Raw genomic sequence first — 72089 nt, forward strand, 5'->3', positions numbered from 1 at the left:
TGTTTGTCTATTTCTTCATAGAAAGCTTACTGTCCAAAATAATAGTGTGGCTGCGGCTGTTGTCTGTTGGGGTGGGGGAAGGGCAGAATTCAGTGGGCCACCATGCGTTGCTCTATTGCGAGGTATTGTTCTCAAAGATGTCTGCTGAGTTTGAGGCAGTTGTCCTTCATCCAGTCAGTGACATTGATCATGCATGTGTGGAAGTTGGCTCTGGTGGGGAAGGGATCTTCTGACAGTGAGAGGATGAGCTGGGTGCCATCAGCGCAGGAGATGATGTTGAGTCTCTTTGAGCTAATGGTGTTGGCCACAGGGTCATGTTGAAAAGGGTAGCACTGAGGGATGATCCTTGGGGGATGCCACAGGTGATCTTGCAGAGTTCCTAGGTGAATGGTGGGAGACCGGTGTGTCTGGGATCTTTAGGTTAGTTATGAGGTGATCCACGTGAGGGCATCTCCCTGGATACTGATGTGGTGGAGCTGTTGATCAAGATGTGATGGGAGACAGTAGAACCAAGTTCTGTGCACACATATTGGGCTGATGGTTTTACTGTGAAAACCAATATTAGTGAACTTTTCATGCAGAAATTATGAAGGTCGACATCAGGTGTATCTTAATGGGGATTTTTATATCAATCCAGATCAATACAGAAAGAAAAACCAGCCGACACATGTTTCGTCACAACATGGTACAATTATGACTCTTCAGGGCTGGGAAGGACACAAAGCATAAAATAAAATACAAAAATAAAGGTAGCCAAAATATGTCGCATAAAACAAAACACACTAAAAACATAAAGGGTTGCGGATTTTGAAAACACCTCTGATCTCGTGAATACCCTATGGCAGTGGTTCCCAAACTTTTGACTCCTGAGGACCCCCATTGAGTCAGCACTGGAAACCGGGGACCCCCAAGCAATTTGTATGAGTAAAATTTCAAATACTAAAACAGTAATTCGAAAAAAATACACATATGTGCACACAAAATAAATATTCAAAGTACTAAGGATTTTGGGGCCAGATGTACGACTATTTCATTTAGCGCCTCGCAATTGGTGACAGATTGTGAGTGGCAAATTGCGAGTCGCTAAATGAAATAAACAACAGTGTGTTTAACACTGTTTGGGATTTCCAAATGGGGTCTTTAATTGCGAGGTTCATTAATATTAATGAGCCTCTCACAATTTGCGAGCCCATTGGGAATGCCAGCCCACCCAGGTATGGTGGCCTGCTGGGCTCTGCAGGCCACCATGTCTGGACTGCTTTTAAATAAAGCAGTTTAAAAAAGAAAACAGACCGTTTACCATGCATTTAAAAAAAAAGAAAAAAAAGAGGAACGTTTTCGTTTAAGTTTCTAATGGTAGGCAGAGGTCCCTGCGACCACTGCCTGCCCTTAAAAAATAATTTTGCATGCATTTGCAAAGGGGGAGGAGTCCCCTGGGGACCCCTTCCTATTTGCAAATCCATTACCATCTACTTGAAGTAGGTGGTAATTGCGAGTGTTTTGCGACCGCAAACTATTTGTACATGGTTTTGAGACTATTGAAGAAATAGCCCCTCTGTCACATGTATTTCATTTGTTTTATAGCATCTCTCATACCATTGTAGGATGTCAGAGCACTTTACATCACACACATATAGAGGCATTAAATCATACATGCAAATCAGTGTGTATATAAAATGTTTAAAGAGTGCTTGGTCTGGAAAAGCACAAACTCAGGATTCAGAACATAAAACAATGGCTAGCACTGACTTTAACATTAAAAATGTATTTCCACCCAAATAAATCTTTTTAGCAGCATCAGGATAATGAATAACAGGGAAAAAACATAAGTTACTAACTGGTACCATGCAGTTTGCAAGCAGCTCTTTGATGACATTTTATAGGTCCCTCTGCTACATTACGATTGTCACTTATGAAGTGCACAGTAACAAAAGAATCTCTGTGACAAAAGCAGTAACCACGAACCTATGCACATAAAATACTGCTTTTTAAAATGCATGTTACACGTTCTTTGCAGTAGGCACATTAACCCTCTGTGCTACATTAGTTAAGTCAAAGCTGCCACTGAACAAAACTCTCCTTGCTCTCCAGCAGGTACATTAATCACTGGCATTATCTTGACACTATTATTGTTGCTGGGAAGCTGCTAATTATACAAGAAACTTTTCTGTGCTTTTAAAACTTTTGCCTACGGACCCCCTGGGAATGTGTCACGGACCCCTGGGGGTCCGCGGACCCCAGTTTGGGAAACACTGCCCTATGGTGTGGAAAGTACAAAAACCGTGACTTCACAGCACACAAAGAGAAGCGTCTCGTGAAACAAAGCGTGTTTACATGGTAACATAGATGGAGGAAAAATTGTAACATGAGGGGCACAACATTAATCTTATCTAAATGGATAAGTCTAACAATAGAGAATGTATTTAGCAGCATATAGCCCAACAATGTGAAATTATGTGCAACAATTATGTGCGTGTATAAATGGTGACTCAGGACGAATTAAAGAAAATGCGGCGTTTCAACACGTTACAAGTCAAATGCGGCATGCTTTAAGAGTCATAAAAAAACAATTTTAAACAATGCGCTAAATATGACGGAGTAGAAAAGTAAGCAGGCGAAAATAGAAAGGTCGAAAAACATGATAGCAGAAGAGTAGCAGTCACCTAGGAAAGAAACAGAGTCTTAAAACAGCCAGGTCTTGAGCAATTTCATAAATTGAGACAAGTTCCAATGGACAGGGGCAAGATGAGAAAAAGCACGACCGCCGATTTTGGCTTTCGTAATTCTCTGTGTGCAGAGCAAATTGCAGTTGCTTGATTTCAACTGACGCATGGGCAGATACAGCTCAAGTTTCTCCTTGAGGTAGATAGGGCCCGTCCCCTGAAGGGACCTAAATACAGTACATAAGAACTTGAAAACTGCTCTTTTCCTAATGGGGAGTCAGTGCAGTTGACGTAGGAGAGGTAGAAATGGGGTGCTTACCGGTGTATTAAGGGGGTGACGGGCTGCTGTGTTCTGAACCACCTGTAATTTTGATAATAGGTCTTCTCTAATTCCGACTAGTAAAGACTTACCATAATCTAGTATGATTACCAGGAGCGACTGAATGAGAGTTTTCCTTGCCATGAGAGGGATCCGAGGGAAGATCTTTCTTAGCATCTGCATTATTCCGAAGCAGGTGCCTGACAACGTCTTCACATGTTCCTCCATAGAGAGTTTATTGTCAATTCTGATGCCTAAATTCTTTGCCCCCTTTTTTGGTGAGGGAGCTTTCCCTAATTCTAATGGCCACCATTCTGTGGTCCACAGTACCTCAGCTTTACCAAACAACAGAATCTCGGTTTTTGTTGGAATTAAGGTGAAGGAAGTTCTTCTTCATCCATGTGGCTATTTTTATCATACAGTTTTTAAACTTAGCTTTGGTCACTGCAGGGTCTGACTCTATAGGGACTATCACCTGAGTGTCGTCTGTGTACGAAATCATCTCAAACCCGAGCTGCTGATAATAGAGGCCAGAGGGGCCACATATATAATGAACAAGGTGGGACTTAGACTGGATCCCTACGGGACTCCTTTGTCCACCCGTGTGGTCTGTGACACAAAGGAATCCAACTGGACAAATTGTGTTCTGTCTGTCAAAAAACTTTGTATCCATTTAAAGGCCATGCCTCTGAGACCAATCTTTCGTAGCTTATCCAAAAGGATACTATGAGAGATGGTATAATTAGTGTTTCTGCTCCATTAGTAGCAAGACAGTCTACTAGGGTTGATAGCTTTCTAATTTTAAAATTGTTCAATGCAATTCCTATAGAAGGTGTAAATGCTCCAGAAATATCACTAAGAAGCTGCTTAAAGCTCTGCTTACTTCATTTAATGTAGCAATCCAAAAGTGTAAATTGTTAGCATGGTAGATTCTTGGGGAAAAAAACATAACAACTGCCTACCCAGTTGTGCAGTAACTTTAAATATGGTGATTTACTACCACATAATGGATGTCTTTGATACTCACCTCTAATTCAGCAAAAGTCCTGCCTTTGACCAAATACCTATGCACACATTCACTCTATCCCAATACCTTAGCAGTTTTGTTTCCCTTCTGCTTTCATAGCATACATAAAGTTCCCTTTTTAGCAATGTCAATGCTCAAACTTTGAGGTGGTTCCCTTCCATTTACTTCTCAATTACTTGTTCTGAACTAACTTTATTTTCCCTTTTCTCTTCATCTGACTATATGTTCCTGTTCAACTCTTCATCGCAGTTAATTCTGCAGGTTACATCATCCATGCTTTGATTAGTAATGCTCAAGTTAGTCAAAGGAGTAAAGAATTTCACCATATTCATATGCTGATTTCTTCCCCTAAAAGACTTGGAAGAACCATAACCATGTTTAGTAGCCCACAAATTCATATTCACATCAGTCACAATTGGTACAATTTCTAAAGGCCTATTATAATCAGAATAGAACAGCTTGATTGAATTCTGTTGATGTTGTAGATTCAGAAGGATGGATCAGGAAAAGGAGTACGACCGAGGCAAATGAAAATATGCCACCTCTTTAGATGCAGAAGGCTGGAAGATAGTAACAGATGAAGCAATTTTGTAACTCCATAACTTCTACATACCCAGCTACCATTTGGAAGTACACATTATAACTATAAACATTTTTATAATTTGGGACATATGAATTTTCACCTTTCTGCTCTGGTTTATTGACAATCAACTTGATTTGTGGTGTTTACTGGAATACATGTAATCTCTCCACCCAGCAAATAGATGTCTAATAGCCACCCAATCATGGAAAGAGAAACAGCAACTGCCATAGCTATGAGTAAGAATTTTCGGCATTGCTGCGCCATGTTAGCTTAAATCAAATCAAGAGATAAATTGACATTTCAAGATGAAACAACTAGTCCTATAATCTCTACCCTATCGTCACTACCTATCTCGAAAGCTACATTGGTTTTTATTCTGCTTCAGCTTGAGGCCTACGGCTCTAACTTCCTCTGACCGTTACTCTCACTGTGTAGACATCCATTGAAAGTTTGTCAGTGATTTGCGTAAATGGGTTCCCTTTGCGACTGTCTCGATCTCAAGGAGGCTCATCAATGTCTGTCAGACAGTCATCAGATTCCCATTGATTCTCGTAAGATAGGTCCAATCCTGACCTGAGTACTTTTGATTGACCTAGCGCTCACCTCTAGGTCATTTGGAAGTTGGCAAATTTAAGTTCCACAAAATGAGATTGTTCAGCATGTTCTAGTTCATGTAACTTCCTATCGTCCTTTATTGTCTCTGGCCTTTTTTTAGTCATCAACACTCTCTTTTGGCTTGTCGTAGTCTTTGTCTCTTCTTTCTCAGTCAAGTCACGATCCTGGGAAGTGCTTGCAATCTCTGGCTCTGATGGGGCGAATTCATTCTCAGAGGTGAAATCTTCTCTGGCCATCTCACTTTCTGATTCCTGCGGCTTCTCTTCAGGCAGATTTGATTCAGTCCTCCACAAGTTTAGGCTTTCTCTGTGAATGCATATTCTTAGCACCGTGTTCAGTGCTTCAGCTGCCGCTGGGATTGCGACAGCATAATCTAGCTCTCACTCCTGTTGGTGTCTTGCTGTGGAAGACTGTGAGTCTGTGAGTCCTCAGACTGATCTTCCTCTTGTTCTCAGGAATTTATAACCTAGAGTGACTTGCAGCAATGTTGGTCCCGGTTCATCCCCTTCTTGTCTTACCATTTTTGTATGTGAGGCATGGATCAAATTCAGCCAAACAGCACACTTCCCAGTACTGTTAGTGACCAGGATTTCCTGGTTGAAGCCTCTCTAATGCTACCAGTCAATACTTGTGGATGTGCTTCTTTATGGAAATCCAATTGCCAAGGTTCAAATCATGTCCTGGAAACTGTCGGACAGCTGGAGTAGCAGCCTCATCCTGATAGGAGATGTAATTCACCACATCAGCCAGTCCCTTGCAGTACTCCAGAGCCAGATCATCTGTGATATTCATAATGGCAGCAGCCGGAACAGAAGGAATTTGCATGGTTCTTCCCATCAAAACTTTGTGAGGAGACAATCCTGCTCATTTACAGGGGGTGCTTTGTATCCTCATCTATACCAGAGAAAGGGCATTAGGCCATTTAAGAGATGTAGAGGCACAGGCCTTGGCCAATTTAACTTTTATTAAGTTTAGTCTCTCTATGACTCCCGAAGCCTCAGTCCTGTAAATACAATAGAAGCTTTGGTCTATTGCTAGTGCATAGTAACTGCATTACCTAATTCATAAAGTGGGTTAATTTATCTGATGTTAAATTAGCTGGCACCCTGAATTGTGGTATCATCTCCCATAACAATAACTTGGCAACCAGAATCCGATCCTAAGATGCTTGATTCCGGTCCAGGGAAGACATGGCTTGGCAGTTCGGCTGGACTGTTCCCATGAGGCACAGGGTCAAGACTGATTTGCATATGGCCATGTCTGAACTGGGGTGGCATGGTGAGCAAAATAACGATGGATGAAACCCAGATCTGTGACTGGGGGTGAATGTTTTTCCAATGTGCAACATTCCGTCCATCATCTTGTGTATTTAACCGTTAGATTGTCACATCTCCGAGTGGGGTATGTCTCGACCCAGCAGAAAAATAAGGACTCAGTCACAAGGATGTACCTTATTGGTTACATCGGGCATCGCCTCGAAGTCAATCTGGAGATGGTTGAAGTGACCATCAGACTTTCCTATGTAGATCATGCTCACTATAACCTTTTTGCCCACATTTTGTTCCTGACAAGTTGCACAACGCTGACACAAACTTTCGGCCATCAACCGAAAATAGGGATTTTACCAGTACAATTTGAAGGTAGACACCATCCCACCTCTGCCTACATACATTGGGCCATGAATGTCTTGTACCATGCAGGTAACATTGAATCTGGTAGTACCTGCTTCTCGTCATTGGATATCCAATTGTCACTGGCATCCTTTAAACATGCCATCTTTTACCATTTGGCTTTCTCTACTTCTAGGGTAATGTGTTGCAGTTCTCTTAGCTTATTGAAAGTCTGTACAGTGTTCAATAACGTATTTGCCACTGTTTCTTCTTCTGCATTGCATGGCTCCCTCATGTCAAAGGTGCTGGACTCCAGAGCACTATATCGGGCTATTTCATCTGCATTGCCTCCAGTGACAAATGTATTGACACTCCTGTGTGCAGAACACTTCACTACTGCAATTTTCTTTGGCAATTGTAGGGCTTTCAAAAATTGGAGCCATTCTTGTGGGGGAACCGAGCAGGGGTCATGAATCCACTCTGTGACCATAACTGCCTGAATTTGTGCACAATCCCAAATCCATACTTGATTGTAAATGGTAATTCATGAGCCGTCGGATGTACAATGGGCTCTGGAAAGGACAATCAATTCAGCCACTTGGGCAGATGGTACATGGCACAGGTGAGATGCTTTCACAACCCCGCTTAGGATGAACACAGCATAGGCGGGTCTTAGTATGCCGCATCCGTCTCTCAGACAAGACCCATCGACGAAAAGGATGTGGTCAGATTTGGGAAGGAGTACATCCAGTATTTCGGTTCCTGGTTTTGTGCACAAAGTTACACTTATGCAATCATGGCCAATGTTTCCCTCTTCGTCTCTCTCTGTGGTTGGTGAAAAAGCAGCAGTATTTAGGGTGTTACATCTTCTGATAGAAACATCTATAGCAGCTAAAATAATTCTTCGAAGTGGATGTTTGTCAAATGCTGAGTGTGTGTGTGCGAGTCATGAGGATTTCAATTGAATGGGAAACCATTACAATTAATGAGTAGCTCATCACTATCCCTTCTGTTTGCTGAATACTAAGACTTACTGCTACAACCGGTTTGAGACAACCAGGCAATGCTGCAGCTTATGGATCAAGAATTTCTGAAAAATATCCAAATCTGGCGCTTAATTTCCTCATTGGCCTGTGTTTGCACGGATAAAGCATACCCATCTCTCTCAAGGAAAAAGAGCACACATTTTTGTACACACTGACTTTCCAAGTACGGGTGCGCTGCAAAGTATATTTTTGAGCTCCTGAAAGGCTTTCATTCTCTCATCATCCTATGGTACCAGGTCATTGTCATCAGTGTGCATCAGCCTCAGTAAAGGCTTTGACACAAAAGAGAAGTTCTGGATTCATTGTCGGCAATAGCCAGCCATGCCCAAGTACCTTTCGACTTCTCTGTGTGTGGGCTGAAACTTCATCATAAGAACTGTTTCAATGCGTTCATGGCACACACATCCAAATATTTTCTCTATCTGGTGTCCCAGGCACATGACTTCCTTTTGACAATACTGTATTTTTTCAGGGGAGACATTGTGTCCATTCTCAGCCAAATGGTTGAGCGGAGTAACAGAGTCTTGCCTATAAGCTTCCCTGGTCATTGGTGCAATCAGAAGATCATTTTTGTACTAGATCAGGGTTGAGCTACATGGTAACATAGAGTCTCTAGATTTTATTTTAATGTCTGATTGAAATAGGATGGACATTTGGTGTACTTATAAGGAGCGCAACACCATACAAGAGTCTTCTCTTGGAACCAAAATGTGAATGACTGTGAACTAATAAGCTTCTGGGGGAATTTGGAACAAAATCATAGGACACCATGGAAATACAATTTGGTTAATCTTTCGGAGATCCTGGACTTTCCTCCCTTTTTTTGTTTGCCTTGTGTAAAGCCATAATCGGAAGGTTACATGACCTTAAAATGAGTTCCTTCAAAGTGCGTTGCTCTATCACACTCTCAATGACAGGGGTGATGCCTCCAATGACCTGTTGTGCCATTTTGTAAGGAGCGTTTGAGGCAAAACTGCATTGGGCTAAAGGATTCTCTTTAGGGGTTCTACACCATTAATCAATACCATTTCTTTTCCTGTAAAATACCAAACATCCTCTCTAACTGTTTCTTTCAAGTCATTGGGTAGGTCCTTTTGGTAGTAGGCGGTTACATATATATTGCCTACTGGCGGTCGCCAGTAGGTAGTTATAGTTAGGACCTATTATCCATAGGAAATCCGCAACATTCTACTTGGAATAACTTTGGTGCCTGTTGACGAATCTGCGTGAGATTTTCCAAACATTTGGCCAGCTACGGTCCGCTCCTATCCTGAAAGTTTCACGATAATTTATCAAGCGGGGCCGAGAAAAAAGGGGGGTCCCAAAACACGTTTTCCCTCTTGCAATTTCACTTATGACCTTTAGCCGCAGCTACAGCCCGAACTGCTGAACGGAATTACACCAAATTTGGCAAAGAGGTAGTCCTTGCTTCAGACTCGTGCCTTTTGCTCATTTGGTGTAAATCCGTTCAGTAGTTCCTGAGAAAATGACAGTTAAAAGTGTATATATATATCTATAGGCTCGGAGGGTCCGCGTACTCTACGCGGAGTCTGCACGCACCCTGCCATGCACGAGCTGCTTTTTAATTGGCTGTCAACACTCCAAATCAGGAAGTGTTGGCAGCCATCATGTGCCTCTGTAGAACCGAGGCACAAGAAACCAAAGAAAAAACATGAAAAACGCAAAAAGGGGCCAGGGTATACACACCCTGACCCCCTAGGCCTGCTCAGGAGGGTCCAACAAGGACCCCGAGGGCCAAAAAAAGCATTTTATTTTTTTAAAAATCGCCGAGATTCGCCCACCCCGCATGAATTTCGGCCGAAATTAAAAAAAAGAAGCGCGGGCTCCTGCGCTTCAGTGGTAATTAGCCCCCGGGGGGGCCAAATCCCGGGGGCAATGAAAGAATTGAGGGAGGGCCCAAAGGAGCCCCCCAGCCCCGGGGACTGCCACCCCCTGGGGGCTTCAAGAGAAAATGTGGGGGGCTCATAGCCAAACAGCCCCGGGGACCGCCACCCCCAGGGCTTTTAAAATAAGCAATGGGTGGGTGGCTCAAAGGCCCCACGAAGCCCCAGGGACCGCCACCCCTGGGGCTTCATCACAATATTGGCGAGGGGCTCACCCCCCCCACCCCCGCAGCCCGGGTACCACCACCCCTGGGGCTTCAAACTGTAAATTTTAAAAAAAACTTGTGGGGGGGAGCTCAAACCCCTCATCACGCCCCGGGGATCACCACTTCCCCGGGGCTCCAATATTAAAATAGGGGAGTCCGGGCCAGCCCCGGGGACCACCACCCCCCGGGGCTTTAGAAATGGTGGTAGGGGGGGTCGTGCGACCCCCTCCTGGAGCCCTTGTTGGCCCTGGGGGCCACCTCCCCCCAGGGCCAGCTCTTACAGTGTCCCTTCAAAAATTAAATACATTTAAAAAAAAGGCCAAAATATTAGGAAAAGAAGGGGGGCCTAACAGCCCCCCTTCTTAAAAAACAAAAAAATAGAAAAAGACTGGCATCGTGACGGAGGCCATGCCCCCTACCAGCATCACTCCGCAAACGCGCCCCCTGGCGCGTTTGCAGAGGGGGAAAGAATTCCCCTTGAATACTGGGGGTCCCTGGGGGCCAACTAGCCCACCAGGAACCTCCAGTATGCACCAGGGGACTGCGTTGCACAGAGGTGTTCTGAGGCCATGCCCCTTTTGACACCTCTCTGCAATGCAACTCTGTGGCGCTTACTGGAGGTAGCTGGTGAGCTGGAAGCAATACACAAACACCAACAGCAGAACCATTCACATTCATGTGACCCAGGACATTGGCAGTAAGGCACAGTAGGTTTGGGCAGGGAAATGCAACTTTTCAAACAGTGATATTTTCAAAATAGTAACTTAAAATCTGACCTTACCATTAAAGAGGATTTTAAATTGCCATTGATTTGAGCGTAAACATTATTGCTCCATCTCTTTCGAATCGGAAGTTAGCATTTATTAAGTGTATTAAGGTAACCCAGTGTTAGTGTATGGGAGAGACAGCCTTTCAACAGTTGAGAAAGACTTTTGGTGTTTTCACTGCCAGGATATGTAAAACCTAAACAAGCATGCCTTCATTTTTAAATACCATGCACTCTGCCCTACGAGGCTTCAGGCCCTACCTTAGGGGGTGACTTCTAAGCATTAAATAGGAAGGTTTAGGCTTGGTAAATTTGCCACATTTGAAATGACATTTTAAAATTGCACTACAGGCTGCAGTGGCTGGCCTGTAACATGTTTTAAAAGGCTGCTTAAGTGGGTGGCACAATGCATTCTGCTACCAACTAGCAGCATTTAATTTACTGGCCCTATGTACATGTAGTACCATTTAACAAGCATGTATAAGTCAACTAAATGTACCAATTGTATGCAGGCCTATATTGCCATGTTATAGGGAGTGGGCACAAGCTCTTTACCACTGTTTAGCAGGGAAAAAGTGCACAGAGTCCTAAAAGTCAACTAAAACATGATCAGTAAAAGAAGGCATAAGAAGGCAAACATCTGGGGTCACCCTGTAGAATGGGCCAGGTCCAACAAAGCTCAATGGCATTGGTTGAATAAACATGAGTAGCTGGAAGGTACCATTATGACATGGAGCCAGTTACCTCAGCGCAAAAAGTGCTTTTAGCGTATTACCTGGCTTTCTCCAGGCTCAATGCGATTAAAAACGTATATGTTATATTAAAAGTTTGCTAATACATCAGTTCAATGAATAGGAATGGATTACCATGAATAAGATGTATCATATTAACTGAGAGTATATAACTAATTAGATCTAAAATAGTCTAATCATTTGAAACAGTATCAGTAATGCTAATAATAAAACTAAAAACAAAACAAAGATATAAGGAGCTATCCCTTGATTCCAGTTTCAGTAGGCAGAACATATTACATCTACATATATCATTTTACTCATTAGTGTGTCTATTTTGGACACTGAAATACCAACTCAAATATACCTAAACTTGAAAATATACACCATTTCACATGGCGCTTTTCAGAGCTTTCAGTTGCTAATGGGATTCTAATTATATATGGGATGTTAAATTATGATTGAATTTGATTTGTGTGCCTGCTCACTAGCGCAGTATACGGTGATTCCATTGTAAGCCTGCACGCCTTAGTTGTTGGAGCAGGGGTGAGGAGTCGCTCTAACTGCCTTGAGTATTTAAGAATGAGTGGAGCGACTAGAATTGTTTTTAAAATTATAAAATCTTTCCTGAATCCCGATGCTGGTAAACAATCCACCCCATCATCTCAGCCATTTGTTGGCAACATGTCGACCTTTTTTCATGAAAAAGTTAACAATATTTATTTATTAAGTAAAAAAAACTAAGAATTCTGACTCCTTTAAGTCATTGCAAGTACCGGAATCTCACTGTATCGACCCTCAGCTAGCTGTCTTTGAGAAGCTATCCCGAACTGACTTAGAAATTATCATTCAAAAAGTGACTCTCATATTTTGTCATGAGCCGTGGACTCCTTAAACTTGCAGACTAACTCTTTCTTTAATCTGTCCCTGAACTCTGTCTCTGTCCCTACAGGCTGGAAAAAGGCACTGGTGTTTCCACTTATAAAAAAAAGGTAATCTTGACCTGTTAAATCCTGTAACTACAGATACATCTCTTTACTCCCTTACTTAGTAAAAATGGTTCGGTTAACCGCCAGATTACTAGATTTATCGTAAACACCAGCTGTCTACATTATTTGCAATCTTGTTTTTGCACCATTTTCTGTACAGAATCAGCCATTTTAGAGGTAATAGATTTTATTCAAAATTGGCTTGATCTGGGAAAAAAATCTATAGTAATAGTACTTGACGTTCTGCTTCTTTCGATACAGTGTCTCATGACATCTTACTACAGCGGCTGGAAAAGGCTGGCATAGTCGGCACTGTCTGGAATTGGAAAAAATCTCTTCTTACTGACAGAAACAAGCAGTGAATTTACCTCTACACCTCTCAATAAAGGGAAGTGAATGGTGGCGTTCCTCAAGGATCGGCCTTCAGCCCATCTTTATTTAACATTTATATAGATGCCTCACCACTATTTACAATTTTGGGGCTTCAACGTCGTGTCCAATGTAAATGACACTCAGCTGATATATGCTTTCAAACATTTGGATGACTCAAACACAGTTAACTTCTAGGGTTGCCTTCTGGCAGGAGCTCAGTGGTTGCATAAGAGCTTCCTCTGACTCAGCTCTGATAAATGTGGGATACTGGTCTTTGGCACACCTTCTCCAATTAATATGACAAGAATATTGCCTACTGAGCAGGGCAAACCTCATTCTCCTTCATCAGGTGCAGAAAATCTTAGTGTAAAATGGCCACAGCCCTTGCTTATAAACCCCGGAATAAGTTGTTTGTTTAGTTTCAAAAGCTTTATTCGGTTTGTCGATAACAACCATATAAGCATCTTGTTAAAATACAAAACTGTAAATGGCAGCCTACATTAGATTCTCAAATATTTGCTAAACAGCGTGGGTAACTTTATATACGACATAGGCAAATTATATTCGTGCAAAGTCGCAAAAAAAGTGCCAAGTGCTATCAGATTTTACATTATGTGCAAATATCGCAATAAAATACCATATGCAATTAATTTATATTTCGTGCAGATTTTGCAAAAGTGCCAAGTGCTATCAATTTTACGTTATGTGCAAATTTCGCAATAAAGTACCATATGCAATCAGTATACATTTCGTGCAAATTTTGCAAAAAGTTTAATGTGCCGCTGACACTAAGTTGAATATGCGAATACATGACAACCCATGTTAATCGCATAAAATTTTGGAATATAAGTCACATGTACAAGACCTGTCACCAGGAGTTCCATAAAGTGCTTACGTGCTATCTTGGTTGATTAAATCGTGACATATAAATATGCATACTCAAAGGTTGATAGATTTCCTAGCAGCTATACATTTTAAAATATAGGATATAACATAAAAGCAAATGTCTGGGCCTTCCAGAGAATACATTAACTTCATAGCATTTTTAGTAGATCGTACATTATATTTTAAAAAGATAGGTTTCAAATAAAACAAAAAAAATAAATAACATTTACAGAACATTAAAACATGGCAACAACTTTGATTAGAAATATTATCACATGGGCATACAGAATTAGAACTTTTTTTCATAGTCAGGAAAGCCACAAGATGGTGAGCAATCCCTAACCATAGGCATGTCAGTACAAAACGGTGGGAAATGTTTGTCACTTCAGTCAAATATGCCTGAAAACCAATTCTAAGGTTTAATTGCTGGTAAAATACAATAGTGGGTTGTTACCCAGTTGTTCTTCCAAGGACCTCCCTTTTATAAGCTAGGAAGGTTGTTTTTAACTCCTTTTTTGTAATTGAGGCTGCGTACCCGGGCTCCACATGAATGGTGCAATTAAACACAAGACTATACCAATGGTGGATAAAACTTAGCCAGGGAATACGAGAACAGTGGTTCAACTTTAGACAATCTTTAATAATTAGTTGTGTAAATAGTGTTTCTTCTTTGGACCAAATAGATCACCACAATAACAGGGGACTTAGGGCAGCTAAGTCCAAAATATATTTAATTCCCACTTCCTGGTGTACCAATTCCGTGGAAGCCAATATTGGCAAACTCAGCAAACGTTTAAGGAAAGTGTTTTCATCTTGCTGAAGTGACTTTTCGTAGCAGTGCCCCCAGACTCCTGCCCCATAAAGTGCGGAAGACACACACACCTGGCGTGGTAAATGGCCACCATATCTTTTACTCGGCGATCCCCCAATTTTGCAGAAAATCTAAAAATACTGTTAGTATTCCTGCCCATTTTATAATGCACATTTTCATGCTCACATGTCCATTTCCCGTTACCTGCAAATGTTATGCCCAGGTAGCAGAACGATTTGACCGATTGCACTCTGGTATTCTCTAGATAAAAAGTCCTAGTTTGTATAACTTTTTTCACACATGTCATAACAAATGTCTTAGATTTATGAATTAAAAGTTTCTCCCGGTAATGTGTAAAATTATTAATAAGCCACTGGAGACGAATCGGGTAAGTGATAATAAAACGGCATCATCTGCATATAATAAAATGGGTACAGCCTTTCCGCCTATCAATGGAGCATCCGCAGGAATCTGTCTTAATGTTACGTCGACTTGGTTAATAAATAATAAAAACAATAGTGGGGCCAGGGCGCAAACCTGTCGAATGCCTCTTTTTACATTAAAAAAAGGGGTGCATTTGCCCGCGGGCCCATAGCGTACTCTACTTGATAACCTCTCATAAACTCTTGCTAAAAAATATACAATTTTCTTTGGGGCACCAGAGTCAAGTAATGTAAACCACAGAATTGAGTGGTTCACAAGGTCAAAAGCGCTACTCAAGTCGGCGAAACATAAAAACATATTGCCCCCTTTGGCTAATGTGTATTTACTGATGAGAAGATCAAGATTGATGCACTGTTCCAGGGTTCCTAAACCCTTTCTGAACCCGTATTGAGCTTGTGAAAGGATACTATTGTCTGAAGCCCAAGTTTCAAGCCTTTTTAACAGAATTCTGCTCATAACCTTGATAGACGAATCCAACAATGATATTGGATGGTAATTACATGCTTCTGATTTTGAGCCTTTTTAAAAAGTGGGATAATTAGTGACTGGCCACAGGACACCAGAAATTGACCCACTACTGCGGCATTAAAAATCCTAGCTAGAATCGGTGCCCATAAATTCATTTCACTTTTGTACAGGTCAATTGGCACCCCATCGGGGCCTGGTGCTGTGCCCCCCCTTGCTGTTGACTAACCCTTCGTGCACCTCTTCAACATTTATTAACAATGGTAATATGGGCCATATAGAATCATTAATTGGTGATAAATCTAAAACATCCCAATCTGGGTGACAAATATTTGTAAAATGTTCGATCCAATCGTTGCAATTTACATGCGAAGTTAATTCTGGTACACAGTCATCCTTTAAGAAAGGGCAATTTATTGTCTCCCAAAACAATTTGCTGTTGTTAGTAGCTGCTGCTAGGCTAAGTTGGTCCCATGCGTCAGCTTGAAGTTTCCTTTTTCAGGCCTTGATAGTTAACTTATAATTAAACTGCAAATCTTGGATATGTGCTGTATTTCGGGGTTTAGTACCAAGGGCCTGTTTCAGTCTATGTAGAGCTTGAGTACAGTTATGGTCGAACCATCCAGCATGCTCCTGTTTTTTTGCTCTATGGCTCATGATTAGTAGACCTTCTATTATATTATTTGTCTTTAAAAAACTAAAGATCAAAAAATTTGAATTAGCCTCGTCACTGAGACTAAAATCTATTTCTCTTCTGCATTTTGTTACCACATCCCTTTGTATCTTTTGCGGGTCAACGCCAGCCCATTTTATCCTTATGCCATTTGGTCTTGTGGGGGCAATATTGGGGATACAATCATTATTGTTAGGTGGTTTATTCCCAACCATAGCAGTGATAAGGAAATGCTGTTATGATCACTTACGTTTGAATAATCACTGTTACATGAGATCAGTATGTGATCGATGGTAGTGGCGGCGTTCCTACCGGTGAAGGTTGGGCATTTAATATTTACCCTCGTCATGATACAGCTTAATAATTCAAGATCAAATTTTGCTATTAGTGTATTTAAGGCTGTACCATATTCGCAGTGGGGGAAATGCATATGGTCATCATTATCATTGGCATTATGACCCTTCCTGAATCCATATATCTTAGTTTGGGCCAGCGGACAAACCTGAATGTTAAAATCACCGACCCAAAGGATAATGGCTACCTTACTGGACAATGCCAACAGCCGTTTGATTTCTTTTTCCAGTGTGTAAACTACAGACCCCCAACTGTTATCAAATATGTTTTTATAGTAGTTCACTAAAACCAAGTCTTTACCCTTATGGAAATGAAGCCTCAACACCTGACTATGCGTATCTACTGCTGTACAACTTTTAATTTTGCATGCATTCAGTTTATTAGAGACGAGAATCAGAAGGCCACCCTTTGCTCTACCTGTCACAGAGTCTGCAGCATTTAGCCAGTGCGAGGTATAGCCCTCTACAAAGATTGGTTCCCTGCACCAGGTTTCCTGCAGGTAAATTATATCATAATCTGAGGTAATAAAATCCCTCCAGAACGGCGTCTCTTGCTTCTTACTAAGGCCTGCGATATTCCACGTTACAAGAGTGTAGCCTTTGTTTAAATTATCGTTTATAGGCTTGCATAGGGGGGTGAAATACTAAAGAAACCTGGGAGTCTATTAGGAACATAAATTTGTCCTAGCTAGTGAAAAAACCAATGCCCGACACTTGGGTGCATAGGAAAAATCCTTACAAACTATTTTAGCAAAGAGTGCATATACCAACGCACATAGCCACCAGCAACTGTAGTGTGTATCCCAATGTCCAAAGATGGATTCCCATCAAAGTCTTGTGAATGATCAATACTATCATTTAACCCTCCAACGGTAGGGATGGTAGGTCTCTAGATCATTGAGACAGGATCCATACCCTCCATAAAGGACAAGATTATACCTCCTAAGTTGCCTGTAGACCATATGTACCAGGGACTGGTTGATTCTAATAATCAATACCGCCAAAAAGACAGAAGACTCTATTTTGATTGAAATCCAACTCTTAGAAGGGCAAATCAAAGCTACAATCACTCCTGCTTTATATAAAAACAACATGATGAGTCAGATAAAAACAATAAAGAGTTCCACGATCCAACTTTGCAGTCAAAAATTGACAAGTTCAAGAAGGACTTGGCCAAGTTCCAACTGGAGAGGGTGTACCCTTACACCAGTAGTACATATACCCCACCTGAGTTTAGAAAAAATGGGAGAGCTTTCGGCTCGAATTACTCAGGTTCTAGTACTGACTCAGGTAGTAATTCTGACCAAACTGGCCCGCCATCACTGATGGGTAGAGGACAAGGGCGTCCCAACCGATATCAGAATTATAGAGGCCAACAGAACCCCCAGTCACAAACATGGTGGCCGCCTGCACCGTGGGGACATCCTGGGAATTTCCAATACCCGTTTCAACCACCAATGGGCCCTTTCTCTGGTTATCCGAACTACAATAATCAACCTTTTTTAGGGTTTGGCCAGTGACGGAACCGAGGCAAATGAAGAAACACACAGCCGCAGGTTCACTGGGAGGAATCAACAGGTCCTCATACAGGGATGCGCAGCCAGACGAGAGGGAACCCCCGGTAGAAAAGGTATACACCGAACCAAGTTTGGTAGTGAACCTTAGCAGTAAAATTCTCTCTACCTTAGAAGAGGTGGTTCTCAACAAAGGTCTAGGCTTTGTCAACACTGATAATGGAGATCCTTTAAAACTCCAGGTAGAACTTGCCCAGTTCTTTCGCAAACTACGTCTGCATTATTTTTTTAGAGACAAAGTGAGCGATGAGAATTCTATGACTGACAAAAATACGGGACTCAGGACTAAATCTTCCTTCATCCCCCCAGCACATTCTGTACCACCACAAGTGGCGACCTTTGAAAAGGCCGTTAAGGATGAGGTGGAGAAACTCTGGCACACAAGTAGTGGCACTTTCAGAAACCTTTCAAGACTTGAAGAAGAAGCTTTACAAGATCTAGCGAGAGATCCCCTGATTACCATCAAGCCCGCTGACAAAGGGGGCTCGATTGTTATTCAGGACACAGAGGTGTATGGAAATGAATGCCTGCGACAGCTGAGTAATACCAACTCTTATGTTCCTCTAATGGAGGATCCTACAGACAGATTGACATCTGAAATAAAATACATGGTCGATGAAGCTTTGAGTGAAGAATGGATTACAAATCAAGAGGCTCAGTTCTTACAAACACAGAATCCCACTGTGCCCTACTTCTACACTCTTCCCAAGGTCCATAAAGTCCAGAGACCACCACCTGGCAGACCTATAATATCGGGGCAAGGTTCACTTCTGGAGCCTTTGTCGGCATTCGTGGACTTTTTTCTTAGACCCTTGGTTCAGACAATGCCCACATACCTCAAGGACACAAAGGATGTGTTACGAGTAATCCCTGAAATCGATTTCAATGAAGCAACAGACCATCTTGTTTCATTCGACGTCAAATCTCTCTACACCTCCATCCCTCAGGATGAAACTCTTGATACTATCACATCTATCCTAGAAAGCACCAACCTGGAATCAATCACGCCTGTCCCTTTTATCATGGCATTAGCCAGAATTGCCATGAAAGAAAACTTTTTTATGTTTGAAAACACCATCTATTTACAGACATCAGGTACCAGCATGGGGAGCATTTTTGCACCCTGTCTGGCGAACCTATACGTTCATTCTTTTGAACAAGAACATGTCCTGACTTCCACCAACCCATTTTTTTCTAATATCCGTTGGTGGAAGCGGTACAAAGATGATATTCTTGTGGTATGGCGAGGTGATACGAGATCTATTCAGGCTTTCCACCAGTGGTTGAACTCTCAAAATGAGTTCTTGAAATTTACTGTAGAGAGCAGTAAAGAAAGAATCTCTTTTCTTGATTTATCGATCTACGAAACACCGTCAGGTTTACAAACTGAATTGTTTAGGAAATCTATGGCAAGGAATTCTTTGCTTTTGTATGACAGTCAACATCCCAGATCCCTGAAGGATAATCTGCCCCATGGACAATTCCTTCGGGTCCGGAGAAATTGCTCCACACTAGAAACCTTCACTAAACATGCTAAGGGTCTCTCTTACCAACTAAGAGCCAGACATTATCCGAAACAGCTGATCAAATGTTCATTGAAAAGGGCGGCCAATAATCACCGGGATGCCTTACTGGAGGTGGCCCCACCTAAGGCTCCCCTTGAACGACTCACGTTTGTAAGTACGTTTAACACTAAATCTAACCAAGTGCAACGTATCGTCAGACACCATTGGCGTGTGCTCAACTGTACCAATGATAAAATAGAACCACCTCTTTTTGCCTTCAAAAGGTCGAGTAACCTTCGTGATCGGCTGATACATACCCGTCCCCAAGAAAAACCAAGGCGGGCTGTAGGTACTCTATGGGACCTGGCGCCAGTGACTGGCCATCATCCTTGTGGCAATTGTTCCATGTGTCCACAGACTTCTAAATCTACACATATAGACATAGGGACGAACCGCCCATGGATTCAGAAGAATTTTTCGAACTGTAACAGCTTGGAAATTATCTACCTACTAACATGCCCGTGTTCTAAGAAATACATAGGTATGACAACTAGGAAGGTCCGCACCAGAATGCTGGAGCATAAGAGCTCTTTTAGGTGCAAGAAAAGTGTTTCTAAATTAACTAAACATTTTGTAGAACTGAACCATGGTGAAACAGATTTCACATGGACGGTACTAGAGAAACCTTTTGTACCCTCACACATTGGGGATATTACTAGATATCTTTTCACTAAAGAGCAGAAATGGATTTATAAACTATCTACTGACACCGGTGGGCTGAATGATGATATTCCGTGGACCATGCTTTGAGAGGATGACTTACTACAAGTAAAGGTTCCGAGCCTAGGGTCAGTTTTCTCTAGACAACTACTGTGACATGACAATGTCTGTGATTGACTATAGTCCTAATCTATTGACAACGCAGGAGACTCGTACTAAGGGTGTATTCTACATCATGAGAGCTCTTGAGTTTATCTAGTGGACTTTGCTAAGTGGTGGGATAGTTATTAAGTTATGGAGTCATGGCGTGATGCTACAGCCCTATAAACTATTATCTATCTGGGTGTCTTTGCAGACCTTTGATTGCCCTTCCACACCTTTGTAAGAAACGTATATATATACATATGATAACCACAGCAACACATATTACTCGAGTCTCCACATAGTACAACATTACAGCATCTAGTTCTATGTTCTGGAGACAAAAGCCATAGTTTAATGCACTTTTTCGGCATGTATTTGATAAAGAAACAACACGACGGTGATACCCGGCTGGTGTGTTCCTGTCCGAGTAAGGGTGGCCACGCGCTGATTGGTCCGTCTTCAGAGTAAAAGTGGTGCGCGTCTATGGAACGTGCAGAGTACTGAACGGGATATAAATCTAGCTGTGCGGGGGTTAGGATTAATTTTTCCGCCATTATACAGCTCAGTGCCAACCTGCATTACGCTACCTCTGCTGTAATTACATACAAGCTGCTTGCTTCATATTTGAGAGTGTTAGTTTGGTTGATTCTCCTACACTCTGAGAAATTATACACAAGATGAGATTCTCTCGTAGGGGTTAGTATCAGTTTGACATTCGATACAATAAACTACTGAGCAGACGCGCATGGCGTCATTTTGTAGTTCTATGGCATACTGTGTTGTAGTAACAATTACATACATACGAGCTACTTGCTTTTTACTTGAGAGTATCAGTTTGGTTGAATCTCCTACACTCTTAGAAATAATACACATGATGAGATTCACTCGTTGGGGTTACTATCAGTTTGACATTCAACACAATGAACTACTGAGAAGACGCGTATGACGTCATTTTGTAGTTCTATGGCATCCTGTGTCGTAGTCCCGCACTTCATCGCGAGAACTCGCGAGCACAGGGAACTGGGTTGAACAGAGTAATGGACATCGCTGCTTGTCAAACCCTCTCTCAGAGTAAGTTTATGGCTTGAGTTTATTCGTTTCGGCTCTTTTTGAACTACTAATATGGCGTTTCGCTCGGGCAATGTCTCCGACTGGATAAGGGCTTACCCCTTACATTTATAAAGATCTTCCCTTTCCTCTCCTCGTTGCCTCCCCCAGACTCAGGATCAGTCTGAGGCAACAACTGAGAGGTAGGAAGTTGAGTGTTTGTCACCAATGATGGGCACAAGGGAATGCTTTGGAGTAATTATAATCACACTTGAGGGACTGCCCCCTAGGGAGGGGTGGATGAGCTTTTTGATAGTGAGCTAAAAGGAGTATTTGGGAAGTTTAGCAAAGGGAAGGGTGACGCAGATCTATGGGTAACTAGGAAGGCCTTTCTTCTTGTTGTGAGATCGAGCACCTTCTTTTTCCCTTGCCTTTTTCAGCGCGTGGCCTCCTCCACCCTGAGCATGGTCCAGGTGAGGTGAGGTCCTATCCCCTGTTACTATAGGTGAGTTGAATACTTTTTAAACTTTCTTTAATGCTGCTATGCCCAACGTACTGACGTCACCATTTACTTTTGTAGGTGAACATCACACCAAGTGACATGGAGGAATAGTCACATGTATCCTTTATGGTTTTTTCACTTTTGGTTTATTGATTTAAATGTACTATACATTTGCAGTTGCAAGATTTATTTAGAACAGAGGCCCTGAAGAAAGCCTTAGGAGTTTTTCCCGTTTGGCAGAAACATGTCGGCCCCTCAGCAGCTATTTGTTTAAACTGCTATATTTGCGCTGTTCTTGGTTTTAATCTGGAAGAGACTGATAGTCATTAAAGTTTACCCTGCTGTCTTTCTCTATCCTTTTTTACTCTCACTTATTTTTATTTTATTTTTTGCACTGCACGAGTCTCCCACTTTATGATCAAACATATGGTCTACAGGCAACTTAGGAGGTATAATCTTGTCCTTTATGGAGGGTATGGATCCTGTCTCAATGATCTAGAGACCTACCATCCCTACCGTTGGAGGACCAAATGATAGTATTGATCATTCACAAGACTTTGATGTGAATCCATCTTTGGACATTGGGATACACCTACAGTTGCTGGTGGCTTTGTGCGTTGGTATAAGCACTCTTTGCTAAAATAGTTTGTAAGGATTTTTCCTATGCACCCAATGTCGGGCATTGGTTTTTTCACTAGCTAGGACAAATTTATGTTCCTAATAGGCTCCCAGGTTTCTTTAGTATTTCATGTTGATTAGTAGGGGACATAGTCTGGTTGAGTCTTTAAACTTCCCTGAGACCCTTTCACCCCGGATGTTATATGATTGCATAGGGGGGTACCGGGGCTCTCCATAGAGGATATATCAGTTGTTACCCCAGTAATTATTATCGGGTTTTCTGTTGACCCCCCTTGGGATATGTCTTTTGTTTCTCTAATAGTAGTCATGGCCAGTTCTGGATAGGGTTTTCTGCAATCTTGTGACATTAAAGAAAAATATGGCTTAACCTGTGATTGGTAGGGAAGGGAGTCTACAGCTAGTCCATCAGTATCCTTGTGCTAAGTCCCTATTCGATTATGTTTCTGAGATGTTCCATAGGCTATCGTAAGTCAATCATTATCCTCTAAGGAACTTAGTGCTTGAAATCTGTTGTATATTGGAACGGTGATGCAGGGTGGTGGTATTAGTGATGAAAGCATTTTATTAAAATTAGGGTTGTAGTCGGGGCTGTCGTAATTATTGATTGCCATCAGGTGTCTGTAAAAATATCCTAAAGGCAGGAGGGTCGTATTATACTCCCAATGTGATGGAGAAGGGGCGCTTGCAAGGGTATTCCGTGCCCACCCAGGAGTCCTAAAATTAATAATCATGCAATTTCCCTCAAAACTTTTCTTGAGGGGACCGATCCACCCCACCCTTTGAGTTAGCAAAACCTAGTTTGCCCCTGCCATTGGAAAGCCACAGTTATTAGTCAGCCAATGTATAGTTTTATTCTTGAGTGTTTCGTGGTTTTCCATCTGATCTTTCTGTAATTTGGGTACATTAACAAGGACCGCAACATAAGCACCACATTCAGGTGGTAAATTGATAGATATAGGTGTCTTATTTATAGTGGGGGACATTGGGTCTAAATAGCCTAGTTTAGTAGCGTCTTTTGCTAGATGTTTACTAGCCATTGGGGTTAATTTCTCCCTTTGGTTCAAGCCAGGGTTGGGATCAGTAGTTGGCATTACTCTGGTTAACATAGAGTATTCCTTTTAGTTTTTCGCTGGGGCCTATATTTTATGTAGATGGTCTATCCGTATGATGGTTGTTGATTTTGGGGTCAAATGGTGTACTATTACTATTAGTATCAAATGTAATAAATTGAGCAGCAAGCCATTCCCCTCACGGCGGAATCAGGTGAGTGACAATCCGATCTCTTAAAATTCTTTTATTTAAAGGATCCAATTGCTGCGATTTACGCACCAACAGCCGAGGTCAGCAAATTGCCAAGCCCCATTGTCCCAATTAACGCACTTTCCCCACTGGCCAAAAGCCCGTTGAACAGGATCAGCGATCAACAAGGGTCAAATTCCTCTCTGCAGCCTACGGGTTCTCTACCCCAGGGAAAAACAGCGGTTGTTACCGCCCAAGTGCACCACTCTAACCCCCCCCTCAGTTGCAAAAGAATTTACTGAAGGGGAAGTTTCAAAGGACATCACGGATGATCCCCTCGTAAAGGATATCTGTTTGAACCCAAATAACAGCGTAATAACCACCGAATCGGTTGAAACAAAGGCTCCCAAGGGCTCCAAGGGCCCCAAGGAGGGAACCGCAAGACACAGCAATTTATCCCCCGCATCCTCTCATGAAAGGGACCCATGGCTAAAACCGCTTTTCTTACCAAATGACTCCCAACTGGAGGAACTCACTGAGAGAATATCCAAGTATATAGATACCCAAGGTAGAGCTCTGCGAACAGAACCTGGTCCCAACAACCATCACTTGAGTCCTGGCATGGTGTTTTCTACTCCGCGTTGCCCAGCGGCAAAAAGAGACCAACAAAACCTTACAATAAACGACAGCATTATCATGCCAATAAACCATCTTCACCCTAATCATTCTGCACCAATTACTATTTCATCAGACCGCACATTGGACTCAGATCTCAAGGACTCAAGTCAATTTCAATGAGAACAGCCATCTACATCATGGACTCAGTCCTTGTTAAGCTCCCTAGACCAAGCGATAAGGGTCCTAAACTACCAATCGAACAAAATGGAGGTTCATATAGACCTCATCAATTTAGTGGCGGTCACATTGCGGGCATAAATACAAAATTGGACTCACTATCGTCGCTTCTAACAAATCAAGGGAAATCAAATGCCTACACTTGCTTTAATAAACAACAGTGTATCTGTGGATGTGGAAGTGTAATTGAAAAGTTAGCAAGTCTGCCGGCCATCCTGACGGACATCCTAGGGGAGGTAAAACAATCCCGCAGTCCGTTTGTTAAAGAAACCGAACTTAAGCCGGACAAGTCGCCATCAGCCAGGAGGAAGCGCATAAATGAGCTCACAAGCAGCAATCCACAAATGGAGACAGAACAAAACTCAAGGGAAACAGGGTTAGAAAGGTCAGCGTTAGACCTGGAAGTAACACAGTCCACCCAAAAATCCATCAGAGAGGATAAACCAACAAAGAGGCAAAGGAAAAAGGCCTGGAAAGCCAGATTAAAGTATAAAAAACAACAAAATACAGATCTAGGTAACATCTTCACGATTTTTAAAATGAACACCCCCCAGGAAATTAAAAGCTATATCGCTGAACATGCCGCTAGGTGGAGAAGAGGGATTAACCGCTCGTCAGATAAGTCGGGCCTACAAACCTCATCAAGGGAAGGAGGTTTAAGTCGGGGAGCTATAATAATCCCCTCCAAACAACACAGTAATATGAGTTTCTCACCGACCACAGTCCATAGTCATCAAAGAGAAACAAGATCTGTCTTGCTATCGAAAGACCAAAAGCCGTGGCAAGGAAATATAAAGCCTACAAATATCGCTGGTAATGGAGGCCCCGAGCAAACAAATTCAACACGAGCGCTAGGAGAAAACCTGGGTATACAAAGTACGCCCAAAGCGGACATCAACCAGGGCTCAATAGTCTCCAGCACGCAGTATACATCTGCAAGATTGGGAAAAAACTCAAATGAAAAACAAGGAGAACTAACAGTACCAGAGACTAAAATCGTACAAACCCCCATGCGAGTCACAGTTTCTGAAAAAGAGCGAAGCTGCTCGCTAATCCAAAGGGAATCTATCCCTTTTCCAATTAAGTTATGCAGAATTGGACAAAACCAAAATACAAAAAATTCAATGAAGGTAGCGAAAACGGAACAAGAACGACACGTCCCCTCCACAACATGCGATTCCAATGAACCCAACAATCCTTTATCAACCAAATCAGCCTTACCACAACTGTCTAAGGAACTCCCCCATCATCCTGAGTCACCAGATCACAAATCAACATTTATCCCAGAATATCCAACAAAGGGGCCACAGGATATCCTCAATCGAGGTAACCTGCTAAAATTGTTTAACGCAACATCAGCATTAAGAGAGATAAATTCTCGGGACCTTCTAGCTGTTGAATTTCAACAAAACAGTCACAACGCCGATACCGAAGATACTGTCACAACTTGGGCCTCAAAGGACATTGCAGACAAGATATATTCCACAAAACCCCACTTCGAAATATGCGGCATATCCATTGTCCGACACAAACGTCCAAGATATCCCTATCCCTTACAAAACAGCTCTCGTAACCAAATAAAGGGGAACGGAAACAGAGGATCTCCCTTCACCTGTCTAATAGGTGCCCGTGCTACCTCGCCTGTAGCATCAAGTATAAGGGATGGGGTACTCCCCACAGAAAATGTGCAAACTACCAGGCAGTACGGCCTGGATAGAATGGATTGGTTTTGGGATCCCACGGTCCTGAGTAATAAAGCTACCTAACCCGGAGCAAAATCTTTCTACGGCGACTTACACGGGAAAGGACATGCAGAGCGTAAACAAACCACCAAGTCTCTCACTTAGCTCATGGAATGTACATGGCTTCCAAGAAATGGAGCTTGACCACGACACACAAGCCTTCTTCCATCAACAAGATGTAATCCTGATCCAGGAGTCATGGAAACTAACCCCCACAGTAATACCAGGATTCAAGGACCACCATATATTGACAGAAAGATTCTCAAATTTTGGGCACCCCCGGGGCGGTTTATCAACCTGCATAGCCCAAAATACAACTGGGTATTGGAAGTACTGGACGTGGGTTTCAATTGGGCTCAAGTGATAAGAATCACTGAAACACCGACACTTGGGTCTGACCAGTGGCAACTCTTAATAATCAATGTTTATATCCATCCGGACAGGAAGTCACAACAAGAAAAACATGCAAGCCTCATATCACTGATAAAAGTGATGCAAAGAACCTACTCACGATGCCCACTGTTTATCTCCGGGGACTTCAACCACGATCTTATTGGCAAAAATCGGGCAAAAGCAAAGATGTCATCGATCAGAGGTGGACAAAAGTTAGCAACCAGCTTAAGAGAACTAGGTCTGTCTGAACGGTAACATAAAGGTGGACAGGCCGGCAGGCATAACGTATCTAAGTGGCAGGGTCATTCAACAATTGACTACATCATAGTAAGTGATGAGCTAATCCCAGGCATTGATGCATTTTATATCGCTCAACGTGTAGAAAGTGATCATTTCCCCTAAATAACAAGCTTGAATACAGCGCCCACCCTGGCGCCGAAAATGACCTCTCTTTTACACAATGCCTCAAAGTTCAACTTAAAAAAATTAAAATGGCGCAGAGAAGGGATGGAAAAAATTCAGTCCACCGCAAAAGCTCAAATGTCCGACCTAGGGCCCCAAAAAGATGAAGATCTTGTAAGCAATTCGCAGCAAATGATTCTGGACCTACTTCAAAAGTTTCCAGCAACACCAGGGAAAAATGGTAATTTAAACTTCAAGAAGGAGCCTTGGTTTAATACGGAATTAAGAACAAAAAAAAGAAAGGTCGCTAAAGAGGTCCGAGCACTTGCCTGCCAAAAAAAACGGGGGTTAAAGGTAAACAAAGGTAACCTGAAGGAAGCTAGGATCATTTACAGGAAGTCACTGAGGGTTGCGAAGTCCTCTTACAAGGAAATGCTCTGGAACAAACTTCTAAGCGCAGGAAAACACCCTAACAGTCGTGACTTTTGGGGAATTATTAACGATCTAAACAAAGGATCAAAACTTCATCAGGGGTCGGTGCTGATTCTTGGTCCCTGCATGTGCAAACCTTACATTGCGCCACAGCCGCAGGCCTCGTGAATGGCTTACGGGCAACAAATGCAAACGAGGAGAAAATAATTGGAAGAAAGAATAAGGAAATCAAAGGCTTAGAGTCAGGAGGAGGATCTAAAAGAGCCCACCGAATTCCTTGATTTAACCCCCAGAGATGAACTGAGCAACATAATATCACGACTGAAGACAGAAGGTGCAGCAGGCCCGAATGGGCTGCCAAACGCAATCTTCAAATATGATGCGGCCTTTTGGGCAGGGACCCTAACGCCACTTTTTAACCACATTTACAAACAAGCCAAGGTCCCTGCTTCATGGAAGGGTAATATTATTCATCCAATATTTAAGCATGGTGACCATCGCAACCCAGCAAACTATAGGTGTATATCTTTAATAGATGTGGAGGCTAAGCTCTACGCCTCTTGCATTCTATCAAACCTACAAGATTGGATAGGAGAAACAAATATAATTCCCCAGTTTCAAACAGGCTTCAGGCGGAGAATGGGAACAATTACCAACCTGATCTGCCTGTCATTATTAATGGACAGAGCGGTAGCAAAGGGAGCACGGCTGTACGCCTGTTTTGTGGATATCAAGTGTGCATTCGACCGGGTCAACAGAGAGCGCTTGTGGGGAAAATTAAAGAACTGGGGCGTGCCGATCCAACTTGTAAAGGCAATAAAAGCACTATATAAAAGCACCTGTGCAAGAGTGAAACTGGGAAACGGAGGCTGTACAACGAAGAGTATACCAACGCACCAAGGTCTAAAACAAGGCTGTGTTTTAGCTCCCAACCTTTTTAATCTCTTCCTCTCCGACCTCTCTAGTGTGCTGGAGTCGGCTGAAGTTCACCCACCATCACTGGCTAACAATCGAATTCCTTGTTTACAATAGGCAGACGAAATAGTATTGCTGAGTAAAACGCCAATCGGCTTACAAAGAGCACTAAACAAATTAGCAGCATACTTGAAACAGGAAGGGCTGGAATTAAACAAAGGAAAAACAAAAGTGGTCCGTCTAGTAGACCCACAAAAGCATAAGTATAAATGGATGGCGAACGGTGCAAAGGTGGAAGAACAAGGGTCATACAAGTACCTTGGAATTATAATATCACAAGGAGCGAAACATACGGAGCACAAAACAGCAATACAAGCCAAAGCCCAATCCTTAATTTTCGCTTACCGTTTACTAAAAGCAAAAATGGACTGCCCAAATTACAAGCACCTGTTAAAAGTTATGACGGCCAAAATTTTACCCACCCTATCCTACGGTCTGGTTACTTGGTGTGGCAAGGAAGCCGACCTATTAAATGATCTACAAATCAAAATCTATAAAGCTGTTTTTAATCTTCCAAAATCCGCCTCAGCGTTGCATGTCAGGCTTGAATTTGGACTGCAAAATCAGAAATTCCGGAGCATGAGCGGCTTCGTGAAACTCTGTTACAAACTTAGATCTGCAGACCCAGATACAATGGACTGGCTAAACTGGGAAGAAATTAAAAATCAAGGGGATACCGGAACCCCGTGCACCTGGGGAAAGTATTTGAAATCCTGCTTGAAAGAGTTGGAGCTGAAATCAGCATGGGAATCCGGGATGGATAAAACAGGCCTAAGTAGATCGGCCAACTTGTTAGCAAAAAGGAAATCCTTTCAAGAAGATAAACACATACTTACAAAACGTCGGCACGGCTGAACTATCATCAACTCTTTTATAGCAGGAAAACCACATGCTTACTTAACTTCCCATTTAAGCGAGTATCTAAAAAGAGCATTTATAGATTACAGGATGGGTATGCACATCTCGAAGGATCTACTACCATCCTGGAAAGGTACCCACCAGACGGAGCAATGTCGTCTATGTGGTTACAAAACAGAAACCTTAGCCTATTTTCTTTGTGTATATCCGGCATTCACGGCACAGAGGCAACGACTTCTGAGATCCATCTTTAACGAGCTAAAGATCCGTTCCTGTAGACAAGCCGTAATAAGTTGGTTGGGAGGCAGTTCTATAATTCTGGCATGCCGGGGAATCACATTCCTGGCAGAGGTGAAAAAACTTCTGGACTCTTCATATCCAGTTGCAAGACATTTTCATGAAGAACATAGAGGTGATGAAAGAGATTTGAGATACAGTGTAATGAACGGAATTACGAAAGAAGCTTGTGGGGATAACAGAATAGAAAGATTGAGAATATTGGAATCTATGTACATTCTAGCACAAGACAGTAAAGAGGCAAGAGGCCTCAAATGCTATGAAGAATTGTATGTTCACTTATAATGAAGTTGGACTTGTCATCTAGAGGTGAGCAATTTCACCTCCCAAGAGTGTACATGTTATGGAATTTCAGGAAGCATATGTTTTGTTGAGTTGATATACATTGTTCTGTGTGTTAGGTACTATAAATGATTTCTGATTTTATTTTTTTTCCAGATCAGTCATCGAGTGAAATCAATGTATTTGGCAAGAGTTGTCCATTGGAAGACAAAAGAGCTAGTATATCTGTGATAACGCCCACTGGGGCTTAATTTCACTGGGGCTTCATTTTGTACTCCGTTAATTTGATAACTGTTTTTTTTATCTTGCCACTTAGGTATGTATTCTGAAATGGATTATCGGTATTGAAATATTTTGTCTGATAAACTATTATTTGCTTTCCAGATGAGTTGAATAAGTAATGCATTGTTTTGATCAGGGCTGAATCAGTTCTCAGTGAAGTAATCGTATTTGGAGCTTTCACTTTCACTGCGTTTATTTTTTACCTGATAGTCAAGGTTGCTACAAAATGTTTATTTCTATTTTGATTTGCAATACAAAATATGCCACTCTAGTATTATTATTTTCATATATATCACAGTGACTGACCTAGTGTGTTTTTATGTCTACGTTCATTGCTCACTCATCTGATTATAAATAACACTCACAAGATGGTGGTTTACATTGTGATCAAGGCTGGTTAACAGCTGAAATGAGTAGATGTTGATACTGCTGCTCTTTAAACAATACATATCATATATATATATATATGTATATATATATATATATATACATTACTTACTGGCGGTCAACTGTAGGTAGTTGTAGTTAGGACCTTGTTTCTATAGAAAAAGCGTTTTTTGTTTTCCCAATATCTTTGATGTTGTTTGATGAATCTTTGCGAAATGTTCAAAACTTATTCACCACTCACTTCAGCTGTTGTGTTGAAAGGATCGGGGTGGTCCGTCAAGCGGGGGCCGAGAAAACACTTTTTCTCCATGTTAATTTCAATAGGAAACTTTAGACATGGCTATAGCCCGAACTGCTGATCCTATTTAAACCAAATTTGGCAAAAAGGTAGAACTTGCTTAAGAAAGTACTTATTTTGTTAAATGGTGTAAATCCGTTCATTAGTTCCTGAGAAAAGTAAAGATTTCTCAGAAATACAACTGTGGCGGCAGTTGATCCGTGACCGCTCCCGATCTCGTGCCTGAGATCTGATGTGCTGCCAACACTTTAAAACAGGCAGCCATCTGGCATTTCTGTCACTGCCCCCACTGGGAATAGGCAAAGACTCCGAATATGGCAGGCACGGGGAGAGGTCAGGGGAGGCACCAAAAGGGCTGTCAGGCAGGATGGTGATGGATGTTATATAGGGCTGCAGGAGCCGGTCTAAAGCTCGACCGCCATGTTGGCTGCCGAGGCCATGCTCATGAATGCTTCTTAAATGTAATTTTTATATTACAAGTACAGGAGGACCACATTCAAGTGGCAGAATGTTTTATTTTGTATTTTCACAAAATATGCTTGCATTATTTAAAATGATCAAATATTTAACCATTGTACCACCATTACAACTCAGGGCTTCCTGACCTTGCCAATGCTTGCTTGCCTTATTGTATCACACAAAATGAGAGGAGAGAAAGTGGTAATAGGATTTTCCTATTAGTTTACTCTCACGATATAATTAAATGCTATCAATACAAATGACCTGGAACTCATGGACACTAATTTGGACTGTTTGGGAGGCACATGTTTGAATACGTAGCTACAATTAATATTTAGGAAGTGTAATTACTTTGATTGAAGTTTTTTTTTCTCTAGATCTGTTGCCAGAAATGTCATAAGTGAGGCTAAAATAGCACGCGAGCACTTGGGCACAAATGTATGGGCTGCATGAAACCTTTTAGCATGCGTGAAGACTAAATGAAAGAAAATTACCTTTGGATTTAGTCATTTTATAATTACATTTTTAAATATAACGATAGGCTTGTAAGTGGAGCATGTTAATAGACTTAATGGCTCTGAGACAATGAGATTGAGGCGATTCTTTTGAATTAATTATAAGAAGTGAAATGACAAGTGTTGTATTTACATTTGCGGTAACTATTTAATTTTGACTTCATATAAAAGAACCTTTTGAAAATGAAAGAGTTTAATAATGTCTGTGAAGGAGTATTTATTGTGAAAAAGACTGTGTAATAAGGGCTTGTCAAGACGTTGCATCGAACTGAGATTTACGTAATATCAGCACCGTCGTGGACACAGATTGTCGTATAACACTCTCCTACATGATTTGGAGAATTTTTGTCTGTTTTTGAGCGGGTATGGGAAGTCCAGTATCTTTAAAAAGACTTATTTATAAAGAATAATTGTGTATGAATGTATGACTAATTTAAAATGTTTTTTTTGTACATGTTGTTTAATATATAACTTCCCGTGTCATTGCCTATGAGCTGTCCATTAACTAAATGCACAATTCTGTGTTGTATACATGGTATATCGTCGTGCATGATTTATATTGGTCGCTTTTACATTTTCTTCAAATGCCAGTTTTGAACCCAGTGTCGAGGATGTTCCAATTTCAAGTTTGAAATAATGATGTCAGTTATCTACTATTATAATGCCATCCACCAAAACATGTATGATCACTGGAAATGGTACTACAAAAAAGTTTTACATACATGCCTTTGTGAATCGGCTGAATCGGCCAATTCCCTACTATTAAAAATGTAAAGATGCAACAGTCCTATACATAAGAAATATTATTATTATTTAGGTTTCATAAAGCACGTAGATAACACTAAGGGTTTCCCAGCGCTGGTAACTGCAGGGCAGCCGTGCACATAAATTAAGATAGCCATGTTTTCAGCTCCTTACTGAAAGAGGTTAGGGAGGTGCAGCTTCTCAGAGATTCTGCGAGAGTGTTTCAGAGCTTGCGGCCAAGAACAGAGAAGGAACAGCCCCATCTGTGTTCGTTAATTCTGGGGACTGTGAAAAGTGACCGATGCACAAGAGGGGTGGTTTGGCGATACTAGTTTATACAGGTTTTGTAGTCTAGACTGAAAGTTTATTTTGTGCATATAGCAGAGCACCCTGACCTGAATATCTTTATCAACAGTGAACCCATGTAGGTCACCAAGTATACCTGACGCCGAGGCATGCTTAGGCAGGCGGAACAGAAGCCTGGCAGCAGCGTTCTGTACCACTTGGAGGTGTTTGATCACAGTCTTGTCTATCCCAAGCCCAAGATAGAAGATGTTGCCATAGTCTAATCTAGAAAGGATCATAGCCTGGATAACTGTCCTTTTTGCAGAGAAAGGAAGCACCTATAGGATCTTTCTTAACCATTTCATAATGTCGAAGCATGTAGAGGCTATTTTGATTGCCTGGACAAGGTGGAATCCAGGCAGAAGCCAAGATTATTCACCTTCTGGACTGGTTATAGAAGGAACTCTAAAGTAGCTAGCCTATGCTGGGGATCATTGCTCAGTACCATTACATCGGTCTTGTCACCATTTAATTTTGGAGAGTTGGAGCCCATCCAGGAGTAGACAAGACAAAGCTGGAGTTTAAATCTCTGGAGTTTCATCCCTTGTCCGACGTCAAAGAAAATTATTTGTGTCGTCAGCATATGAAAACAGGGTGAGGCCACAACTTTCCATGATATCTGCTAATGGGAAGACATATTTTAAACAGCATATGGCTGAGAGCTGATGGCTGACCCCTGCACTAAACCTGCAACGAGGGCAAGAGAGCTGGACACAGCATTGGCTAAGAAGTCCTGAAAATGATGGTCAGTCAGGAAGTTGGTTAACCAGGTGAGTGCTGAATCTTGAAGACCCAGCAAAGACAGACTATAACAAGAATGTCTTGTGATAAAGTGTCGAAAGTAGCAATGAGATCCAATAAAATATGTGTAACAGTCACACCTGAATCTAGGCGCTATCTAAGGTGTTTTGTTACTCCCAGAAGGGCAGATTCAGTGCTGGGTCCTGATCTAAAATCAGAATGTGAACAATGAACAGTGCCTGGGGTCTCCATTAAGGTGATGAGTTGGGCGTTGCCATGTTTCTCCAGCACCTTCACAAGTACAGGCAGCATAGAATAGAGTCTAAAATTGGACTAGTTAGATGGGTTCAAATGGGTTTCTTTTAACAAAGGAAGAACCATTGCATGCTTCCACACTTTAGGTATATGCCCCTCCTGAAGGGAGGAGTTAAGGAGTCCTACCAGGAGTTGAATTAGGCGTGGACTCAAAGTCCTAAGTTTGGCTGGAGGAAGAGAATCTAAAGCCAAACCTGACTTTATTGATTGAAATAGTCAGAAAAAGAGCCGTACCCAGAACGGAACACGGCTTTCTGAGAAAGATAACACGCATCCCGGGTATTTCCATTCCTGGAAAGGGGTGAAGCCAAATTGTTTTGACTATCAGTCTCCAGTGGGAATTTGGTGATTTGTAATGCAGTTAAAGCAAGCTGAATATCATTCACCTTTTTAGTATAAAAATCCTTGCAAGTTACAATTATGTTGGCTTGTGACATAGATTCGGTTACAACTCCTTCTGTGCCGCTGTGGTTGAAAACGTTCGCCAAGACCGGCAAAAGCTGGTCTTGGAAAGTTTTGTGGAAGGGCGCTGTGTATCCATCTGGAAGGGAAGGGAATGCACTGGGTACTCCCCAACCAGCCATACACACCAACATGGCTCTCTATTGAGAGAGCCATTCTAAATAATACTGATTCCCCTAACTCTCCTCACCGCCAACAAGCAGGCTAAAAAAAGCAACCCGATCTTTAAGTTCACGAGGTATGCGCTGCTCAAAGTAGAGCAGAAGCTCACAGAATAGCATCAGAAACTCGCATTGGGAAACACTTCTGGCAAACCCCCAAATTAAATACAGAGGAAAGCCCCTGGACATAAAGTCATGGAGAAGGCTAGGTTTCACTTATCCAGCTCAGCTGGAAGCAGATGGGTCGCCCCACACCTTCAACTACCTGAAAACACAATATGCACTCCCAGACATGGAACTATACAATTTCTTGGCAATCAAAACAGCCCTAACAAAATGAAAACTAACCAGGCACAAACCCTCAATCTTCCACTACATGGAAACCATAAACAAGACAGGCCATTAGGTCTCACACCTATACAAACTCCTCCGTCCTGTATCCACCAGACTCAACACCAAAAACACCGACTACTCGGAAACACAGCTAGGTTCCAAACTCACTGAACAAGAACTAAAATCCTTTGGGCAACCCCATCGAAAAACATGATATCGCCGGTGTTAGCACAAACGAAATTCTGGCTACTACACCAAGCATACTGGAAACCAGCGCGTCTAGCATCGATGGGCCTGGAAGATAACGACAGATGCTGGAACTGTGACACAGAAAAGGGTGACCTCGCACACCTCATCTATCACTGCAGTACGGTCAGAGAATTCTGGGGGAAAGTGTTCAGCTTCATCAACAAAACCATAGGCTGCACTCTAGATCAAACATTCGTCACAACTACCACAACTCACATCACAACTGCCGTAGCAACACAACAGGACAGAAACCTCATGGATTTCCTCCTGACGACAGCAGTCAAAACGGCACTAGCCAAATGGACAGATATCAACAAAGCCACATTCAAAGGGTGGCTGAATTGGGTGACATTTCAAAGAGGGGCGGACAACACTGCACTCAGGCACACACCATGGAAGAACCCCAACAGAGGGATGTGGTCAAAACTAGACATATTCCTAAACCCATACAAACCGCCATGAAGAACAAAAAATCCTGAACCTAACCAGCCAAACACAATTCCAAGACGGCTCTAGGACCTGACACCAAACAACCGCCAATAATTTTATGTTCTGTTTTATGTATCAGAACTGAAAAAATAAAAGGAGATGCACTCCCTTTCTTGATCATTATTCTGAATTATTTAATCACTCTTCAAACTATGAGTCATAAATTAAACTGCGTGCTGCAGAGGTAGCACGGTTGTCTTCTCCGTGCCTGTACTTAAACCTCCCTATCTTGAGACCATAGGTCCCAACCTCTACGCACTGTAGCCTAAGGATATACCTTTTTTTAAATTTCACACAATATATACGAATAATCATTGGTAATTCATAACATTCTGTACATTTTATTTCTACACCAAAATGTACTCTTAGGAAATTAGACTCATCCTCATCACAAAAAACTAAGAATTACATTTCATTTCTCATGCATTTAAACTACACAAAATTTTGATTTCCAAAAGTTCTTCTGTGTTTCCATTCCAGGTGCTCAATGCATTTCGGGTCATGCTTGACCCTTCATCAGGAGCTAATGATTTCTAGAAAACAATGCAATACAACAATCAGTAACCTCTCCTAGCTGGAGAATTCCAGACATGTTTTACAAATATTATGAACATCAATGCACAGTGCCATGCTATGAATACCATGAAGGAATACCAACAGTGTGTGTGAAAAACTTCCACCGCACCCATGTGCTGAAGAAAACAAAAACAAAAACTGAACATCCATGCTTATGCTTACATGAATCCTGCCACTAGTGGATCTTTACCATCTGTGGAAAAAACAACCTCTGTAACCTACTATGTTCAAACTCTGCCGCTCTAATCATGCCAATAATCAAAGGGTGCTCTTACCAATGCTCCACGCCACATTGACCCGGTTCGTCGATCCCCACAACTGCCAGTAACTCACAGGACTCACAACGACTCTCTCAAAATCTACCGAAAAACAATTGGACCCTTTGGTCCTGATCATGAGTTTGGTGGTCATGGGACCCCCATGACATTTCTTTCTTTCTTTCTTTCTTTCTTTCTTTCTTCCTTGGCTGAGGTCCTTCCGAAGTTTTGTCTTAAAGTCCCTAAACATGCTCAGAAAAACGTCTTTCGTCAGGGCCAGGTTGTCCGCTACCTCCGCAGGGTTCGGCGAAGGGCGCTTTTCCGCCGGTGCGAAAAAGTTCGAGACCTTGTTGGGTGATTTGCTGGTCGCCTTCTTTGGCGGCATATGAGTGGGCCCAGGAGGACCCCGCTGTGATGGCAGAGAGATGTCTTGGGCTCGAGGGAGTAGCACTATAGAAGCTGGTCATAGGATGATCAATAAAGGCTGGCTTGGTCCTGGCGCCACAGTCAGTGCGTAGGGCAGTCACACATACAGGGCAACCACTTGCTTGTCGTGCGGTACTTCGCCTCTTCAAACCGTAGAGGGTCTCAGGGATTGCGCCTCCTTAGTTGGCAGACAGGTACCCGCAAGGAGAAATTCGGAGCAGCGGGGGTTGATACATATTTAATTTGCCCTTGTGAGGCGGGCTGTTTGCAGCATGGATGGTCAGACCTTCACACCATGCTCTGTACAGGACTCACGGAGCGCCATTTTGTAAAGCAGGTGTGCTGCCCGGAGGCATCCAAGGTATGCCAGCAGGGGTCAGGCTGTGGGACCACGATGCAGTTATCGTTTTCCTGGTCCGCTGGCTTCAGTGTCACCGCTGTGTGGTCCCTGTGATCACGGGACAAGCACCGGCCACAGGTCCCGGAGAGAGCCAAATCGCCTCCTAACTCCGCGGGACAGTCCCGTCTCCCCGGGGGGAGCGCTGAGGGTGAACAGCGCTGCACCGCTGGCGGTCCGCCTTGTTACGACAGATGCGGTTACATAGACGAAAGACCGCCACGGTCCCACCTTCCCCTCTATGAAATCCCAACTGCGGCGTTGGCGGGATGCGGCCAATTGTAATTGTAACTGTATTTACAGAGCGCTTACTACCCCTGACAAGGTATTGAAGCACTTTTCAGCGAGTAGCACACTACTCCGGAACCCAAAAAGGATTAGTGGTTAATTAGTATAGGAATAGGACATTCGAGTCTTTTATTTGGATTGAAAAGGATAATGTAGTAATAGAACAGGGAAGAGTCTAGAAAGTGTTTATTGGGAAATCATAGTAGTAAGAAGAGATTTGGGATGGGTAAAGGAGCTATGGAGGAGGGAATAATCTCTGGATTAGAGAGATCATAGTAGTAGTAGTAAAATTAGCTTTTGGCATGAGCCCAAGGGGGGATAAATGAGGGCAGAATTTAGAAAGGGTTGTTTGGGACATCATAGTAGTAAAATAAGATTTGCGGTGATCCGAGGAGGGAAGAGCCTAGAAAGGGTTATTTATGAGATCATATTGGTAGAATGAGGTTTGTGATGAGGCAGAGTGGAGGTAGATGATATATTGAGAGAAGTATAGGGTGAAGCATAGGCTAGTGCATTGGAGAGACTCACATTTTTTTTTTAAAGTAGGAGTAAAGTAATAAATATATAAATACATAAGGACATAGAGGGTACACATGTATAAAGAAGTTAATATATCAAGATTTAAAACTGAAAGTCTGAGTTTATTAAATACATGTCTTGATGTACTTTAAACTAATCTGTATTAACAATTGTTTTCAATATTTCAATAATGAAGCAATTGTAGATAAAATAGTTATGATAATATTTACATATTGTGATAGATAAGTAAATGGAGAAACATAAGTACCTGATCAAGTAACATATATAAAAACTATACATATTAATAAATAAAACGAATTTCGTTGCGCGCACTGCATCACCAAATGCGATGCAGTGCGCGCAACTAAATTCATTTTATTTACTAGTATGATTACTTACCTGTTAAGGTACGGAATCCATACATTACTACCCCCCGCCCTGGCCCCCCCTCCCCACATCACCGCCCGGCCGGTACTCCCAGTACCGGCCGCAACTCCTATGATATCACGCTGAATGACACCGGCGGCCATCTTGGATGTGTTTTTTTATTAGTCTCAAACTTAACTGTTAATTCTTCAACGCTGTAACCATTTTTCTAGTAAACGAGTCGACTCTACCTCATCGGTGACTCACACACCTAAAAGTGTTTGTTCAACGGTGAGCAACACTTGACCAGATTACAGTGTGGTGGACAACCATTAATATTATTTGTAAATCGTCTTAACAGTGAGCCTTTTCAGTTTTATTTACTACATATATTTTGTTGAGCAATAACAAGGTTTTTTTTCTTTTCTTCCTGAGTTCAAAGTGCTCTCCCTACAACAGTGATTCAGCTCTACAGTGATTCACAGGCTTAGCCTGTGTAACTGTTGTACTTTCTACAAGTAACTTGCATGTGCATCTGAACATTAGTTATACTTTTATTCCTATGTATCATTTACATACACTTATTACTACGTAATTTCAACATACCTTTTACTGCCAACTTTCTTCATACCCAGACCCTTGTAGTGCCTTTATTATGCAGTCACAAGGAGCAATCATCTCTTCTCCTATTTTTTTTATCTTCTCCTGGTTCCCTCGCCATTGAGAGGGATGATTGGTTACCCATCTTTGAAAATTATTTGGAGGCTCTGGATGGCACTCACTTCAGCACTTCTAGGAAAAAAGCGCTTTTATTGAAGGGTCAACGCATCTTCAAATATTTACCTACAGCCACCTTATCCAATGATGATCCCATTGAAGATGTTTACGTTGAAGCAAAAAAAAGACTATAATGTAAATTTGCTAAAGAGATTAACATCATCTTGAATCTTTACAACTTTTACACTCATCATCAAGAGGAGAACCAATCCATTGATGACTTTGTGTCCAAAGTTAGAGAACTGTCTTTAAAATGTAAATTTGGTGTGATGACTGACAAACTAGTTCGTGATCATTTGATTGTTCATTGCAAGTGTAAAAAAACGCAGGAATGACTTTGAGCTGCAAAAAATCCTTCGCTAAAAGATGCTATTGAGATTGCTAATGTAGTTGAACAATCTCAACTTTGGGTAAAAAGAGTGACAACAATCCCAATGGTGCATCAATTGTAGCAAGGGAAGACCTCGATGCCGCGGTTGTATTCATATCTGGTAAACCTGTTCAAAGTAATAGATAACAAGCTAAATCTTGTTACAGGTGTGGTTGTCCCTTTCACAATGCTGACTATTGCAAATGTGTAGATCTTGACAAAAACATTTAAGAAGTGTGAGCGCAAAGGTCACTTTGCTAATGTATGTAGGCAATCATTCAAACAGAGAATTTCTAATGTAGATGAGAATGTAAAGGTCATGCCTCATTGTTTTGACACATCATATAAAGATTTTGAGGCGTTTCCTCATAAAGATAAGATTTTAAGTGTCCATGATCCCTCTGAAGACAAGGGCAGAAGAAATAGACCTCAGGCAGATTTTGTAATTAATGGAAAATCTGTGCAACTTATGGTGGACTCTGGGTCCATGTATACTATTATTCCCAAAACAGTGTTTGACATGCTGTGGTCAGGTATAGTGTTATTTCCCAAAGACATTAACCCCAGGGTTTATCAAGGGGAAACTATAAACGTATTAGGTTATATGAACACTACCATAGAATTTGGGGGTAGATCAGTACAAGGGAAGGTGTACGTAGACACTGATGGACTGCCCATTCTTGGATGGATGCACCAATACGATTCGTGCATCGTTATTGACCCTAGAGCACCCACTCAAGTAATGGTGTGGAGAACCCTTCTTTGGAGATTATTTTGGAAGAAGCAAAGGATGTTTTTACAGAACAATTAGGATGCTTTGAGGGTTATGCCCACAAAATAGTATTAAAACCAGATGCTCTTCCAGTACAACACAAGGTACGCAGAATACCTTTAGTTGCCAGAGCAACAGTGAAGGATATGCTTAAGGATATGGTGACCTCGGGTGTTATTGAGCCTGTAGAAAGCTCCCTGTGGGTTTCTCCAGTCGTTATCACTGAGAAATCTGATGGAAAACTCATATTTTGCAGTGATTTAAGCTCACTCGATCAAAATGTGTTTGTAGATACATACCAATTACCCAACATTAACGAGTTTATCTTGGCTTTGAGTGGTGGGAAATGTTTCTCTAAGCTGCACTTAAAAAATGTCTATCATCAGATTAAACTCCATGAACAATCCAAACCACTCACTGCTTTTATTACTATGGGTGGCACTTTTCAGTGGACCAGAATGCCTTTCGGACTTTGTTCTGCTGCAAGCATTTTTCAACGTAAGATGAGTGTACTTTTTAAAGATGTCAATAACATTGTGTATTTCCAGGATGACATCCTCATTTTTGCAGACACCATTGATCAACACAATCGCGCCCTCAGGGAGGCACAGCTCTAGATCAAAAAATCTGGTTTGACACTTAGACATGAGAAATGTACATTTTTGGTAGACAAGGTTGAATACCTAGGCTATGAAATCTCTGCCGAAGGTGTCATACCTAAACAAAATCTCTTGGTTACAATCAGATTAGCTCTTGCACCTTCTGACAAAGATAAATTAAGATCTTTTCTAGGCAAGTATTACTCCAAATTTGACAAATATTTTTCTGCAAAAACAGAAATTCTCAGGTTACTTCTAAGAAAAGGAGCTACTTTGTGTGGGAATCTCAATAACAGTCATGTTTTGATGATGTCAAAAAAACATTTGTGAGGCAGGCATACTTACCCCTTTTGATACCAAGCTTCAATCTGTCCTCACTGTCGATGCTAGTGCTACAGGTGTTGGCGCCGTTCTATCTCGGGTTCATAATGGACGTGAAAGAACTGTGGCATTCGCATCCAGGACACTGAGTAATTCTGAAAGGAATTATTCAGTTATTGAATGCGAAACTCTAGAAGCAGCTTGGGATTGTGAATGTTTCAGAACGTATTTATGGGGTTCAAAATTTAAGTTAAAATCCAAACGCAAACCGTTGATTAAAGTGTTACTACCAGGTGGAACAAGAAATTATCTGTGAGGTAAGCTAGATTAGCTTTTCACTTATAAGATTATTGCTACAAGGTTGAGTACATACAGGTTTGGAGAAATATTCAAGCTGACTGCTTGTCAAGACTTTCTCTTGAATGGGATGGCGTTGATAAATCTGTTTTAGCAAAAGATGTGGAAGGTGCTGTAGCTTCTATACAAGATGTATTGAATGTGGTTGAAGCTCAGGTCATCACTGAAAGTGAATGGGTTCAAGAAATTTCCTCTGACAACTTCATGCTTGAATTCAAACACTTGATTTTGCAAGGCAGTAGGAGAGAAAGTTCAGTGTCTCCCTCTATCAGACCTTTTGTGAAGGTATTGGACGAAATGTCCGTATGCGGCGATATGGTAATTATGAGAGGGGAATTATTCATTCCTCCTTTAGGATTAAGGAACAAACTCATTAGATTGGCGCATAAGGGGCATTGGAGCTAAACGAGAACAAAGAAAAGGTTGAGAGCAAATTGGTGGTGGCCTGGGATGGACACCGATGTGGTAGAAGACTGTTAGGCCTCAGACAAGAGGAACCCGCATAAACCTTCTCACAGTATCTATCATATAGTGGACGGCGAACTTGTAGGTATCTGAGCCTTGTGATTTGTTCGCATCCTTCTGCTGTGCACTATTTAGACATATGCCACATTTTAGGGTCATCATGTTTTTTTATATTCTCCCTGTAACTAGACTGAGGACTGGATCAAACGCCGCCCAGTACAACAAGATACATTTTTCCTGTTTCCTTGATGAGTGAAATATTTACTATATTGTGACAGAGTTTGAAAAAGAGGTACATGTTGTTGAGCTTATGATCATTCTGGCTTTCTCTTTTTTCCTATTCCTTGATGTGTTGTGGCAATACATATAGATCTACTTTTACTTGGGGTTATAAGGTAATACAATTTGGTGATAGTTTGTGAGAGAAGAATGGTTCGTTGTGGTGGTCCACATTGTTGTCTCAAATGTAATATGTATTTTGTAAATATAAGGACATACCAGTTATACTTTTTTGTACATATCTTTTCAGATTCTAAATCCAGGTCTAGAGATCCATTGTTGAATTGTTTCTGGCGGGTCCTGTTGAAGGTGGTCTCCATTGCTGTTCTTCCACTGAAACGCGTTGGCCATTTTTCTCTTAATTTAGATCAAACAACTATGGTTGTATACTGGACGACAGATATAATGCGACAGGATGTTTAGTGGATGCTGTGAAGTGATGCATGTTTAGATTGTATGTTGTGAGTGTGTGTGTTCTTGGGTTCTCTACCTGGTTTAGCAGAATGGCCTTTTGTTTTTAGAATATATGAATTTGTGCAATCAATGTATGAAATGTATATTTCTGAATTTAAATGTTTTGTATAATGTATATGAAATGTCTTTCTGTACTTAGTAAAATGATATAAAGAAATATGAAAGAAAAAAAGATTTTCAAAAATACAATAAATTAGTAAATCCAAAAAAAGTGACGATATGTCTTGTGTATGCCGGTGTTAATAGAGGCAATTCCTGTAGTAAAAGTATATATAGGTCTTGGGGGAGTTTCTTGGCTGTGTAGAAGACTGTTAGTACAAGCATTAATCCTGTCGAGATTGGATTATGCGAATGCTATTTATTTGGAGATCCACTGTCCACCACTAAAATATTAGACTGCTCAAAACTGTGCAGCTCGGCTGCTTTTAAATGTTCCTAAACAATTTTCAGCTAAACCTGGTTTAGCCTCATTACACTGGCTTCCAATCCAAGAGAGGATTCAATTTAAGGCTATGTGCATCACACAAAAAGCATTGGCGGGAAAAGGATTCCCGTTGATCCAGACCATGATTCTTCCCTACCAGCCTAAAAGAGTACTAAGATCAGAGGGTAAATACTTTTTGATAGTCCCAAAAATCAAACGAACAAGAAGTGGAGTCCGCCTGTTTTCATGTAGTGCTGCCAAGTTTTGGAATCTTATTCCCCTTCACATCCACTCCCAATCTAATTACCATCATTTTTGTAAACAGTTAAAAACGTTTCTCTTTTCCTGATATGTTATTAATCTGGTTTAGTGTTTTCCTTAGCGCTGGAATGCCCTCGGGTAATCAGGTGCTTTACAAGTGCTTCCTCATTCATTCATTCATTCATTCATTCATTCATTCATTCATTAATGTTTGGGTGGAGAAGTGTGAAATGTGCAAGGAAAAGGAAAAGCGTTTAGGAGTGGGAGTGCAAGCAGTAATGGGACAGATAGCAGACCCTGGGCAACCTTGGCATACTATCTGCTTGGATTTCATTGGTCCTATGAATGAACTGAAGAGTGATTGCAGGTTTGCCATGGTAATGATTGATGTTTACACTAAATGGTTGATAGTAAAGTTCATGAAAGAAATCACTACAAAAGCCACAGTGAACATTTTGAAGGAAATTTAGGGTGAGGAGGATTTACCCTCCGTTTTAATAACTGACAATGGTCCACAACTTACTTCTGTGGAAGTGCAAGCTTTTCTGAATTCTTTTAGAATAAAGCACAACCGTACATCACTCTATAACCCGCAGGGCAATGGTACTGTTGAGAGGGCAAACCGCTTGATCAAAGGTACTATTCAAATGGCCATATTTTGTGGTGTGGGAGTGAGGTTAACGTGTTAGTTTTTTAAATGTTGTGGACTTACCACTCAAGTTTGCATGGTGTGACCGGGAAAACACCTTTTGAAATGATGCGTGGGAGGCTGCCCAACACCAAATTTGTTTCCACTTGGATGAAAGATCTTGTGTTTAAAAGCACCTCTCCCAGCCCTTCTTCTATGACTGTGAAAGCTGGAGCTAAAATTTGCAAACGCATTTGCCCTAGTGATTGGGTGAAGTTGCGTAGTGGAAGATCTACTGCAGGTTTATCCAAGTTTTTGGGGCCTTACAAGGTGGTGCTCACTTTACCTCATGCTGTAGTTCTCGACAATTGTGATAAATGGAACTACACGTGCGCAACTCTTTATCAAAAGGGCAATGTCATTGATAACGTTGTTTTCAATTGCCATAATCAAAGTGCTAGCAATATTTGTATGTCAATGTCTGACAGTGATTTGACTAGTCCCTCACAGGCAAGTTCTAGTGCTTCTGATATTACTCAAGGCGGTGGTGATGGTTCCAATGACTTTGAATACTGTGTTCCTGTTGGATGGGAAGTGAGACTTAGGGGAGATCGACATCTTCCGGGATATCTCCATGATTATATTTGTGATAAATAGAAGAGGTCGACTTCCTCTGGGATATCTCAAGGATTATATTTGTGAATAATGTTCAATTGTGTGCTTACATTTTTACATAGTTAACAATGGTTGTGATTTCCTACTGTCACTATTATTTCTTATACTTTCTTGCTTCTTTCTTTTCTTTTTTTTCTTTGCTCTCGCTCTCCTTTTTCACTTTCTTATTTCTCTTCTATTTTTTAATTGTTTTAAAGAAAGGGTATGTGTTATGATTACAAGTTCTATTATTCTCCTTTACGTGTGGAGTGTGGAGCACTGTGCCTAGTGCGTTTCACATTCCACCTACTCTTCTGGTTTTCTATTGGAGGCAGTTGGTGTCTGGCTGGCTAGGGATGAACCACGCTTACACCGCAGGCTACCATTTATTCAAATAAACATTTTACTTTCATGCTTTGTATTCCTGGTAGTGTTCTTCGTGCCTTCAAGGCAGATCAGGCTATTCCAGGCTACAGCTTGCAGAAGAGGTGCAGCTGGAAGCACACACTGAATGCATTTTGGTGGCGATCAAAGACACCAAAGTAGCTCCGGAACACAAGATAGAAACAGTGACTTTAGACCTACAGCTACTTTTTGCAGATAACAAAAAAACTGTCTGGCAAAGAGTTCAACACAGAGAAAGTACTGGCCCAGACCATACCTCTGGTCAAAGACAATGCACCCAGATACTTAAGCTTCACACAGAGGTCAAGACCATCACAGAGCGACTGGCTGATGCAGAGGGGCGCTCAAGGTGCAACAATGTGCACATCATCATAGTCCAGAAAAACGGAGGGACGCAGTGCTGATCTCTTTGTGGAAAAATGGCTTCTGAAAACAGTGCTGACTAGACGGGCTTCGACGCTCCACAAGGTGGGAAGGGCTCACAGAGTACCGGGGCACCCCCCCGGGGACACCACCTCGCTAATCATAGCGAGACTGTTGAATTTTAGAGACTGAGACCACATTCTGCAGGTGGCACGATGGGCTATGGAGGGCAGCTCAGTGAATATTTAGCCAGACTATTCAAATACAGTTCAACGACAGCAGGAGATGTTCCTGCCAGTTAGAACGCCACCACCATACTCTGGGACTTTATTATGCCCTAGTTTTCCCGGAAAAGCTCTGCGTTTATACATCAGAGAAATCCTGGTTCTTTATGACCTTGGGAGATGTTTGGGAATGATTGGAGGAGCAAGTCCATCCACAGCCTGGACCAGAGTCAGGGGCTCGCCAGGAGACGCCTTTGGAACACCACCCCTAATGGCTGCCGGCAGGGGACTATAACTCCAACAAAGGAATCAGGCTACGTTGAGAGAGCTCAAGTGTGCAAGATGTCCAGGTGGGTAGCTCATAGGCAATGGACAAGTGGGCGGCCCTTTGGAGGGGTTCCTCTGAATCAAGTGGGGGCTTTGAGACTGTTGTGGTGGAGCCGGAGGGGTCAGGTGAGCCAGTGTTGACCCACATCACTGCAGAGGACCTGCTTTGGCCACTGGGAGGGGAACCAAATGGAGCAGCTGCAGTGCCTCGGCTACAAGACAACGGGGACAATGTTCCCTCTGAGAGACTGTAAAACTGGCCTGTGGTAGAATGCCCACCCTACCACCAAACACATTCTTTACATATTTTGCCAATGCGTCCGTCAGAGGGTGGACTGCCAGTGTTACCACCGGCCCAATTACGAGGTGCCTTGCAGCCGACATGAATGTGGCGGTCCATCCACCTCATCTGACTCACCTCCAAACATCCTGCGCCACCACGGAACCAATAGTGTACATCCTGCTGCTGCTGTACCTGCTTGATGACTTCCAAAACTGACACCTCTGAAGATGCAACTGATGGTAACCTGTTTCCATCAACTCGTCAGCAAATAGATGCCCTGCTATGGACCTGGCAAGATGTTTGGGGTCCCTGGGCAAAACATATTTTGTAGGACCATGTTTGGAATTGTTTTCAATGTAGGACCCACATACAGCTCTATGATGCCCACCCTGGCCAGGTCACAGACAAGGCACAGACACACTCTACACAAATAGACCTGTGTTTACATCTCATAATCAGTGACAGTGATGTGTGCATTGAATTGTGTCACACAACAGTACCTCCTCTTCAATGTGACACCTATTCATCTCTGTGACACCCTCACATTGCCCACGTCCTAGATCCTGTGGTGATATCAAAGATACATCCTTATGAATGTGTCATGAAACTCAAACTTGCCTTCTCTGCTACAACTCTGCATTGGAATCTCACACATCACCTGCATTACTAGGTAATGTCAGTAATTGGGTTTACAAATAATCAGTGTGAAAAGCATTCAAAGGGCACAATGTAAACACTGCATGCGGAATAGGTATGCTTGTACCAATGGGAACCCTGAAAGGCTGGAGTCCTGGACTACAGTCCACTTTGCATATGCCATCAAGCCACTATGTGCACAGGACCTGGGGATTGAAGTATATCAGGGACGACCAATAGTATAACCAAGTGCTACGCATGTCACGTTATGAAAGCAAACAGCACTAACGGCATTTGTCACACATTTAGATAAAGTAGGTGTAAGGAGCACACAGGAAAATGGGCACATGTCCATACAAATGTCTACAAAGGTATGCCAATTCAACACCCTCAATGTGTGGATAAACAAATATCTTACTTGAACATATCAAACACATATCAAAACTACATCATAGGGAGAGGTGCAACCTAAATTATGTTGACATTGTCAAGGCCAAGCTGAAATACGTATCCTATAATATAGCACCCAATGCAAAGGCAGCCCCAATTTGATTTAATCCCACATATACATCCATTCAACATTTCCCCTTATCCTCTGTAACTACAGCACTGGGTCTAAGATCAAATTATACTAACCACTTCAACTAGATCAGCAATCCAGGATGAAACAAACACAACTGTAATCACACATCACTAACTATCTAATAACATCACATAATTAGAAAAGTAATGGCATGACTAATGTCTTGCAAAGTAAGAAAAGTTGCAATGATAGTATGATAAAACATCGTGTAAAACAAGGGCCAATGGCCAGCCTTTTGTCAAATCTGTGTCACTCACAATGCTGTGCCTCTGAACGTGCCCTTAGTGGCACTACCAGGGAACCTCCTCACAAAGGGACATCCATTGGGCATGGCAGGCAACTCAAAGATGGTACTTGGGCAGGGAGTCGGTTTAGAGAGTGGTGGGTTTTGTTTTGAGAGGAGTTTTCCAGGACTTAGGGGTATGGCTGGGTTTAGTGGGGTTGGGGATCAGGTTTTTTAAGGGTAGATTGAGACGTGGAAAGGATGGGATGGGCTTAGGGAGAGGATTTTTTACTTTGAGAGTGGAGGTAAGATTTCACAGGGTTAAGGACAAGGGCAAATAACACACTTTCACATGGAACATGGGCCAGATGTTGCAGACGGAAATGGGTTTGGGAGGTAGAGGGAATGGAAGTGAGAGGTGTGTGTTGTAACTTCTCTGTGTTTTGTAGGTGTCTGTTGTGTGTGTAACTGTGAGGGTTTATGTTTTTTGAGTGTGTGTGATGTAGACATTCTTGATATGTTGGGTGTTGTGGAGGTTGTCTGTGGGTGTTGATGTGGTGTCTGACGGAATGCTGGTGGTTGGGATGGGTGTGTGGGTGTTGGTGTGGTGTGTTCAGAAATACAGAATTTGGATGGGGAAGGGGTAGGAGTTGGGGTGGAAGGTTGGGTTGAGATGGGTGTGAGGCTGCTGTAGGGGAGAAGGCCAGACTTTTAAAGACCTCTGTAGGCCAGACATTGCACTTTGGATGCCTTCCAGGAAGGCATCTGTGTCAGTTGACTGCCTTGCCCCCTGGATGACATTCAGGGGTACAGTCAGACACACATAGATGTTCCTCTGGAGTACAATAGCCTCCTCACTCAGGGCAGCGGCGAACAGGGGCAGGGGCAGAGGGGCCTGTTGCGAAGAAAATGGCTCTCTTGTAAGGAGAGCGGACCGGCCAACTGGGTGGGGAACAACAGGGAGGGTGGCAATGGAACTAGTGGTGGGGGACAAGGATGAAGATGGAACTAATCCTGTGGGATCCGCCACCACTCGGCAGAGTCCACCGGAGGATGACTCAGATGAGGATGAACTAGAGCTTGTGGCCTTCATGGCACTACCCACACCATCCTGATCACTGGGTCACTCCTTGTCTGTGCTGTCACGTCCAGACAGCCACGGCTCGTGCAGGGCGTTACACCGGGCGGTGACGTCAGGCAGAGGAGGGTCAGGGTGGGGGGATGTAAAATGCGGGATATGGACGATGTCAGGTAAATACCGGGAAAAAAAACACGAATTTCGTTACCCGCACTGCATCGCCAAATGTGATGCAGCGCGCGCAACGAAATTCGTTTTTTTTTTCTGTACTTACCTGACATCATCCATATCCTGCATTTTACAACCCCCCCCCCCACCCTGCCCCTCCTCTGCCTGATGTCACCGCCCGGTATAACGCCCTGCACGAGCCGTGGCTGCGTCCAGAACCACTGTGACCAACTGTATCCCCGATGACGTTGGCCTGTTCTCCTTCACTTGCCCTGGATGATTCTAAACTGACGTGTAAAGTAGGTTTATTGCAACTGCGTTGCCACACCTGACCATCACATATCAACAGAAAACATTTATTAAGTGCACATATCACACCAGCTTCATGGTTCACTATATACGCTTAAAGATTAGCATGAGCACATGCATGCATGGTACATAACCTGAAAACAGTTGGTTCTTCTGATGTCGAAACCCAGATAGACCCAAATGCTTTAATGGACTCATCTCACTCCATCCTTATGTCCATACTAGGATAGCTGATCACCTTGTAAACATTGGCACGTGTAGTATACCATAGTAAAATGATATTATCAAATAGGATGGATACAATTTTCACACTTTCACAATATTGACACAAGGCCCAAATTTCAACTGATACTCATTTTCCTTATAACACATTATGATGTCATGCAGGTCAAGTTAAAGACCAATGTGCCATCAATATGTGCTGTAGCAGAAATCATGTCACATGCAAATGCTTATTGGACACAACAGGGAAATGCCCATTTAGCAACATGTAGGGATTAATGCTGATGGCACAAGTGATGTTTGCACACTCATGTCACTGTTAAATCGCAACTTACCAATAGGAAGCTTTGTACAGTGACTGTATGAAGAGTGGACTGTATGCCATATCACATGTAATAGGGCCACCACCACATAAGAGACAGTAGTGAGGGAATTTTACTCCTTACACAAAGAAGACAAGTGGCCTATTTGCTACAATTGTCATCCAGAACAACAAAGAACATGAGATGATTTAGCCAGGTGTCCGCTCACGACAGCAAATTAGTAGTGGACTGGACTCTGCTGTGTTCCTGGTCATAAAGACAATAGGCACAGCACATCAGCATGCACCTAATACCAGGCCTACACAAACAATGACTTTTCTTGTGTGTCGCACATGGGCCACCCCAATATTGATGGGGAACTGCCTGCCTGAAACACACAAAGTTGGCAAGGTGGTATGTATGACTCTACCCAGAGCTCACCCTCATGTAGCTGCTGTTGGGCCCTCAACTGTCCATCAAGCTCAGGGTAGGCCACCACCAGTATGTGGGCCAATAGGGGGGGTCAGGGTCCGGCATGTGCCCTGTCCATGTCGGGAGGACTTCCCTAGCAGGACCTCAGTGATCTTCATGGTCCAGTATCTCAGGTCCTCCAACCGCATCCTGCAATGGACGCAATGCTGGTTAAAGACCCCCAGGGTCCACACCATCCGGGCGATGGCTATCTTAACAGCTTTATTTTGACGGGCATTGACCTGTATGAATGCAATATATGAAACAGATTGTAACTGCAAGCATTTGGATGTTTGTTCGGTTTATACGCATTTTGGTGTACACCTGGCACAAGCATTAATCAATAGTGAACCCAATACATGTGCAAATATCACATGCTAAGCACTACAAAAACATTATTAAACACTTTTGTGGTTATCTGCTGACTATCCTCAAACTTGGTCATGACCTGCACTGACTAAGCCAGCCCACTAACCTCATGTAGCCGAGGGCCGTCCTACATGTACTGTGATGTGAGCTACTATGACACACAACACACCATAGTGTACGTCTGAAGAGTAAACTACTTGTGCATGACTTTACAGGCACCTTTACATGCAGGCCCATTGAATTGATGCATATGTTCCATAGAGCCTGGTACCATAGTATAGACTACCTCCTAAGACTAAGGTCACAAATAGAGGGCAGGTATGTGTGTCATTGAGAGCGTCCTTTCTGGGGATGTGTGGACATGTTGAATACTTAATTGAATATCATACTATATATGATTGAGTTTGTGTGGTATGTACTGCTATCACAGGACAGACCTTTTGACATATGTGGCACTGTTACAGGTGTGATAATCAACATACATGTATATGTCCTGTATGATTGAATTGAGTGTAGCAAAGCTGGTGATTCACATATCAAAATCTCTTCAGAAGTAACCATCTATCTACACTGTTAATGTGTCATATGTGCAAAAGGCCTATCCAGGACAAACTTGACTTATGGAAAGGTGACAACAGACCTGTGGGAGTAAGGGAGCTGTCATGAGTAAGAGTCACACATTGACAATGTGGGTTAATGGAAAGAAGTATCTGGTCTGTGGGTTACCTCAGTCACCATTCCAATTGTAGTTCATGTAAAATCAATCAGGGCTACTATTGGTACAGAAAACTCATTTTGGGAACATCCAAGGATCTGCAGGTCTACATGGAGGTTACTCTGTGCATCCATTTTATTGCCACAGTAGCTCTTCCCCAGTCTGGGCTATGGCCCATATTGTCAAGTCAAGTCAAGTCAAGTCAAAAATTTGTATAGCGCACTACTCACCCAGAGGGTCTCCAGGCGCTAGAGGGGGCGGGGGTGTTCGTTACTTATCAAATAGCTAGGGTTTGAGTTGTTTTCTGAAGGAAAGGTGGTTCTGTGTAAGGCGGAGGTGGGTGGGGAGAGAGTTCCAGGTTTTGGCCGCTAAGTAGGAGAAGGATCTTCCTCCCATTGTGGCTCTTCGGATGCGTGGAATCGTGGCAAGGGCTTGATTGGACGATCGTAGTTGGCGGGTGGGGGTGTAAAAGGTCAGGCGCTTGTTGAGGTATTTGGGTCCCAGGTCGTGGAGGGCTTTGTGTGCGTGGGTGAGGAGACGGAAGATTATTCTCTTGTTGACTGGGAGCCAGTGAAGATCTCTCAGGTGACCGGATATGTGATTGTGGCAGGGTATGTCTAGGATGAGTCGGGCGGAGGCGTTCTGAATGCGTTGGAGTTTATTCTGTCATTTTGCAGAGGTTACGGCGTATAGGGTGTTTCCGTAGTCCAGTCGGCTTGTGACAAGTGCTTGGGTGACCGTCTTTCTTGTTTCGGTGGGGATCCAGCGGAAGATCTTTCTGAGCATACGTAAGATGTTAAAGCATGATGATGATACGGCGTTGACTTGTCTGGTCATCGAGAGGGAGGAGTCTAGAATGAATCCCAGATTGCGAGCATGGTCCGTTGGTTTGGGTGCGCTGCCAAGGGCCGGTGGCCACCATGAGTCGTCCCATGCGGAGGGGGATAATCCTAGGTTGAGGACTTCCGTCTTGTCAGAATTCAGTTTTAAGCGGCTGTTCTTCATCCACTCGGCAACGTCTTTCATCCCTTCGTGTAGGTTAGTTTTAGCGGTGTTTGGGTCTTTGGTGAGGGAGATGATCAGCTGGGTGTCGTCGGCGTAGGAGATGATGTTGAGGTTGTGCTGGCGTGCGATGGATGCGAGGGGGCTCATGTAGACATTGAAGAGGGTGGGGCTGAGCGATGATCCTTGTGGTACGCCGCAGATGACTTCGGTGGCCTCTGATCTGAAAGGGGGGAGGCGGGCTCTCTGGGTTCTTCCAGCGAGAAACGAGATGATCCAGTCCAGTGCTTTTCCTTGTATCCCGACGTTTCTGAGGCGTTGTACAAGGGTGCTATGACAGACCGTGTCAAACGCTGCGGAGAGGTCCAGGAGGATGAGGGCAGCTGTTTCCCCATTGTCGAGAAGTGTTCGGATGTCGTCTGTGGCTGCGATGAGGGTGGTCTCGGTGCTGTGTTTGGCTCGGAAGCCGGACTGTGAGGGGTCGAGGGAGCCGTTAGATTCGAGGAAGGCTGCGAGCTGATTGTTGACGGTCTTCTCTATGACCTTGGCAGGGAAAGGGACGAGCGAGATTGGACGGTAGTTCTTAAGTTCAGTCGGGTCTGCTGTGCGTTTCTTCAGTAGAGCACTGAGTTCGGCATGTTTCCAGCTTTCTGGGAAGATAGCGGTGTAGAGGGAGCAGTTGATGATATCCCGGAGATGGGGTGCGATGATGGAGTCGGCCTTGTTGAAAATGTGGTGGGGGCATGGGTCGGTTGGTGATCCGGAGTGAATGGAGTTCATCAAGCGGATGGTGTCTTCAGTGCTGATTGGGTCCCAGGTGTCAAGGGTGGTGGTGGGGGGCTTCAGTTCGGTGGTGGTGAGGGGGGTGGACTGGTCGCCAAAGCTGTTATGTATGTCAGCGATTTTGCTGTGGAAGAATGAGGCTAGAGAGTTGCAGAGGTCTTGAGAGGGAGTGATGTCGTTAGAGCCGGCGCTGGGATTGGTTAGCTCTTTGACGATGCTGAAGAGTTCCTTGATGTTGTGGGCGTTGTTGTCGAGTCGATCTTTGAATGCAGATTTCTTGGAGGATCGGATCAGCTGGTGGTGTTTGCAGGTGGCGTCCTTGAGGGCGGTCATGTTGTCTGTGGTTGGGTTTTTTCGCCAGGCTTTCTCGAGGGTGTGGCAGTTCTTTTTGGAGTTCTTGAGGTCGTCATTGAACCAGGAGGCTTTTTTGCTACCTGGTTTGTTGTGATGGTTTTTCAAGGGTGCTAATTAGTCGGCGCAGTGGGTGATCCAATGTGCGAGATTGATGGCTGCTTGGTTTGGGTCCGATGGTTTGGCGGGAAGGTTTTGGTTTAGCGATATGGTGAGCTGGTCAGTGGTAATTTTGTTCCAGTTTCTGCGTGGGACTTGTTGTGGGTGGTGGTGGGTTTTGGTCTTTCTGAAGTTGAAGTGGATGCAGCTGTGGTCTGTCCAGTGGAGTCCTGTGGCGTGAATGAAGGAGATGTGTTTGCTGGAGGAGAAGATTGGGTCGAGCGTGTGTCCGGCGTGGTGGGTGGGGGTGTTTACCAGTTGTATGAGTCCGAGATTGGTGAGGTTGTCCAGCAGGGTGGTGGTGTTGCTGTCGTTATTCTTTTCCAGGTGGAAGTTGAGGTCCCCTAGGAGAATGTAGTCCTCGGAGGGGAGGGCGTGTGGGATGATAAAGTCAGTGATCTCTTCGCTGAATTGTGTGCGGGGTCCTGGTGGTCTGTAGATGAGGGTGCCTCTTAGTGTGGTCTTGGGGTCGGTGTGTATCTGGAAGTGGAGGTGTTCGGCGGCGGTGAAGGTGTCATCGGAGCTGGTCGTGATGCGGATGGTGTTCTTGTGGACGATGGCGATGCCTCCTCCTGTTCGTTTGATGCGGTCCTTTCAGATGATCTTGTAGCCATCCGGGATGGCTATGGCGATGTCGGGCGCTGAAGCGGTATTCATCCAGGTTTCTGTAAGAAAGGCGACGTCCGGCGTTGTGGTGTCCAGTAGGTTCCATAGTTCAATGGCGTGTCTGTGGACCGAGCGGGTGTTGAGCAGGATGCATTTCAGGTGGTTATTGTCGGAGCTCTGTTTGGCGTTGGTGGGCGTAGTGTAGGTCTTGATGCAGCAGAACTTGCAGGATTGACAGGTGAAGGGACCATGGGTGCGTCCTGGGGCGGCTTGGTGGCAGTTGGGGAGTCGGCCGGTGTTGAGTGCAGAGAGGGTTGCAGCGTCGTAAGTTAGGTGGCTGGAGTTGGAATGGCGGGGGCCAGGGGGTCTGGCGCTGGGCGTGGTCCAGGCGCGGCATAACTCATTGTTAGGCCTTGCTCTCTGTAGGCTGAGCATACTGATCCCACATGAACATTACATTCCCACCAATTCAATACATAAAAGTTAATTTTCTGGGCTTCAAATACATGACCTCAAGGTTGTGTGGCACTCTGAAGGGGTCTTTGAGGTAAAGCTAGCTCCCAGACAACAGTTTGGCAAAGCCTGATGTGGGCTGAGTGATATGTGGGACTGCACACATACCTAACATCATCCTCAACATTCTTCTTAGAGTATATAGTAGACACAACTCATGCTATAAAGCCTATACATGTACTTGCACATTCACCATTATCTGATTAGCAAATATATCATAGGTACCATGAAATGTATACATGCATTGATATGCACGTGCAACACAAGTAAAATATAGGGGTTATCACACATCACAATGATGATGTTAAGTCCACAAAGTACAATGCCCCATAATCAATTACATGATTGTCCCATGCAGGGACTACAACATTTCACAATTAAAAACCTGACTTCACTCTGGGACTCAGAGGCACATTGTAACCTATGGGAATGGAAAGGAAGAAGTTGAACAGAGTAAAACATTTATTTGAGATACTTACCTGTTCCCCTGGTGAGCCATAGAGCTGATCATACAGGGGCAGGACCTCTCCAACCAGGGTCTCCAGCTCCACTGGAGAGAAGGGACTGGCCCTCTCACCTACTTTGTGTGACACGATTGATCCCAGAGGTGGCAAACAGCAGCTAGAGTGGAGGACGTGTTGAGAGCAGCAGTGTCAGGAGGCAAGTGAGTTATTTTTATGGTCATCAGCATAGACGGACACTGCCATTGGACTATGACTGTCACAATCATCAACGTTAGCCAATGGCTGTGTCCGCCATGAATGAAATTGCACATAGCGCGTTCGACTTCCGCCAGCAGCTGTCGTCCCAAATGTCTTATGTGAGAGGTCAGGCATCTGCCATTTTAGCTGTTGGAACTACAGAATTGGTGACTGTTAAGTGTGTCACTACCACTATAAATTTAGGCGAACATGTTTAAGTTGCACAGAATTGGTGACTGTTAAGTGTGTCACTACCACTATAAATTAAGGATAACATGTTTAAGTTGCATTTGATTTCCTGTCTGTACTAACCCTGGAATCCAGCCCGGGTTTTCGAGTTTTTCTGCCGCCGAGAGAGGAGCGAGGAGAGGCACAGCAGCAGGTCACCCTGTCACGCCTGAGAACAAAGCGCTCCGTGAGGCCGCCATCCAGCATCTTGGAGTGGTCCAGAATCGCCCTAGGTACCCAGCCCCAAACCTGCAGCCGCAACCGGTGGCCGGCAGCATCGCGGGCCGCAGCAGTTCAGCTGTGTTCTGCGGCGAAAGACGCTCTTTGCTGGATGGTCAGTTTTCCCCCTCTGGCGATGTGTGTACCATGAGCTGCACGCCTTGGAAAAAGTGAGTGCACTTTTGCTGACAACACTCACACTTCGAGCATGGACACAGGTGCATTGAGTGGCTCATTCAGTAGTGTTTTGCCTACGCAAGCGGCTGATGGCTGGACAAGTGAGGCGAGGTGAGGTGCTGTGAGGAACGCCCGAGGGGTTAACGCTACATCAAGAGAGTAGCGGCCGGAGCCACGGAAGGTGGGGGGGTGCCTGGCTGCTGAGGCTGAGGCCGCCTCCCACTGCATCTCACTCCAGCTGATTTCTTGGGGCTAGGACGGTGCCGTGCGGTGCGGGCAGCACCACAAACCTCCCTGCAGCTCCAATTTTCACCCTTTCCACGCTCTGAGCGACACATGCAGACACTTGCAGTTGCTGCTGTTCCTATAGCCCTAACAGTCTAATGGTCCAACTGCTAAACAGCTGCAAATGACACCCAATTCTCCCGACTCTCCGGACCGCCGACTGCAAGGTGAGCTGAGCTGAGGTGTGGTGGGGCGGCCTGCCACACTGGGGGTGCCTTGTTGAAGGCTAGCTGTTCTCAGCCCTTGTGAACTCATTGGCCCCGTAACCAGGCCTTGGCAGGCGTTGACTGGAGTGGCCCAGCTGGGGGTGGTGTGCTTGTGGGTTGTCCGAGAGCCTGGTTGTTTCTGATCACGGACCCAAGACCCCCGGGCCTCTGCTCCTGCCACAGGCCTCCTCACAGTCTAATCTCCAGCCAATTCTCGCTCACATTTATCGGCCCTTACCTCCCATTTGCCTCCCAACCATTGACTTTAACTACCTGGCCCCCGCAGCTATAGCCAGGAGACTCCATCTGAGAGCCCCTTTGCCCGCCTCGTTGTCCCCTCTGCCTCACCTCCACCCCCTTTCAGAAGGGCGGTAGCCGCTGCATTGGTTATGTCCACCAACAAGGGCGCTAAGGGGGGGGCCCGATGGGCTGAAGGTCCACCCAAAGGGCCACACCAAGAGTGGGAATATATATGACCTGCGCAGCTGGGCAAGGACCAAGGACTCCATCCCAGTAGCAGGCAGCCTAAAGTGGACTAACTTGGACGCTGGACACAAGAAAGGTCAGCCCCCAGAGCGTGTAGATATCTCCATTGACAGAACATCCCCCATACTCATATATGACGATGAAGATGTTCCTAAGGTCCAAGAGCTTTTTACAGCTACAACTCCTGGAGCGATAATTGCAAAAGACGAATTCCCCAGGGTCAGCACAACAACAGGCAAAGGGTCAACAGATCCATCCCCCCATTAATGGGGAGAAAGCCACCTTCCCACCATCTCTCATCTACCCTACTCAGGGGGCGGACGAAAAGATCTCTGTCTTGCCACAACATGGGAGCCTCTCCAGCTTTACTTGATCCACATATAACAAAACAGGCAGGAAATCAGGAAGAGGGCTTGGCCCCGGGAACAGCCGGGGTGACTCTTACCGGCTCCAGTACCCCGCATAACATCTCAAAAATCCAGACGATTACTTGGCCAACGCCGAAAGAAGACACGGCCATTGCTGCCTCAACCCCGGGTATTGTAGCCCACACTAGCAAATGTGGATCACGCATCCCTATAAGATCATCTCCTGAGTTTGATCTGGGGACAAGGGACTCCTTATACAGATCACCACCGCTCCTTCCTTTTGAGCTTTCATGCGCTCCTGACAACTTGCTAAGATCAGTCAGCACATCCCTCTCAACCGCCATTAACGTGCTAACATGGCAATCAGAGAAATTTGAGCTACAAATGGACACCCTGCAAATCATGGCAACGAAAATGGTAGAGATGGACAAAAAAATAGATAACTTGGCCGCAAATAGGGACAACTTTTTTCCTTCCTCTCCTACTCCCGATTGCCGATGTCCAGTCCTAATAGACAAACTGGCTTCATTCCCAACAATACTCTCCTTGTTGGTGGAGGAACTAAAGCTCAATATTAGTACACGCCTTGTTGCAGCTAACATGGAGCAGTATACCAGCAGCCACACGCCAGTCGCCGGGGGTAAAAATCCAGAGCCCATGCAATCACATCAGCGATCAACATTGGCCACTCAGCCCTCCCCTCTGGGAGCTTCAGAGGGCCCAACGGGACAGAGCAATACTACAGGGGATACCACTTCCATCAATTCAGGGTCCACTACTCAGTCAGAAGGTGCCACTAATCGGTCGGAAGTTGCCAAGGTCGCCCCGTCAATAACGCGGAGAGAGAAGAAACGCCTCAAAAAACAAAAGAAACAAGCCAGGAGTCTAGTGCTAAGAAATCGCCAGTGCGATATTTTGCCCACAGAACAAACAAATCCTGCACTCAATCGGACCACTGAGTCAGGACACAATCAGCCTCTTTTCCCAATATTCTGCAAGAAGTCTAACGGGAAACCCTCACATGCCCTATTTTCATTGAACACACAAACCATTAACCAACCCTCAGTAGAGATCGCAGCTGCAGGGAATGGTTCTAAGAAGTCGAGAAGCCACACGTCGGGGGGGCCTGACACTGAGGGCTTGCGCCAACATTGGACTTGGACAGTAAGCCAGCCCCCACCAACTCAAACAACATCAACGATGGGATGCCGGGTGCACAAAGCACCGACCCAGCTGTAAGACGGTTGAATGGTAACTCAGGAACCATCGGGTCCCCTACTAGGACTTTAATCCCTCCTCCCAGAACCCGGAATGTCAGCCAGAACCACAGTAGGGATGGAGGACACGTAACAACCCACCCTGGGAATGTACAAAGCCAACTAACTGTACATTTCCCCACTAGTATCGAGAATCATATCAGACATGGAGACTGCCTAACAACTTGGCCAGGAAATGTACAAGGCCAATCAATGGGACATTTCCATCAACCTAACAGCTCGATTCCAACCTCCTCCACCAGTACCCAGAATAACTCGAGGCACAGAGGAATCATAACAACCTGCCCGGGTAATGTCCAAGGACTACCAGTAGTTCAACTCCACCAGCCTAATGTTGCCCCCCCCACCAGAACTGTGTCTCCAAGTTCAAAGCAAGGAACGAAATTTGCCCCCCAGGCTCCCTGCAAGCCCTCCAGCCGGATCCACCTACGTGGGCACTAATATCACCATGCAATGGCCCCTTTTCAACCCTGGGTCAACAAGCCCCCCCACTGGAACCTTAAACGAGTATTATTCCAAGCTATACCTCAAAGGGCAATCATGATTCCCTTAATAGATCAAATATTTTGACCCTCCTCCATCATACACAGTCACTCTCCCAGATCTCAACCGAGGACATTGTCAGGGTCCAATTTGCCTCCCTGCCTTTACACACAGGGAAAGAACAAACCATCGTAACCTGGGCCAACACAGACATTGCCGACAGAGTCCTCATGGAAAAACAACAATTTGCCGAATGGGGGATCGAAGTGCAGAGGTTGGAACAGGAAAAGTATCCATATATTCTCCAGGCTCCCGCAAAGAACCCCCCAATGGTTAGGATATTGAAGGGGATCCGAGGAGGGGAGGGCTCCCTTGCTCAAGCTAACTTGAACATTCAGTGCACAGTCGATGGGCCTTGGGGGGGAGACAGGTCATCTCCACATCGAAAACCCCCACCCCCTTTTTTCTCCCCACCCTCTCCAAACTCGGCCTATTGGGGGTGGGTCGCGGCCAACTTGGCCAACAAAACTCAAGTCCCCATTAAGTGAGGGGTCCGGATCGACAAAGGCCTGGCTCGTCCCAAGCAACAGCCCTGCTCAGCCCAGGCCCTCCTCTGCCAACATCCAATCACTAAACATAATGACCTGGAATGTCGCAGGGATGACGAAGGTTTTGCAAAGTACTTCCGCAACCATGCTCCTTGCAGAGGCTGATCTATTATGCGCTCAAAAAACATGGTCAACCACGTCCATCCCAATAGGAGGTTACGCGGAATACTTCAAACCTGCAAACAAAGGCACTATATTCGGAAGACCTGCGGGGGGCATCTCCATATACATCAAACATGCCTAGACAGTATATTTCACCGAGATAAAGAATGACTCTGACATGTTTCTATCTAGGATCCTGAAAGGGCTTTATACGGGCGAGGGTCCCCTATCCCTTCTCTTAATCAATGTATATTATAACCCCACGGGCCGGCCCCCAAGGACAAGCTAACTCAACTGATTGCACAGATTGAGTCTTTACTCACACAGTTTGCGTCTATGGAACCTATCATCCTTGGGGATCTCAACATGCATAAAATAGGCGAGGATGTGTGGGAGCGCTGGGAGATTTAATGCCTTTATGTGGGCATACAACCTGGCCACCACGCACTCCCTATCTACAAAGGTCAAGCCATGGGTATCTCATGCACCTACTTACAACAATCAGACCACTATAGACTACATTATATTAGGTGAGAGGCTACAAAAATACATGCTATACTTTGAAGTGCTTCCATGGAGCGAAAGTGACCATGCCGCCTTAATTCTGAACTTAACCATCAGAACAGACATCCGCTATATCGTCCCCTGCATCGGAGCATCCCATGGTGAAGAACAGTATAGGCTCCTTAGAAGGATTAAATGGGGGGCAAGGACAACCAATGAATTTGCTTTATGGAACACATCATGGGTCGAATGGCAGAACGGCCTCAATAACTGTGGTTGTGTAGGGGAATGGGACAAACTTGCATACGCACTGGCCACATGCTGCGGGGGCACACCACATACAGTATCCCCCGAAATACAACATATATCCTGGGTCAAGTCCCAGCCATAAAGCAATGCGCTAAACATTTAAAGGCAAACGAAGGGCCTTTCAAAAAACAAGGTCAGAGTCTGCTAAAAAGGAGCTCAAATTAGCCGCTAAAAATCATTCACAACAGGTTTGGAAGTCAAAACGTGAACTCACTGATGCAAAATGGTGGTAAATTTGGACCTATTGGTACGGTGTAAATCTTAAGAATTCTGGCGATATCTAAACCAACTATTCCACGGGACCTCAAACAGAGAGAATCCTCTTGATGCAGCTACATGGGTAGCCCATGTTAAAAGACTGTGCACTGCTGACCCGAATGGCACCCCGCAGAACAGTGCCTCAACATCTGGAGAGGGACATGGACACACCCTAGCAGAGCCGGGAATCCCTCCAGCCGCTTCAACTTTCCCAAGCAAAGGAGAGGTCCGTTTCATTCTAAAAAAGATACGACAGAACGGAGCCCCCGGCCCTAGCGGTCTACAAGGCTCCCTTTTTAGGGACGATACAGACTTCTGGTCAGACACCCTGGGGTAATTATATGCAAAATGTAGGCTGCTAGGGCATGTCCCAGACTCCTGGAGGGGTTCACTGCTGCAACCAATATATAAAAAAGGGCCAAACACTGACCCTGGGAACTACCGAATGATCGCCCTCCTGGACATCGAGGGCAAGGCCTATGCAAGCTTACTTTTGGCTGAATTAGTGGACTGGGTCGAGGCGCAAGGACTTTTGCCCTTTTATCAGACTGGGTTTAGACCAAGGGACTCAACTGTGGATAATATTGTTGTTCTGTTGTATCTAGCCCAGCAAGCAGTGTCCCATTGCACCCCGCCTCTTTTTGCCTGCTTCATCAACTACTCTGCGGCTTTCAATGGTTTAGACCGATCCATCCTTTGGCAGAAACTCGCTCGCTGGAACATCAGACCACCCTTATTACAAGCCATTAAATCACTGTACTTGCATACCTGGGTAAGGGTCAAACTCACCAATCAGTTTGCCACAGGGAAAATTACCACGGACCGGGGGCTAAAGCAGGGATGCGTCCTGGCCCCGATGCTCTTTAATTTGTATACTGCGGATATGGGCCAGGCACTGCATGGAGCCTCACTAGCCACGCCCAGGATTGGCCTCACAAAGATACAGCTGCTGCAGTACGCCGATGATCTGGTTCTTTTTGACCACACCAAAATAGTGCTTCAAAAAGCGCTTACTGCCCTTTCGGTATACAACGCTCAGAACAAGCTGGTTGCTAATTCAGCAAAGTCCAAAATAGTAATTTTTGGCCATTACCCGAAAAAAAGGTGGCAAAAATGGCAGTTGGGCATGCTGATTCTGGTCAGTGTCAAATCTTACAACTACCTCGGGGTTTGGATCAGCGAATCGGGACGCCCACAGGCGCACCTCTACAAACTGCAGCAGAAGGGGAAATGGTTACCTATGCCCTTTTCAAATTATACACGACTCTGGATAGCCCTACAACAATGGCCATACAAAGAGTCCTGAGGGCCAAACTTTTACCGTCCCTCAATTACGCGCAACAGGCATTTCAAGGGAAATTTGCACAAGACCTGGAAAAAATACATTGCACTGCATACAAAAAGATATTCCATCTACCAGCTTGCACCAGGAACACCTTAATTCGTTTGGAATTTGACCTCAATCAACAAATACTAGAGGAGCTGGCGACTCTCTCAAAATACTTTTTCTTAACAACGGCAGGCCCCATAAACTCTATGAAGGCGGTTTTAAAATCTATTTTCCTACAAACCAGCCAAAGATCTTCTGCAACTTGCCACAGAGAATTGGGACCCCAGTTTAACCAACTATGCTATCATCAAGGCAACAATAAAAAAGCAACTGCGGCTACGCTCTCGCAATATGGATATGGAATCCCTGGCAGCAAGGGGCTTTCATAAGACCCAAAGTCTCCCACACACACAGTCCAGCCAGAAACTCCACCTTAGGCAGGCTGTGGGGAGGCCAGCCTTACACAGGATCTTAGCTGCCCGATTACACCCTCTTCCTTTAAAAGAACTATATCCAACTACGAACCCAAGGTCAAGTATTAGGGAGTGCAGCTTCTGCAATTACAGATGAGAATCCTTGGCCCACATTCTATTTTGCTGTGCAGCCCTCCAGCCAGCTCGTAGAACTTATCTTAGACCAATCCTCTTTCAACTGGGCACCCGTACAGCAAAAGAGGCAGTCCAACAACTTTATACTTTGGACATTGTAAAGCACATGGCGAGCTTTGTGAAATTTGTTTACCATACTCTCTCACTATTGATGGGCAACTCTCCACAGGCCGAGTCAGGAGCACCCTCTGGAGTTCTGTAAAAAGCTGGGCCCGGGTTGTGGAGGCTTGGACAATACTGAACTTTTGACTTGCTTTGCCCACAACAGGATTTTTTCAAATTTCTGTCTTATTTTATAAACAAAAACAAATGGTGGTTTTAATAATTTTTTTAACAAATATTTATTGTTTTACATTTCTAAAAGTGGTTTTTCTCTGGCTTTTTTTTTAGAAATATGAAGCGTTTTGTAAATGGTTTTGATTAACCGCACAAATAAATTCATTCATTCATTCACTTGAAATACTCCATTGCCGTGCAATTTCCAACACATAAATCATTTTTGTTGTTCATTAATGTGCCTAAAGGCAAGATGTGTGCAGGGACTGTACACCGTAATTGACGGCTTTTGACTTAAAATCTCCTAAATTCATCGTTGTAGTGCAAATTTTACATTTCTGTTACAGACACATGTGAAGTCCACAATGACGATTATTGATGGATGTTGGACAGTAGACAATGATTATGTTAAATATGTGTAATGCTTTATGAAGCAGTTATGTTTTGTCTCATGACATTTGCTCTACTCGTCATATATGTTACTCTGGACACTATTATCAGTGTTCAAAATTGCTTTCACTCCTCAAATAGGTACCCTGGAGAGGGTGAAGACAACAGCCTCCAGTGTACAGCCCATTTCCAGACCTTCAGACCACAGAAGAAAGGCATGTCATCAAGACGTTTTGTTGGAATAGGCAAACAATTCAGGATCTATGTCATCAATTGGAGCCTGATCTCCTTCCTCAAATCACTTATACTACATGTATCCCACTAATTGCATTTTCTGGCCACACATTCCTATCAATACACTGTGGCTATATCTGGTGGTATGTCACAACAAATGTTCAGTAGTGTACTAGAAGACGCCCTTTCAGCAATGATGAGACACATGGGCAGCTACATCCAGTTCCCCAGATGTGAGGATTTAGCCACTGTGAATGGGGATTTTGTAGATTTGGTCGCATTCCATATCTGGTTGGAGCCATTGATGGCACCCATATTGCCTGAGCACCATCGCAAACCAGGGAATATGCAAGCTGTCTGATTACTGGATTTGTACATCTCAAACATCTGTGCCCGGTTTCCAGGTTCTGCCCATGAGTCCTTCATTCTGCAGAACAGCACCATACCCCAACTGATATCACAACTACTACCGGACTACGTTATGTTGCATTTTGGATTAAAGAATGAACATGACTTCTGCCAAACATGTAAGCCAACACAGCATAGAAGTAACATGTGCATTTGACCATTCCCAGATCTAGTGGAGTGGTGTGGCTCACTGGTTAGAGGCGGCAGACCCGGAAGCAGAGAACAGCCCGGGACCAGGGTTCAATTCTCGACGCGGCAGGGTCGTGGACCAGGGTCAGCGGACTCGACAATTCTCGCCTCGGTGCCTACTCTAACCAGGGATCACACTCGGCAACTCTGGGCAATAAGCTTGCCTCATCTCTACAACGGCCCCCCACAGACGCCGGGGATGCTTGGTTTCACCTTGGAGATACCCAGAAGAGACCATCTCACAGGGAAAGCCAGGACGGGTTCCCCAGCGGTCTTCAGCGCCAGGACGCTTACGGGCAGCTGTGCGCTTTACAAGTCCCACACATTTACATTTACATTTACAATACTGGAAAACACACAACGTGGTTGTATATTTAGTATTACTCATCATGTGAGCAGTACATAGTCAATGGGTCACCTGCCAATTCTAATCAGCTGAGTAACCTTCATGCCTTACGCATATTTGGGGTAAACACTTGGTAAGGTGCCAATCATGCCATCAATAGTTTTAGGGGAGAAGGCCAGGACATCATCAAGCTAAGTAGGCAGACATATCTCTGAGCAGAGCATTGTATGTAAATTACTTAGTCCAAGAAAAGTGAAACAACTCTAACATGGCTGACAAGTGGGAATGGGCGAACAACACTGTTGCTTCTGCCAGGATACTGGTGAATGGAAATCTCTCCCAAAAAGATAGTTATATCAAGAGGACCAAGACAGGGGTGTCCTCTTTCTCCCCTTCTCTTTTGATTTATATTGAGCCTCTTTCAAATAAACGTCAAGCTAGTCAAAAAATGTGCCCATTTGTATTCCAGGGATGGGAGAAGAGGGTGGCCCTGTACGCCGATGACTTGATGGTGTTTACAACTAACTTGTCGCTCCCTTTACCAATAATATCAGAGATCTTGGGTAAGTTTGTGGAGGTTACCAAATAGATTGGGAGAAATCGGAGGTGATTGAGTGGAACTCTCGGAGTAATAACTCCTTGGTAAGGGACTCTAGGAAATACCTAGGAATCATGGTGTACAGGAATCTAGACGATGTGGCACGTTTTAATTTTTAGAAGGTAGTAAGCGAGACTAAGAAGTTACTAAAGTCTTGCGTAGGGCTTCCACTCTCCTTTTTAGGTAGGTCAAACATTCTCAAGATGACAATACTACATAATTTTACCTTTATTTCGCATCAAGACCTCTAGAATTCAAGAAGGCCTGGTTTGACAAATTACAGGAAGTTTTTGACTAGCTTCATCTGGGCCTCCAAGGCCCCCCGAATCGCGTGGAAGAAGCTTCGTAGGGGGAAACTTCAGGAGTAATTTCTAGCCCGGATATCTTCCAGTACTGTAAGGCCTTCCAATTTAAGACAATGAGAATTTTGATGCAGGATCATTGGTAATATCCTTCGTACCCACAAGCTATGACTAAGTCAGAGGGGGACGTGTTACTGTTTAAACTCAGGCATCCAAAATATTTCAAGAAGGTGAAACTAAAGATTCTCCACGCAGCTTGTAAGTTATGGGTCCAAATCCGAAGGGCAGTGCGAATCCCATACTATAGCAGTTATGCTCCAATATGGGCCTCTCCTGGAACCCCTGAGTGTCTAAAGTACAAAATTCTAGCCCTGTTAGCAGAAGCAGGTATAACAAGATGGAACCAGCTACTTGAAGGGCAGACCTTAGTTGATTGGAAACAACTATCATCTCTTTCGAAAGGTAATATCTTTAGATGTAAGTACTATCTGCTGGTCAGCTGGTCAAAATCGCTGCCAAAGGGCAAGGCAGGAAATGGAGACCTAATGAAAAAATTCTTAAAGAGTCCAGGGCAAAAGGATGAGGGGAGAGGAGTTGGCCTAATGGCTAGGGCTGTCACCTTCGAATCTGGGAAACTGGATTGGAGTCTCAGCAAGGACAGCTGAACATCCTGTGATTCTGAGCAGATCACTTAATCTCCCCGTGCCTGACACAAATGAATGTGTCCTCATGTAATGCAACTGGTGCTATGTAAGGCTCTCTGATACCTTATTCGGGTCAAGTTTGCGCTATATAAAACTCTGTAAAAAAAACAAAAAGAAGAAAGGTGTCGGTGTGGTATTGGCTGTTTGTACTTGCCGGAGAAGAGGAGTTTGCCTTTCCAACAGAAATCTGGAGCAAAGACCTGTCGTCAGGAGACATACAGAATCTCTGGCAAGTATCAATGTCTATGTTATGGTATGTTGTTAGAGCTACCTCCCTCAGAATGAAACATCTGTTTACAACACATAGGGCTTATTAGTCACTGAGGAAGCTGACAAAGATGAACAGACAGGTGCTCAAGAGCTAAGTGAGAGAGGAAGAAGCAGATGACCCCCACATGTTTTTCCGCTGCCTCAGCCTCCAGGTATTCTGACACAATGTAAGTTTGGTTCTTACAACAATTTGGGATATAAACCTGGAGGTAGGAATGACTTTATGGGGCTTTGAATGCGGAGAAGGAGGTAGGGGCCAGGTTGGATAGGAAGCAGAAAAACCTGTTGTTTATGTTGATTCTATTAGCTAGGCACAAGATCTGCATTAAGTGGATAACCCTGGCCCCCCATGTCAAAAAGGGAGAAGGATTGGACTCGATACGAAGGGTACAAAGGTTGGATAAGACCAGGGAGGGCATAAAGAATCTTGAATGTTGGGATATATGGGATCAGGATATTTTAGTCTAGTTTAATTTCACAATTGTATTAAGTTATTTAATTGTGCAAGTCCAAAATGTCCAATGTTTAACCAATTTTGCATTGACTCGAGGGTTCAGGGTTTAGGACTGGAGCCCCCAAAGTTCCCCTCAGTCTTTCTCTGTCTGGATTCCAAGGGACAGGAAGTTTGGGAATTCGTGGTTCGCCAAGTCACCGTTTAGAGGGAAGCGTGAAGACCCTCTTATGTGCTTTATGGTGGATTATTGCATAATGAGGTCAAGAAAACCCACTGTTGCTTCTTGTTTTCTGTTACAGAAACAGGGCCTCATGGTAGTTGAAGTCATTTCTGTCTCTACTTTCCAACATTTGACAAATGGTAACTCCATGAAAGGTGTACATCAGTTGTAACATGGTTGACAAGTGAGAATGGGCAAACAACACTATTGCATCTTGTTTAGAAACAGGGCCTCATGGTAGTTGTGGTCATTTATATCTCTACTTCCCAACATGTGACAAATAGTTAGTGTAACATGCTTGTTGCCAAAATGCAGTTGGGCTGGTCCACATATGTACATATTGACACATATCATGTGTCCTGGGATGATAATTTATTAGTTATACACTTACAGACAGAATTGCAACATGTGACATGTAATAGACATTAATACATGTGATCAATTATGTAGTAATGCACGTTGAAAGTGACAATCAAACAAATCTGATACTTTGAGTACTGCATGTTCGGAAAGTAGATAGACAACACATTAGCAAAAGCTGAGATGAGAGCATACAGGACATTGAAGTGTTGTTGCACTTAGTGAGGTGGAACTTACCAGACTCTGCTTCCCCAGCTATTCCTGTCAAGCCCTCAGAATGCAGGATGGCGTAGACTCTCTCCTACCATGGAAAGAGTTGTAATGAGGCACTGGAAGGACTGCCGCCAGTCTTCTCAGCCTTAAGGTCAGCAAACGGACCTTCGCCATTAGGTCGTGCCACCTCTTCCTAATTAGCTGCAGTGTGTGGAGGGTGATACCTACAGCATTCACTTTGTTGACTATCCTCATCCACATTTCCATTTTCCTACTAAGAGGAGTATGTTGGACTTGGGCTCCAAAAATTGTGAACTACTCTTATGTTTTCATTCACCATGACTGACAACTCATCAAAAACGTGGATTTTTTGTGTGTAACAACTAGAAATTGTAGTGGGTGACAATGACTACCAAAAAAAATAAAAACCACCAGGGGTTATTAGTGGAATTTTGTTTTTAAAGTGTGTGAAGGTATTAAATGGGATACTGGGAAAAAAGGGAAGCCTTATGTGACGAAACTTGCTGTGCTGCAGTGTAGAGGCAAAGGATCATGGTCTGGGATGGGTGTGTTTTACAGTGTGATTTGCAGGTGTGTCCACTTGGCCAATGACCATCAGCTATGTAGTCCTTTAATCCAGCCAATGGGCACTGTTGTGCTGCTTTGCTGCAAGCGTACCGCAGTGGTCTACCACTGTCTGGGAACCACCGCTAGGGGACTGCCAGTACAATTGTTTTTTCGAAATCGGCTCAGTGCTTAAGTGCAGCCCTGACATCGTTCGATTACTCATCACCAACATTGCATACCGCCGCGGCCCACGCTTGAACCATGCCATCTACGCAGTCAACAGTTTGGGCTTCATGCATCGTAATACTGTGGGAGGAAGACCACCATTGTGGCGGTATGGTGTTCAGACTGCCAAACTCGTAATCAGACCTTATATTAACTTACGAGAAACCTGAATTTGTATCTCTATCCCCAGATCCGAGTCTATGTTTATCATGTAATTGATGTTACAAGCTCATTTAAATCAGAACCCCATTGACTCTTTTAATATGGCCGCATTATTGTATGATGTATTTTACCTACAGTTGTATTATAATCTTTCTTTTTAATTTATTCATCTATAAGTATGCAACAATGTATCACTGATATTTTACCTTTTTATGTCTTTCAGCTAAATAAAAGCATTTAAGTGGCCTTTTTGAATAGGTCCCATAGTACTGGCACCAAACATAATTCATTCAAAAGGAGTTGTACTACAATGTCATTAAACAATATATTTTCAACTAGAAAATTCCCCGAATAAATGATTACTTGCCATTCCTTTGGCAGAGAATCCAATAGCAAAAATTACACTTATGGAGGAAAATGTATTACCACTGCTTTTAGGAGGATTATGTATTAACCACCCTTTTATAAATTAAACAGTAACATCGAAAGTGAAACATTTCAGGGTGGCTGTCACGCCATTAAAGTATCAGCAAGTTTACTGGTATAAGAAGAGCAACTCGACATGCAGTTTGACAGCATGTATATTCTTTTTCTCATCAATGAAAGTAAGCAAACTCGCCACAGTAACATATGGATCCAATTCAAAATATGCAATGTATTTGCCAAATAATCAAATGTCCCCTGTTTACTTGACTGCTTGGCTTACCTGGTGACTGAAAGAGTCTTTAAAGCCTCGAGTACTTTCTTGGATACTGATTTGTTTTATCTGAGCAGTAATGCATGATGGTGGCAGGGAAAGAGTCCAACACTGGGCCAAAATAACACCACTGATACAAGTCAGAATTATCTTCCAGTATGTTCCTCGGTTTAAGTGGGATTCATATGAATTTACTTTTGCTTAGATTATTTTTTTAAGTCACCATATATTATGAATCAATCAAAACCACCAAATGCCGGTTCCACGCCTGTAAATCATATTTACCTATCAGTGTGGCGAGTGCCCTCGTTCATGCAAATCGGGACATCCTGAATTAAATGGCTATGCTGTCACCCACAAAAGTTAGAAGACAGAGAGGTATTTGAGAAGAGAGAAAGTAAAGGGGTGATTGTGCTGAATGACTGTAAGTTATTTTCTTGCTTCCAGTATTAAACTATAACGCAACAATCGATTAGGATCCTCGTGCTCAACTTGTAAGCAGCTGACACACATTCGAAGTCTTTTTGCTTATTTGGGTTTCGCCTGCCGAAAGGCTGCGCTCTGCGCAGCCTTTCAGCGCAGGTGAAATCCTATGTCGACACTAAGCACTTCGGGAACGTCCCCCGGCTCTCATTGGCTAGCTCCATAAATGGAGGCTAGCCATTGAGTGCCGGATCTGTCCGTCAAGGCCGGACCAGATTCTGGGGCGTTCCCGAGATTTTTTCCCAGGGCGGAGTTACGTTTTTTCCCGTTCCCTCCCCTTTCACTGAAAGTGAATTCAGATGCGCTGTCCATTCCCGCCCCCTCCGTGTCCTCTCCCGCCCCCTCCCGCCGTCCGTCCCGCCCCCTCCGTGTGCCTTTCCGCCCCCCCCCCTCGCTGTCCTGTGCACGTTTCCCGCCCCCTCCCGCCGTCCGTGTCCCCTCCCGCCCCCTCCCGCCGTCCGTGTCCCCTCCCGCCGTCCGTGTCCCCTCCCGCCCCCTCCCGCCCACTCCCGCCGTCCGTGTCCTCTGAGGCAGAAGTGGTGGTCGGTTTAAGTGAAGGAGTCTGTGATGGGAACCTATGGACAAGGTTGCGTTTGGAGAAGCTGAAGCGCATACCATAACTCGCATCTAGCAATCCAAGACAACGCCACCCGTCACCGCTCAGAAGTCGAGGCATTATGTGGGCCAGCAGTCACGCGGGAGAAAGGGCCATTTCCTGCAACAGAGTCCAATCCACGGTCAATGCAAGCTACATTATTGCGTTTCACTTAGCTTGTTAAGGTACGCTTATAATTTCATATCCGATTCATTTTTATGTAATTAAGAAAACTGGAATCTGGTGGTACAATAGGAACGGAGGGTGAGATTTTGTACATTTTGCTCAGTCATCTAAGCACGTTTAATCTTGTTTTTCTTAATATGGGTTATAAATACTTTATGTACTATTACTAGTAAAAAGAATCTCAATGATAAATTAGTTCAAAACGAGAGCAGTAGATTAATTTATCATTTTTAGTGTTCTCTTTTCTCAAAAGAACACGCCGGTATGTTTTTACTCAGCAGCTGTTCCACTTTTACTATTTTTATGCATCTCTGAAAATGGCACCTGCTTATTATGCACGGCCCACTTACCCTCAATATGTTCTGCATACACTCAGCTACAGTGAGCAAAAGAATGTTGAAAACGCTCGGAAAATGTTGCTGGCCTTATATTATATGCGCTCTATTTCTTAAAGGGTAAGACTGACTGCAATATTCAGTTGTGAGCTTCATTCACTATCCTACTATTCCCGCCCCCTCCGTGTCCTCTCCCGCCCCCTCCCGCCGTCCGTCCCGCCCCCTCCGTGTGCCTTTCCGCCCCCCCCCTCGCTGTCCTGTGCACGTTTCCCGCCCCCTCCCGCCCCCTCCCGCCGTCCGTGTCCCCTCCCGCCGTCCGTGTCCCCTCCCGCCCCCTCCCGCCGTCCGTGTCCCCTCCCGCCCACTCCCGCCGTCCGTGTCCTCTCCCTTCAAGAATGCTTCGAAGGGCTCAGGTGCCGCGGCGTCAGGCAAGTCAGCAGAATACTGTGGGGCAAGGGAGGGGAAACGGGGGTTAGGGTGAAGCACCGTTGGCATGGTGCGTGGGAGAGAAGGCCGGAAGTCCCGCCCCCGCCCGGAGACGCATGGAGCCCCGGAGGAGAAGTGCTGGATGGTGCG

This window comes from Lissotriton helveticus, chromosome 4_1, assembly GCF_964261635.1.
Source record: "Lissotriton helveticus chromosome 4_1, aLisHel1.1, whole genome shotgun sequence".
Classification (NCBI taxonomy): Eukaryota; Metazoa; Chordata; class Amphibia; order Caudata; family Salamandridae; genus Lissotriton; species Lissotriton helveticus.